The sequence below is a fragment of the Staurois parvus genome, unplaced genomic scaffold, assembly GCF_062004578.1.
Source record: "Staurois parvus isolate SC_StPar_1 unplaced genomic scaffold, SC_StPar_1.0 ptg000746l, whole genome shotgun sequence".
Lineage (NCBI taxonomy): Eukaryota > Metazoa > Chordata > Amphibia > Anura > Ranidae > Staurois > Staurois parvus.
Window position 1 is genome coordinate 5,234,164 of NW_028318542.1, and position 72,089 is coordinate 5,306,252.

The following is a 72,089-nucleotide window of genomic DNA, read 5'->3' on the forward strand; positions in this document are numbered from 1 at the left end:
CGGTAATTCAGATTGTGTAGGGTCCCGTTTACACCAGCTTGTGTGCATTGTGCATATGTCCTGCAGAGTGCCATTACAACACATTGCAATGCATGATTTTTTTCTTTTTTTGTTACTTTTTTTAACCACTTCAATATTGGGCACTTATACCCCCTTCCTGCCCAATTTTCAGCTTTCAGCGCACTTAGAATGACAATTGTGCGGTCATGCACCACTGTACCCAAATTAGATTTTTGACATTTTTTGGAGACCGATAGAACTTTCTTTTGGTGGTATTTAATCACCTCTGAGTTTTTTATTTTTTGCTAAACAAAAAAAAAACTGAAACCGAACATTTTGAAACAAAAAATTCTTTTTGCTTAGCTCTTTTTGTAAATATGTAATTTTTCTTCTTCAATGATGGGCACTGGTAGGCTTCACTGTTGGGCACCGATGAGGCAGCAATGATAGATGACACTTATGAGTGGCACTGATAGACTGTACTGATGAGGAAGCACTGTCAGGTGGCACTGAAAGGCAGCACTGGCGAGTACTGATAGGCAACTCTTGGGCACTGATGGGGCTACATTGATAATCAGGGCACTGATTATCAGTGATGTCCCCTGTGTGGATTGCCTCTTACCCACTCTCCTCTCCTCACGCGCTGTCAGTTTGAAGAGAGGACTGCCAATAACCAGTAAATCCTGTTTACAATGTGTTTTCAGCTATGTCCGAAAAACACAGTGATAACAGAATGCACCATTGCATGCCACGGTGGAGGGGTTCCGGGAGGACGTCAATAGATGCCCTTCTAAAACTGGATGACCGCACTGTAGCAGTAATTCGGCTATAGCGCGGCCAGCAAGAGGTTAAAAAATACATTCATCCAACTGTATGCATTGTCCCACATTATAATGAGCTGTGTTAAGATATAATGTTTGCCTGGATCATTTAAACGCAACACTTAGTACACATGGCACTGTATATCAGGCCTTACCACAATGCATATGTGAGGCCAACCTCCAGATTTTTTTGCGTGATTTACAATGTTGCCTAACTTTGATTTTCTCAGTTTTGCAAAAAGGTGAAACTCACATTATACAAATATTTGTTGTCTACTAGATACAGTTTTAGTGGGTATAGTGAGCTTTGTTGTGTTTGTATTAGCTAATAATTACTTTTGTGGGTCTTCTCGGAAAGCTGCAAGTGAAATATGAAAAGAAAACCAGTCAGGCCACCTGAAATTAAAAGTGGTATGCAGGGCCTGCCAAAGAAAGGATTAAAAATATAAAAATGAAAAACAGGGTAACAAAAAATGTTCAAAATAAACAATAATATATAAACACAAATATACACTCAACTCTTCACACCTTGCTTAAACGACCTAACAAAGTTAAAGTTCATTTACTCACGCAATAAAAGTTTTCTTAACTTAAATCAGGAACTTGTTCTTATGGATGCATGTATTCAACCAAACATGGTGGCCTTTGCTTTGAGAGGATGTTAGTGTGGAGTGGTCTTAGCACCAAGGTCCAAGGAATCTAAGCTGGTGTGTTAGAGCCTAGAGGAAAAGGAAAATTGCTGCCTGTTGGAGCATCTCAAGTTTACTCTGCAAACAAACTGCCCAGGAGAGCTTCAAGGAATCTGCTATCAGATGAACATTGCATTGAGACCTATCACTCAGATCCTTGAAGATACCTGTGATGTCTCTTCTAGAGAACAGGTACAAATTTCTATTGAGATGCTTCTGCTGCAAAATCTAGAGACGTCAATACAGGTAATCAAATGATCTATTGTAATTGGCAGATAGCTACTGTTGAATCTAGGGCCACCAAATAGTCCCTTTAACCCTTTTGCTGCAAGAGCCATTTTTTTTTGTTTTTTGCACACATATTAGAAAAATAATTTTAGGCCTGAAGATTACCGGTAGTTAAAGCACCCAAACAGTATAAAGTATATTTTCTGAAAGAAAAAACCTTGATAGTTGCAACTTTTTCTGTTACACAATGTTAGCATAATGATTTAGCAATTTCAAATTGTCAGTAAAAAGATAGTTTAGAGTTACTTTTAGTGCACACAAATGTAGGCTTTTATTAAATTGTTTGGTGAAATATGAAAGATGAAGTTGTGCTAAGTAAATAGATACCCAACACAAAGTCTTAAAATTGGGCCTGCCCAATGACAAACTTTGGTACCAAAAATTTCCTATAGATGACACTTTAATGCCATTGCAGGTTATCATTTTAGAGTTAACCGTAAATAATGGTCATAGAATTATTGCTCTCACTCTGGTGTGTGGCAATATGTAACAGGTTTACTGCCATCAACATTTTTGTATGTTGATGCCCCCACCATGTGCGTTTATATATGAATGTGCATGTATATGAGGGTGGGCTCAAACATTTTCACAATGAGTTCACAAATGTTAAAAATACATAAATGTGGGATGATTACACCTTCAGATAAAATAATGAAACACTGAAAGATGTTATTTCTCATGAATCAGAATTTTATCCAATGAATCTTCGTTTTATCTCTGACTATAAGATGAATTGAGCTGACTCTTTGTTCTTCCCATGAAGGATAGGATGGATACATAGATTCAAACACTTAAGTGTGCATAGACCCTTTTGCAAGTTTCCAAAACATGCAATTATAAGAAAGTGAGAGGTTTCACACAAGCCAGTGATATTCCAACAACCTTATTCATAGAAAACACTCCATGTTCTGCCTGGCCTTTTATGTTAACACAAGTGCACTTTCTACCATAAATCTCTCAGAGATCATGATGGTTATCTAAAAATAATTTACTCATACAAAGTACCATAATTACAAACCAGCCTACACACATACATACATATACATACATACATACATACACATACATATACACACATACACATGTACACACACTCACACAATTAGGGCCAAGGGTAGGACCTCTTATGGCACCATCCCTTTTTTCCAAGTACTATAATAGTCTTTCTCCACAACCCCACTGACTGGAAATGATGAGAGTAAATTGAGACATTAAACGTGCCTTAAAAAGGAAGACATACTGTACACGACATAATCAATAAAATATGAACAACTTTATTATGTAGTTAAAATCTTGTTAAAATGACAAGAAACTATGTCAATTGCCATATCAAGTTTGATACAACAGACACATATTTGCAATTCCAAGATGGCATAGTGGAAGGACACATTTTGTGATATTCTTGCTTCTTCAGGATCCACACCCTTGTGTAAACAAATGATATGGCTCAAAAACTACTCGATAGTGCATTAAACATCAAAAAGGGTATCAGGCTGACATAGTTTTAAATCTCCAGGGGTAAAAAATACATATCCAACAATCAAAATGGGCTTAATATTTCGCTTAATGCCGCTATGAGTAAGAAGAAATCCTAGCTATTAGTACTCTGCCTCTCATTGGGTAAAGCCTCTCTTGCCCACAATAAACCACATGATCCATAGAAATGGAATCCCAGCCATAGTTCTATATATACTTATTACTCATCAACATTCAACTTGTTTTAATCATGTAACCTTAGAGAACCTCAGAGAAGACAAAATATCCATAAACTGTTTATTACAACAGTATCTATACACCTTCCACAGTGCGGTTTAAATACCACCTGCATTCCAACAAAAGAAACAAATCTGGATCATTAATATTTGTAGCAGGGGGAGCTTTAGCTTTACCTGGTAGATAGAGGCTGAGTAGCAGCCTGGGTGTTATAGCCAGGTAAGTCAAATTGCGGTCAGAGCCGAGAGGCTCTTTAGACCAGCTCTCTAGGATTTCCCCCTGCTCTAGAACTTTGGAAAAAGATGTAGAAGCAGTGAGCAGAGGTGAGAAGTGCCTGGTCTGTACTCTTAGAGGATCCTGGCCAATCCCTAACAGGAGGCCAGGACAGCTTTTAAGAGTAACTAAGCCTGCTCAGCGGCAGAAGAGTTGGAGGAGAGTTTGGGTGGAAGATGAGGAAGTGAGGCTGGAGAGCAGGAACCAGGGAGGGGGCCCAGATGGGAGAGGCGCTCACCTCCAGGCAGGAGGATCTTGGAAGGAGGAAAACTTGGGACTTCAGCGGGCCCTTGAGAGAGGACCACTTGTGTGACCGGGAAGGAGCATCCCAGCTAGAAGGCCTGGTAGCAGCCACCGACCCACCAGCAAAACAGGAAAAGGACTATGTGAGTAAACCTGCACCCCCTGGGCCAGATAGGGGAAGGAGCACTCTGGTGGGAAATCAGATTAGCAACTAACTGGGACTGTCTGACTTTAAAATGACAGGCACTAGATACCCTGCTCAGGGACTCACCCAGATCGGCTGGTTTAGGAGAATCTAGGGTCTTGGAGTGGTACAACCAGAGATGCTGGCTAGCTCTCCAAGAAGAGGATTTTCTGCTGTAAGAAAACTTGTACATAGTTCCAGGGAGTTGTCCTCGGTTTTGCAGTTCCATTGGGCATCCCATACACCCCTAACTCTATTCCAGTTCAAATCCCCTAATAAAACTTAAAATCAAAGCTCAAGGAGTGGTTACTGTCTCCTGGATGCAAGTTATTGTGAAAGTACATGTTGCCTGGCTGTACAGGCAACCCCTAAGGGAGTAGTGCAACATATTATTCTTGCATGCGTCTCACAAAATTACTGAGAATAGGTTGCTCTAGTTCCAAACTGATCCTTCAGAGACTGGATAATTTGGGCTATGAAATATCTGTTACATGAAGACATTATAAAATAAAATCACAAACCAAAATTATGAAAGTTTTAAAGTACAGTGGAAGATACAGAGTCCCATCAATTCTGTGAATAAAAAACACTATTGTCTATGTAAGAGGTTGTACATATTACCATGCAAGTATCGATATTGTTAAAGTTATATTTAAAAAAAAAAAAACATTTGATCATACTGATCTTTTTAGCAAGGACCTAAAGTAGACCTCCAGAAAACACTATTTTTTGAAAGACCTAAGCTGTACAATTTTCATGGTAAAATAGTTTAATCAAGCAGGGGCGGACTGACAACTCATGGGGCCTCCGGGCAATAGGGGATCATGGGGCCCGTGTCCTTGCCTGAAGTGTGTCTGACGCAGGAAAATTTTGTGATAGGTTAACCAACTGTGAGCTGTAGCTGGCACAATCTGGCAGTTCCCAAGACTGAGCAGCATGGAGGATGCACCAGTAAGCTATAACTTACCTCTGCAAAAAATGCAAATGTAGATGAAATTATACATTTGTTGCATTTAAACTTATATCCGAGCACCTCTAGCCACACCACCCCCCAATATACTAACCTGTTCTAATACAACCAATATATGGCAACATATTTACAGAAAAGAAATTAAAAAACAGATATAAGCAACAGTAACAAACTGTGAAAACTACTTCGGCACACTTCCTCTGGGTATTTGGTCCCATGTAGAATCCAGTTTGCTTGCAGAGTAAATCTGATGTGTTCACTAGCTTTCAGAAACATAACTTTCATTATCCTTAATTTTAATGTCAAAAGAAAGCACAGAGCTGCAAATGCATCATTTCTGGTCCCTGATAAGGGCATTCACAGAGTAAACACTATCAATCCAAATTTCTTAGGGGTGTGCTGAAGGGTTGTTTAAATATTTTAGCATGCTCCAGGAGGCACAACTGTAATGTAATTTTTTCCAAATGCATCTTTATTTCCATCAAGGTTTTACAACCCAACAACCAACATAGTATTGAACATAATGAAATAATGATTTGTTAGAGAACAAATATGATGAATATATTGTACATCTCACTTTAGAAGGGTTGATGTGTTTTTTGCTGGACCTTGTAGTATAGACTTTTTTGGTGTCTAACTGGTTGTCATCTTCCCATACATCAGTGCAACTACTTTTTTATGATGGTAACAAGTTAAACGAGGTAAATCGTTTAAAAGGTACTGCGTTAATGAATATAGATAGCATTTTGACTCTAGTAATCAAAAAATCTAAACACAGGATGTTTATTACTTAGTTTTTCCGCCAGACTATTTATGACCTGGCTATTTACGACAGGGCTGCATTATGAGTCTTTTGAGGAGCTGGCTAATGAAGATTTATGACATTGTTTCTAGCTTGAGCTGTTTTATAAAAAGCAGAGGACATCATATAATCCTAGTAAAACATCTCTTAACCTGGTTGAACATGAAGCACATTTTGGATGGTTTCTGAAGTACGGGCCAGAATTAAATTGGTGCTTGACCCTATCGGGCACTGTCTCCCACCCAACATTCCTTCACTGAATTCCAGGCACTGCTTTGGTATTTTGACAGCTGGCCCCATGTGGATGGAGGAATATGTTATGTGTTTGGTGCTGCATCCCAAAAAATATACTAAACTTCAGCTGTAAGATGGCTGTACATTGTCAAATGTGTTACCTTACATGATTGTCTAGCATAGACATGGGATTTAAATTTGACTGTTTTTGTCACGCCATTTTGGAGAAAAGAGAGAGGTGCTGTGTTCACTGTGATTCCCCATTCAATCCACACAATTTGGAGTTCATCAGACTTCATTATCATCACAGCTATACTTACACTTTAGCTTGTCAGGTGGTAGCTTCCTATGAAATCCTAAAATTTAATTTTCTTAGTTTATTATTTCTGGGGTGACTTTCTTATCACACAAATGCCTTTACTGTCTCAGAGTCTGCGTGAGACAAAGCTTATCTTGAAAGGTCTTGGGAAATTGGAAAAACCAACCATCTGTGGTGAGATGTCCAACTCTTTGAAGTCCACTGGTGAAGAAATATCAAAGTTCTGCAGAAGTGTGGTGAGAGTGAGGAAAATTTCCTGACGAGCCAGTCCATCTCCTAAGCACATTCGCTTCCCTTGGGGGGAGAAAAAGATATTAAAGCATTTACATTTTAGAAGACACCCATGGATGGAAGAAACTCTACTCCAAAACCAGTCCAGTTTTATATGGAATTTTATATTCAAAGCTAAATAACTAGATTTTATGGGATGGGTGGTTGAACAACAGAAATTAATGCGTTAAAGGATAAATTCACCTTTGGAAATCAAATAAATATATATAAATGCAGCGCTGAAAAGTATTAAAACATATTAAAGGTAGTTGAACACTATTGTAGGTATGGCATCAAGAAATTAGTCCATAAGGTGCAACGTGACAATGGTGATAAATTCAATGTGAAGATAGTAGCTTCCATGACTGTCATGGCTGTAAAGAATAAGTGTATAATGCACTAACCAGATAGCACAAATGATTGTGCGTTGGAGTATATAAGACCTACTCCACGGTGCTCAGGGAATGGGAACTCAGCATATGGATGAAGTCGTCAGGTAGGAATTAGCCACCAGGTGTCATCCTGGTGGCTAATTCCTACCTGGCGACTTCATCCATATGCTGAGTTCCCATTCCCTGAGCACCGTCCAACACAGAATCATTTGTGCTATCTGGTTAGTGCATTATACACTTATTCTTCACAGCCACGACAGTCACGGAAGCTACTATCTTCACACTGAATTTATCACCATTGTCACGTTGCACCTTATGGACTAATTTCTTGATGCCATATCTACAATAGTGTTCAACTACCTTTAATATGTTTTAATACTTTTCAGCGCTGCATTTATATATATTTATTTGGTTTCACATTGGAGGACTCTGAGGTTTGCCTCTTGATGCTGGCCGCTTTTTACTCTCATCACCCAGCGCTCATATATCAATATTATTATCTCACCTTTGGAAATGTTTCACGTTCCACCTGTATTTAGAGTGCAACATGTGAAATGTTCCAGTTCCTGCTTCGTGTCCCCCCCCCATGACAGAGGACAGGGGATCTTCTCTCTGCACCCGCTGTCACAATTTAAAAACAGCACAACTGTGTAGGGCTCTCCCCACACAGCCGCTTAATTCATTCACAGAGTTCTGTGAATGAATGAACTACATCAACAGTTGGCCTCCGAGACCGACAGCTTGCAGTTCTCCATGAACTGCGAGGAAGCTGGTGAGCACTCTCATAGTCCATTGATTCTTCCTGCCATTAAGTAACTGCCTGCCCATATGAAGTACATACAGACAGCTTGCTGAGAGTCTGCAGGATCCAGGCATTGCACCCATGTTCTGCTGATCGCGTATGCAATGCCTTACAAGCTTTTGTTCTAAAAAATAATAAATGCACATTTTTTTTACCTGCAAAAAGGTGTGCATTTATTATAATTTTTTTTATAAAAAGGTAAAACTTATCCTTAATCTTTTTATGATTTTTGTAACTTTTGAGTTGTAGAATGGGCACTGAGGTATAAATAAGTCCACCACTTACTGGCAAGTGAGATATGTACAGTCATGGCCGAAATTGTTGGCACCCTTGATATTTCTCCAGGAAATCATGTATTTCTCACGAAACGTATTGCATTAACACATGTTTTGCTATACACATGTTTATTCCCTTTGTGTGTATTGGGACAAAACAAAAAAAGGGAGGAAAGAAAGCAAATTCGACATAATGTCACACAAACCTCCAAAAATGGGCTGGACAAAAGTATTGGCACCCTTTCACAACTGCGGATAAATAAGAATGTTACAAGCATGTGATGCTCCTGTAAACTCACCTGGGGCAAGTAACAGGTGTGGGCAATATAGAAATCACACCTGAAAGCAGATAAAAAGGAGAGACGTTCACTTAACCTTTGCATTGTGTGTCTGTCTGTGCCACACTAAGCATGGACAACAGAAAGAGGAGACGAGAACTGTCTGAGGACCTGAGAACCAAAATTGTGGCAAAATATCAACAATCTCAAGGTTACAAGTCCATCTCCAGAGAACTAGATTTGCCTTTGTCCACAGTGCGCAACATTATCAAGAAGTTTGCAACCCATGGCACTGTAGCTAATCTCCCTGGTCGTGGACGGATGAGGAAAATTGATGAAAGATTGCAACGCAGAATAGTCCGGATGGTGGATAAGCAGCCCCAAACATGTTCCAAAGACATTCAAGCTGTCCTGCAGGCTCAGGGAGCATCAGTGTCAGCGCGAACTATCCGTCGACATTTAAATGAAATGAAACGCTATGGCAGGAGACCCAGGAGGACCCCACTGCTGACACAGAGACATAAAAAAGCAAGACTACAGTTTGCCAAAATGTACTTGAGTAAGCCAAAAGCCTTCTGGGAAAACGTCTTGTGGACAGATGAGACCAAGATAGAGCTTTTCGGTAAAGCACATCATTCTACTGTTTACCGAAAACGGAATGAGGCCTACAAAGAACAAAACACAGTACCTACGGTAAAATATGGTGGAGGTTCAATGATGTTTTGGGGTTGTTTTGCTGCCTCTGGCACTGGGTGCCTTGACTGTGTGCAAGGCATCATGAAATCTGAGGATTACCAAAGGATTTTGGGTCGCACTGTAGGGCCCAGTGTCAGAAAGCTGGGTTTGCGTCCAAGATCCTGGGTCTTCCAGCAGGACAATGACCCCAAACATACGTCAAAAAGCACTCAGAAATGGATGGCAAAGAAGCGCTGGAGAGTTCTGAAGTGGCCAGCAATGAGCCCAGATCTAAATCCCATTGAACACCTGTGGAGAGATCTTAAAATTGCTGTTGGGAAAAGGTGTCCTTCCAATAAGAGAGACCTGGAGCTGTTTGCAAAGGAAGAGTGGTCCAAAATTCCGGGTGAGAGGTGTCAGAAGCTTATTGATGGTTATAGGAAGCGACTGATTTCAGTTATGTTTTCCAAAGGGTGTGCAACCAAATATTAAGTTAAGGGTGCCAATACTTTTGTCCAGCCCATTTTTGGGGTTTTGTGTGACATTATGTCATATTTGCTTTTCTGCCTCTGTTTTATATTTGTTCCAATACATACAAAGGGAATAAACATGTGTATAGCAAAACATGTGTTAATGCAATACCTTTTTTGTGTGAAATACTTGATTTTCAGGAAAAATATCAAGGGTGCCAACAATTTCGGCCATGACTGTATATAAAATGTAATGTTGATGTTTGATTTATGTGAAGTTTGCTGAAATGAAAGATTATCTTGTACCTGCAGAAAATACTAAGAAGGCCTCATTCTTTTTAAGCCTCCCATTTTCATCTAGGAACCGCTCTGGAGTAAATGTGAATGGTTCAGGAAAATACTTTGGATCACGCAGAACGAAGGACAAGGGGGCAAGTACATCTGTACCCTGCACAAAAAAGCAAATAGAAATGGTCAGGTTACTGCAAGTATAAAAAAGGTATAGGATCAATTAAGTGAGATTAAAAGCACAGAATCTAACAGATAACATAAGCACCCAGTGCACAAGGAAGAACCTAAAAAGTTGCTAATGCAAACATTGATAATGGCTAAACTTAGACCCACTGACCTTCAAGTAGTTCTTCAGTCTGGAAAAAATAAAGCAGCTACTAATACTGTAGCTACTAACATTTAATAAAAGGACTACCTGTCCAAGGATCCAGTGCTGTCCTCACACGTGCAAGTCTTCGGGTCCCCAGTGCCGACATCTTAAATGGGGGAAGCTGGTTGTGACTCCTTCCAACGTCATAGCCAGCTTTCTGTTGCACATGCGTGAGCTGCACAGCGCTTTGTGAATGTTCTGCATCCTTCTGCAATCTGTGATGCATCCAAAAAAAGCTGCAGGCAGGGAGGGCAGAGAGCAAACTTCCACTTTGATCTACTAGGTACAACACTCTCCCCAAAAAACCATAAATCTGTCCAAATATGGTAGAGGAGATGGGGAGGAGGCAGAAAAGCAGAACTTGCCCTTTTGGGTGATGTTCCGTTTTAAAGCACAACTAGTCAACAAAGCCAGCTATTCCAGCTAAGGACCAATAATGAGACCTGTAAGATGGGAGGCTCTGGAGCTTCTGAGGGCCTACAAAGTATGTCAGAGTACAAGCAACAAAATGTGGCACCTGCTTATCATATCTTCCAGTAGTTTCATACAGTATGTTGTACATAAGCACACATTTTATTGTTGCAAAAAGCAAAATTTCCAAGTTTTATATCTTAAGGTACTTCCCCCTGTTTCAGATTGTCCCTAGGTGCCCCAAATACCTATAAAAATGTGAATTTTTGAAAACTGAAAAAAATAAAGGCCTGGACTCCCTTCTAGAGCTACCCAGCCAAGCACACCAAGCATGCATACTGGAAACCCCATAGTAAGGGATATGTAACTGCATGCATCTCCATATTATGTTGACACCAGCCTGCACATTCTTCAGCATTGGGGGGGGGGTGCTTTGAAAGGGGCTCTGCCAAAAAACAGTGGTTCCCCACCCAAAACATCAGTGACCAATACTGATGGGTACTGGGATTTTTGGCAACCCTGGTGCCCAGAAGGGATACTGTAAAAAGGAAGACTTGTAAACCACTTACCTCACTCTCATGGCAGGAAAATAAGTGGTTGGCCCTACCTGGTGACCTGGTTTTAGGATCCCTCAGATCTCATACTAGTGCACCATGCATGTGAAAGCATATAAATCTAAACAACCCACATTAATTAAAAAGTTTTTTTTTTCATCTATTTTAATAATGTTTACCCTTCAGGTTCTGAGGTAATCTTGCAGCTTCTGATTCTGCACTGCAAGGTCAGTGGAAAGGGAAGCAGGACCCTCCTTCCTCAATGCTCAAACCCCACTAAAAGGTTTTATGTGCCGAGAAAATCTGGGACCATCATTACCCATATTTGGAGCGGTACTTACATGTATTTATGTTAGCGAACAAAAAAAAAAACTGACAGCCCTTCACGTGTTGTGGTATAAATGCAGTTTCAGCACTCTGTAGAGCAATTTCTGGCAGCATGACCTTCTACAGGATTATGTTAATCTTTACTGTTTTTTTAGGATTTCTAGTAGTTTGCAGGCAGGGGCGGACTGACCATTTGGAAAAGTGGGCATAAGTAAAGTGGGCATACATTTTTTATTAACTTACATACCAGGGGTGGACTGACCATTTGGAAACTCGGGCATTACCCGAGGGCCCGGGGTCAGTAGGGGGCCCCATGAGATGCCCCTGGTACCTTTTTCATAGGCTTTTTTGAGTTTGGGAAGGACACAGGGGCCCCATGATCGCCTATTGCCCGGGGGCCCCATGAGTTGTCAGTCCGCCCCTGTTTTCAGGTAGCTGCATTTGACTGGTGCACATTTATTCTATTGTAAACAGGACGCATGTGAGTTTGAAATGTAGAGTGAGTTCTATTAAATCTCATTTGAGCAAGCTTCCAAAAAGTGAAGGATAATGTCCTCAATGGGATACAGACAGCAAAGAAAAATAAAGCTTGATAGAGTTCTGACTCTTAACTATTATATCCAAAATTCAAATAAATTCTTCCTAGAGATACAATTAAGCAAACAAGTTACAGTATTTCTGCAAATGATTTACCTTGGGAATAGTAAACCCACGAAACTGAGTATTCCTGGAGACCTCATGTGGCAAGTTCATGGGCAGTACATCAGCGTATCTGTGGATTTCATGAATGACGGCATCGGTATAAGGCATAGACTCCCTGTCTTGTGATCCTGGGGCTCGCAATCTCCCAATCACTTGGTCAATTTCCTCTTGTACCTTAACTAACAAACAGATACTTGGTCAAAGTCAGTAAGAAAGAAAAAAAAATCAATCAACTTTTAGTAACTAATAACCCCCCCCCCCCCCCAAAAAAAAAGCAAAAAACAGCATGTGCCCTAAAGGGAATTTCAACTTCTGGGCCGATGTATACTTAGAATCACAAATGGGAAGTTAATAATTATACCTACAGTGTTCACTTCTACTGAAGTGTTTCTCTGCTACAGTGTGTCACATTTCCTGTTACTTGAATGGCAGCTTTAAAAAAGTGACAAACAATGAAGATTTATTTTTTCAGGATGAAGGTTTGGTTTTTTTATTAACTATAATAGATCCAGATAATGGTAACAAAGAAAAATTTGACTTAAGTTGGGATTGACAGCCCATTCACGGTGCGTGTTACCGTGCATTCTGTTAAGGCAGCCTATTATTTTTAAACGAGCTGCCAATGCACAGGAACAGACCAAACAATAGGCATGCAGAATTTTTTCCCCAAGTCAGTGCACTACAACGCATATCAGTGCGTTACCGTGTGTTGTGGTGAACTGCAATGCAATGTGTATTGGAGCTGTATTACCCTAATGCCATTCAAAATGCTTTGTAACCCTTAGGGCCCATTCACACCCAAGCATTGTGGTGTGTTAGTCTAATGTAAATCGCTGCGATGAAAAATTCTGTTTTAATTTTGATTGTTTGCCAACCTAATTTCCTTTCTTCAGATTTAGATTTTTAAATAACTTTGTTTTATTAAGGACCTAGAAAGCGTCTCCACTCAGGCTGCTGTCATGGTATCCGGTAGGGTGCAGACTGAAGAAGAGCCTGTCCTGGCTCTATGTGGAAATACAAGCAAGGGACATGTCCTAGCCACCACACATCATGCAGCACCATTCATACTAAGTTGCTAGCAGCCTTCGCCAACTCAGTCTGAGACCCCCCCCCCGATGCGTTTCGCTCTGACAACGGGACTTAGTCAGGAGTTAGAGAACCCTGGTGGCAGAAGAAATATATCACATGATAGGCCACTGCTGTCATCAAGTAAACAAGCAACACTTGGTAAGAATTAAGAGTAAAAAGATGCACACCATATGAGCTGTAGTCTATGCCAGTTTTTGAAGTGACCAACAGCAAATAAAGCACTTTGAGCTCCCAGGGGGAAAAGTACCATAGAAATATGGATTATTGAAACAATCGACAAAAAAAAAGTAAAAATAGATACTGCTCCAACCAAAGTCCCATTATGAAGCGCTCTGTCTTGGCCTCTTACGTTTAACGTTGGGGTGTTTGAGAAGAAGCAGGAGTCCATGTCTCACTGTGGTGCTCACTGTCTCTGTTCCAGCCACAAACAAAGATATAGCAGTTGTATAGAAATTCTTCATGGAGAAATGTGTGGATGGATTATGCTTCTCCTGCAAGTAAGGAACATGGAGATTCACTCATTGTATAGTCTTTGGAAGATTACAATGTGACCCTGTCTCAAAAGAAAAATGAAACAAAAAGCACTCTATAAGAGAAGAGGACTAACACGACTTAAGTTGGCTATAGACTTATAGATTTATGTTCAAGAATTTTCATTTCAAGAATATTCGTTTGATTTTCTAATTGTTAGTGCGGTCAAATCAATGTTAATTTTCAACAGCAGTGAAAGGAGATTTCGAAGCGGCTGGAAGGAAAACTTCTCACTGCACATGTGCAAGGCGCGTGCTGTATGAATGGATCCGTAGCCTTCTGGGGCCTATGACGTATCCCAGAAGGTTGTGTGCCTCCAATCACCTAGGTGGTCAGAGCAGACATGGGAGGGGGCACCTGCTAAAACTTAGTACCAGCCCCCTCCAAAAAAAACAAAAAAACAATCCAAACGTGAGGAGGGGGGAAAGAGATGTTAAAGAAGAGTTTCCCATTTAAAGAGAAGTTTCGCTTTAAACTCTTGCTTTCGGTTACTCATTCTAGCTGTTCTTGTGATGGGAACATGTACTTCACCCGTCTCCAGGGGCGGACTGACCATTTGGAAACTCTGGCACTGCCTGAGGGCTGGGGTCAGTAGGGGGCCCCATGAGATGCCCCTGGTACCTTTTTCATAGTCTTTTTTGAGTTTGGGCAAGGACACAGGGGCCCCATGATCACCTATTGCCTGGGGACCCCATGAGTTGTCAGTCCGCCCCTGCTCGTCTCTATTTACACTCTCCGTGTGTGAATGTTTATATATCCTTTAACCCATTTCTGCCCTTTCGCCATAGCTTTTTAACTGGGGGGGGGGTGGACTTGCTGATCACATGACCACTGACTGGATGTCACGGTAGTCACATAATTAAAAGCCTGTCCTGGTAACTCCTGATCATAAATAAAGACCAGGAGCTGTCATTGGCGCTGTACTGGAAGCAAGCAGACCATAGGAAATTAAAAGCTGAGTGGTGCATTTCTTGCACTTATTTCCAACAGATATTGGTCTGTACTTGCAGGGTCTTTAAAGGAGTAAGACAATGTTCAACAGGGTTCACATGCCATGGCAGCGATACCCTGTGCTGCAGGTGCGCCAAGTCTAGCTGGGCATGGTGAAGTGACAGACACCACCTGTCAAATTCGGCAATTCATATCAATGGGGCTGTGCCACAACTATGGGAAAAACGTTTGCAGCGCATTAGTCCCATTGTAAACTACCGCTTGCCGGGAGATGGCAGGAACGCCTCCTTAACTGCCTTCTGAAATTTTATCCACCATGGACCACTTTACAGGGCATGGGCTAGTGCAAACATAGCCTAAAACATGCATTACCATAGGAACCGAAAAACAGAAGATTAAAATGTAAAACTCACAAAACATTGATGCTTAGCATTATGATACTTTCATAAAACTATTGTATAGGTATAAACAGGGCTTTTTTCAGTTGGAACGCGGGGGAACGCAGTTCCGGCACCTCCTGCACAGGATGTATGTAATGGCAAGGGGTGTGGCAATTGCTGGAAGGTCTATTGGTGCTGGCTGCTGGGGAATCTATTGTCATTGGTGGGAATCTGTGTGAAAGTCTATTGCTGGTGGTTGATCTATTGTTGCTGGGGGTCTTACAGTATGTTGCTGGTAGGGATCTACTGTTGAGAGAGAGGTTGCTGGCTGATTTGGGGGGGGGGGGTCTATTGATGCTGGAAGATCTGTTGTTGCTGCTGGGGTTGGTATTTTGCTGTGGGTGGTCCATTGCTGGAGAGGGTCTATTGTTGATGATTGCAGGGGATCTATTTTACTGCTTTCCTTGTTGTCATTAGCTAATACATAATTATTTAGCACCACAAAATGATTCTGCCAGTTGCAAACGCTATAACGTTCACGTAAACCAATTAATTTACACGCATTGGGATTTTATTTTAGCAAAGACATGTCACAGAATACATTTTGGCCTAAATTTATGAATTTTGATTTTAACATTTTTTTTACTGGACATGTTTAACAGCAAAAAGTCAAAAATATTGTTTTTCTTCTCAAAATTTTTGTTTTTTTTTATAGTGAAAAAAAAAAATGTACAGGCGATCACATACCCCCAAAAGAAAGCTCTATTTGTGGGGGAAAAAAATGTAAATTTCATTTGGGTGCAGTGTTGCATGACTGCGCAATTGTCAGTTAAAATAATGCAGCGCTGTAACGCAAAAAAAGGCTTGGTCAGGAAGGGGGCAAATCCTCTGGAGGGCACGTGGTTAAAAAATAACCCAAATAATGACATAGCGTACCTTTTCCATCTGGATGAGGAAACTGTCTATCAGGTGACGTGGGTTGCTTGTGTTCAGGGTGGCTTTGCTGATTTCGGTTTTCTCTTTCACAAACTGCTCCAGCTGCAGAATACACTTGTGTGCCCTGTGATGGGGTCCCGGCACATATCTCATCACTACATCATATATGTCATAGAGCTGTATGACAGAAGAGAGGAAATTACCATCATGGGTACGGAAAAGTAATTTCATCTGAAGCCAGATGTGAACCTTAGAGGGGTAACACACACACATGAAAAACATCATTGTAGTACTTGGTATAGTGCACCTCGCTCTTCTGTCACCCCCAGCAGCTTCCTAACTGCATGTACCAGTCATTCTCCTGTGTCATCTTTACAATAAGCCATCTCTGACCTTTTCTGTATCGCAGGGACAACTCTTGTGTTTGTTGTAAATTGACATTCGCACAACAGTGTCTGCGGTCAGTGAGAGTTACAATGTAGCAACATTATTGATTCATTGTAACTTTAAAAAGGATGACCTTAAGGACCAGTTCACACGACATGCATTTCAGTTGATTTTTTTCTGCATCCAAAACGCACAGAAAGTAGGTTATATGGTTGTCAATTTCATAGTTCACATCAGTGCTTGCAGTTCCAGTGCATTCTGGTTGCAGAAAAAAAAAGGGTAGAACGGACTGCATTTTTTCTGCACAGAACTGTACTGGAACACAGTAAAATACATCAAAAACATACTAGAATGTACCAAAAATGTACATGTCCCTATTGGCAGCACAGTGGCTAAGTGGTTAGCACTTCTGCCTGGCAGTACTAGGGTCGCCGCTTCAAATCCCAACCACGGCACCACCTGCCTGGAGTTTGTATGTTCACCTTGTGCCTGCGTGGGTTTCCTCCCACACTCCAAAGACATGCTGGTAGGTTAATTGGCTCCTGTCTAAATTGTCCCTAGTATGTGTATGTATGAATGTGAGTTAGGGCCCTTAGATTGTACACCCCTTGAGGGTTAGGGACTGATGTGAATGTACAATATATATGTAAAAGTGCTGTGTAAATTGATGGCGCTATATAAGTACCTGAAATAAATAAATATGAAGAAAAAGGAAAAAATTAACCAGAACGCATAAAAAATGCACTGAAGCGCACCAAAAATGCACAGGCGGAAACACATCCGGAATTCATTTCAATGGTGTGAACTGGTCCTAAAGGGTTAGTGCACCTTTGCCAAAAAACTGGCTCTGCAGATAAGGGATGTCTGTAGATAATAACAAACTGTAGCTCTGACTCAGCCGGGGTTCACACGGATTCGGTGCGGAATTCCGCACCGCATCATGGTCGCACCCCCTTCATGCGAACCGCTGCGAGTGTGTATGTTAAAGCTAACTACACAGCTAAATTGGTTCACAAAATGTGGCGCGATGTGCAGAATCAGATAGCATGGATGTGAATACTCATGCGATCTGATACTGGTGCTGACAAAAAAAAAAGGGTCCTGCTCTATTTTGTTGTGGATGTGGTGCAATCTGAGCCATACAAAATATATGGCTCAAATTGCACTGCATGCGATTGGCACAGGAATGCAGTACGGTCCCTGTGCGGCACTGCATCAATGTGAACACAGGCTCAAGTTGAATAATGTTCTTGCTATAGGTGAAAAATGTAAAAAAATATAATAAACATTTTTCGTATTTGTGGTGGAGGGACAAAGTAAGATTTTGCTGTTTAAGGGAGTTTAGTTTCGGTTTAAAGTTCAACTAAATAAAATTTTCTTTTTAGTTTTGGATAGATTAGAGAGGAATTAGAACCCCTGGGTTTTTATTTCTGTATCCCCATTATGGATATTCACCCCCTCTATTTGTATTTTATCCAGTTATCGCTGAACATGAAAGTGGGAATAGGAAAGAGAAAAAATCTTCCAATGGGGAAACTAGTTCTCGGAGACATTAGTGGGATTCTTCTCACTTCCTCTTTTGGTTATAGGATAGGACGCAAAGGGAAATCTCCCCAAAGGCACACAAATGGGAAAAGAAACAAAACAAACAAAAAACACAAAACAAAAAAAACCCCAACAGACAGGGCTATAACCCCCCATTACTGTATTAAAAGTGGAAAAAATATGTTTTTCCTCTAGTGGGAGGTTAATATAAAAACACTAGTTTATATTATAGCTGCCCCTTAGTTGTCCTTCTGTTCTCCTAATGGTCCATTCACATTGTTGCTGTGTGTTAAAATATAGCTAAAGGCAAAACTTTACTTTAGGATATAGTGGAGGTGGATTGCAGACACGCGCAGAATGAAAAAGTTTGTTTTGTTTCGTTTCAATTCATTATTTAAATAATTTTGTTTAGTTAAATTCATTTAATTTGTTTTCAGAATTTGTTTTATTTATTTGAATTCAATTAGACCGAATTTGGAAAATTTCTAATTGAATTTAATTCAACAGAAAAATTCAAATTGAAGTCAATTTGACTGAATTTGGGAATTTCAAATTCAAAATTTACTGTAGTCAAAATTTGAATTTCAGAAGATGGTTACAGTGAAGGAAATAAGCATTTGATCCCCTGCTGATTTTGAATGTTTGCCCACTCACAAAGAAATGATCGATCTAAAAATCGAATGTTCGGTGTGAGAGACAGAATAGCAACAAAAAATTCAAAAGAAACGCATGTCTAACAAATGATGTCTGATTTTCATGTTCATGAGGGAAATAAGTATTTGATCCCCTTCACAAAACATAACTTAGTACTTGGTTTTGGTCTCATCTGACCACAACACTTTCAACCAGTCCTCCTCTCCATCATTCAGATGTTCAATGGCAAACTTCAGACGGTCCTGGACATGTGCTTTCTTCAGCAGAGGGACCTTGCGGGCACTGCAGGATTTCAATCCTTGTCAGCGTATTGTGTTACCAATTGTTTTCTTGGTGACTGTGGTCCCAGCTGCCTGGAGATCATTGACAAGATCCTGACGTGTAGTTCTGGGATGATTCCTCACTGTTCTCATGATCATTGACACTCCACGAGGTGAGATCTTGCATGGTGCACTAGACCTAGGGAGACTGACAGTTGTTTTGTGTTTCTTCCATTTGCGAATGATTGCACCAACTGTTGTCACCTTCTCACCAAGCTGCTTGCCAATAGTTTGGTAGCCCAGTCCAGCCTTGTGTAGGTCTACAATCTTGTCCCTGACATTCTTGGACAGCTCTTTGGTCTTTGCCATGGTGGAGAGTTTGGAATCTGATGGTTTGATTGCTCCTGTGGACAGTTGTCTTTTATACAGGTAACAAAATAAGATTAGCAGCACTCCCTTTAAGAGACTGCTTCTAATCTCAGCTTGTTACCTGTATGAAAGACACCAGGTAGCCAGAAATCCTGCTGAATGATAGGGGATCAAATACTTATTTCCCTCATGAACATGCAAATCAGTCATCATTTGTTAGACATGCATTTCTTTTGAATTTTTTGTTGCTCTTCTGTCTCTCAGTGTTACAATACACCAAACATTCGATTTTTAGACTGATCATTTCCTTGTGAGTGGGCAAACATTCAAAATCAGCAGGAGATCAAACACTTATTTCCTTCACTATATATTGTATTCTATTTAATTCTGTTTGACTCTTTTCTATTCTTTAAATTTGCATTTCGGCTGCTATATGCCATTCTGTCTTCTATCCTCTCTTTTCCATTCCCTCTTCTTTTCCATTCCCTCCTCCATTATCTTCCTTTATTTTCTACTCCTTTATTATTATCTATTCTATTTTTTTCGGTTTTATTCTATTCTATTTTTTGAAATTCGAATTTTGGAAGGTGGCTACATTCTATTTTTGATTCCATTATTTTCTATTTTAGTTTTTTTTTTATTCTGCTCCGTTTCACTCTATTCTTTTCTATTCCCTTATTTTCTATTCTATTTTATGCTATTTTCTTTTCTATTCAATTCTATTACTTTATTTTCTATTCCATTGTATTCTTTTTTTAATCTATTGTCTTAGTTCATTAAAATTTTGTTTTATTTTGTATTTTGTTCTGTTTTACTCTGCTATTCTTTATAATATATTCTATTCTTTTCAATTTTGTTCTATTATTTTCTATTCTATTACTTTGTTTTCTATTGTATTTTATTATATTGTTGTTTTTTAACTCAATTTAGTTTTCAAATTCATTTTCTAACTCGATTCAAATTTAATTCAAATTCGAATTTTGGATGAAATTCCGTTTCATTATTTCTGATTAGTTTAAAATTATTAATATTTTAATTAGGAAATTTGGATACATCTTAATTTCCAAATAAATTTTGAATCGTAATTAAACAAATCGCACATCTAGTGGATTAGAACACCTGTTAGGTTTTAATTTTTGTCTGTGCTCCTGTTAGGGAGACTTACCCTCTCTATGTGTCCTGCTTACCATCATTATCGAAAGTGAAAGTAAAAGAAAATCCCAAATTTTGGGTTGACATCAGAACAGTAATACAGGGTGAATCACCAATAGGGACACTAGTTCCGGTGACCTGGGGGTCCTCAACGTATTCCCTTACTTTGCAGAGATTTTCTCACTTTCTGTTTTGACTATGGGACAGGACATGAAAGTAAATCTCCCCAATGGGACACAGATAGCAAAAAAATATACTGACAGGGGTTATAGCCCTCTCTTACTCTATCCAAAATGAAAAAAAAAACCGTCTATAGTTGTACTTTAATACCCCCTAATTAGCAAGCTTTTTTTTTTTTTTTTAACTCATGCGGCATTAAGGCACCCTATTCATTTATTTTAAATAGGCTGTCAATGCAAAAAAAACACCTGCACAATTTTTTGTCAATGCAGCACCCCACAATACACAGTAATTATATTAGAGCAGACCCTGTGCTCCAAAGTAAGGTCCACAATCATATATTCATTCCCACATTGTATTCCAGTTATTTCTGGCCTTCTCCTATTAATCTGAATGATCTTTAACTTTATAAATATACTTTGTGAAGATCTTCACATACTTAAATTTCTTGAATTCGGGGACACATTTACTGTCCTGTGGGTGGCCAGTGCTGTGTCACACATTTCACAGAGTCTGCCTTCTGAACTACAGACAAGCTGAGAGGAGGGGTTTCAGAAGGCGGAGTCAGTACAGGAACCACTGCATGCAGATAGCAGGGTACCATGGGATATGTAGTCCTTTGAAATGGAAAGCAGGAAGTTTATGAATGAGTTGACCAGCAGACAGGGAGCATTTTTCAAGTAAGATCTTTGCATTGTCAACTGTAACCATTGTTTGTATTGTTATTCAAATGCTAATGTTATAAATTTATATATATATATATATATATATATATATATATATATATATATACAGTTGCAAGAAAAAGTATGTGAACCCCTTGGGATTACGTGGAGTTTTGCATGAATTGGGCATAAAATGTGCTCTGAACGTCATCTAAGTCACAACAATAGAAGAACACAGTCTGCTGAACATAATACTACAAAAACATTAGATGTTGCCATGGTTTAATTGCACATAACATGTAAACATTCACAGTGCAGGGAGGAAAAAGTATGTGAGGCCCTAGCTTAATGACTTCTCCCAGAGCTAATTGGAGCCAGGAGTGAGCCAACCTTGACTCCAATCAGTGTGATGATATTGGATGTGTTGCTGACAGCTGTCCTGCCCTTAAAAAACACACACCTGTTTTAGGTTTACTGGTTTCAAGAAGCACTGTCTGATGTGAACCATGCCTCGCAGAAAAGAGCTCTCAGAAGACCTACCATCAAGAATTGTTGACTTGCATGAAGCTGGAAAGGGTTACAAAAGTATCTCCAAAAGCCTTGATGTTCATGTGTCCACGGTAAGACAGACTGTCTACAAATGGAGAAAGTTTAGCACTGTTGCTACTCTCCCTAGGCGTGGTCGTCCTGTAAAAATGACTGCAAGAGCACAGCGCAGAATGCTGCATGAGGTAAAGAAGAATCCCAGAGTGTCAGCTAAAGACCTACAGAAATCTCTGGCACATGCTAACATTTTTGTTGACACATCTACAATAGGGAAAACATTAAACAAGAATGGAGTACATGGGAGGACATCACGGAGGAAGCCATTGCTGTCCAAAAAGAATATTGCAGCACGTTTGAAGTTTGCAAAAGAGCACCTGGATGTTCCACAGCACTACTGGCAAAATATCCTGTGGACAGATGAAACCAAGATTGAGTTGTTTGGGAAGAACACACAACACTATGTGTGGAGAAAAAAAGGCACAGCACACCAACATCAAAACCTCATCCCCACTGTAAAACATGGCGGAGGGAGCATCATGGTTTGGGGCTGCTTTGCTGCCTCAGGGCCTGGACGGATTGTTGTCATTGATGGGAAAATGAATTCCAGAGTTTATCAAGACATTTTGCAGGAAAACGTACAACTGTCTGTCCGCCAACTGAAGCTCCGCAGAGGATGGGTGATGCAACAGGACAATGACCCAAAGCATACAAGTAATTCAACAAAACAATGGCTGCAACAGCACAGAATACGCCTTCTGGAGTGGCCCAGTCAGAGTCCTGACCTCAACCCCATTGAAATGCTGTGGCATGACCTTAAGAGCGATTCACACCAGACATCCCAAGAATATTGCTACACTGAAACAGTTTTGTGAAGAGGAGTGGTCCAAAATTACTCCAGATCATTGTGCGGGTCTGATCTGCAACTTCAGGAAACGTTTGGTTGAGGTTATTGCTGCCAAAGGAGGGTCAACCAGGTATTAAGTCCAAAGGTTCACATACTTTTTCTTCCCTGCACTGTGAATGTTTACATGTTATGTGCAATTAAACCATGGCAACATCTAATGTTTGTGTAGTATTATGTTCAGCAGACTGTGTTCTTCTATTGTTGTGACTTAGATGACGTTCAGAGCACATTTTATGCCCAATTCATGCAAAACTCCACGTAATCCCAAGGGGTTCACATACTTTTTCTTGCAACTGTATATATATACACACACACACATACATACATATATATATATATATATATACACATACACACATACACACACACAGTGAACATAGATCTCCTTTAGGCATATTCAATTGCTGCAGAAAAGTTAAAAAAAAGGCTGTGAGCAAAGGAAAAAAGACAAAAGTTACTTGACCTCCAGTTTCCATAATGCAGGGGGTGACATTGCCATCCTTCTTGTTAGATCCTGGAAGGAGCAGTTACTTCTGCAATGCGATTCATGGTACATTTTGTTTTCCGGGATCTAGCTGGAACATGGCGATGTCACCTTCATTTTAGCACTGTAGGTGGAAGCCCCTTATAGGTCATATATTTGGAACTTCCAGGATGCTACTTAGATTTCGTTGTTCATCCATTTTTAGTATAAATACACTTCAGTGTGTAGTTTGAATTTTGATAATACATAAAATGAGTTGCCTACCTGACCCCAGAAAGAGGACATTGATTCGAATATGTCATACACAATGTGAAGCAGCCTTTGGAAATCAGGATCTTCATAGCTGTATCTGTCACCAAAGATTATGGAGCACATGATATTAGCAGACACTTGGCTGCAGTACATTGTGGGGTTAAAGGGTACACCTGGAAAAAGAAAACAGCTACCAGTTAACACATGTTTAGCATTACCCCCTCAGAGGCTGCTGGGTAATTTTCGGGTTCCCCGTCTTTCTTCTTGGGGTTCACAGACTCTCTGGACAGGGATATCCTGGACAAGCCCCCACATGTAGCGGGCTGTGTTTTTGGAAGAAGTGCAGGGACTTCTTCCCTGCGTGTCACGGGGCACGGTACTCCATTCAAATGAATGGGCTCTTGTGCCCATGCAAAACGCGGCCCACACGGCCGTATATATGTGAAACGGGGCTTATAAAGCACAACCTTCAGACCTGAAATACAGGTGAAAACATTTTCTTTGATTGCTGAGTGCTGTCCTGATATACACTGAAAATATATTTGATACATATTATTCATTTACTAATTATTCATATCTTTTACTAAATCAGTGTTTCTCAACTCCAGTCCTCATGGACCCCCAACAGGTCATGTTTTCAGGATTTCCCTCAGATGAAACAGCTGTGGTAATTACTAAGGCAGTGAAACTGATCAAATCACCTGTGCAAAATAATGGAAATCCTGAAAACATGACCTGTTGGGGGTCCATGAGGACTGGAGTTGAGAAACACTGTACTAAATGTTCATTCATAATATCCTACAGTCCCCTTAGTGGCTATGTACAAGGGCTGTACCAAAACTAAAAGCAGTAATAAGTAAAGTGGGCATACATTTTTTATTAACTTACATACCAGGGGTGGACTGACCATTTGGAAACTCGGGCATTACCCGAGGGCCTGGGGTCAGTAGGGGGCCCCATGAGATGCCCCTGGTACCTTTTTCATAGGCTTTTTTGAGTTTGGGCAAGGACACAGGGGCCCCATGATCTCCTATTGCCCGGGGGCCCCATGAGTTGTCAGTCCGCCCCTGTTACATACTGTAGGTCATACATATTTCACATGTGGGTAAAGTAACTCTTCCTCTATAGTGCTTCTTTTTCATTGCAGGCAAATAATGGATTTCAAGCAGATGCAATGTGCTGCCATTCAGTTCTTGACGAAGGAAGGGGTGCAGGCTGTCAAACATCCATGGAAGTCTACAGAATGTTTATGGAGATTTCGCAATTGACAAGTGTCACCGATGACAAGACATTGCTCCTCAATGGTGTCATGTTCGTAAACATTCTGTAGCCTTCTATAGATGTTGGACAGTCAGCACCTCTCCTTCATCAAGAACTCAATAATAGCACATTGCTTCTGCTTGAAAGCCATTATTTAGCTGCAATGAAAAAATTATATTAAACTAATAAAATTGGTAACATTTTTTATCCTATCCGCAGCTTGTAATTGTGGTCAAGCTGTGTAGAATTTATCCAGTGGTTTCTATGTTAAGATTAACATACCATGGGTTCCTTTAAGGGCCTCCACCAGACTTTTAGCTTCCTCTTGAATTCGTTCCTCAATGCTTCTTTTACCCACACCAAAGGTTCTCAGAGTCTGAACTGAGAAACGACGGAGCTGCTTCCAACGCTCACCATTACTCAATACTATACCTGAAAGAAATATTAAAAATGATGTTCCAAAAGTCTAATAGGCACTACAATCAACCCCAATGAACAGGTCATGCCTATGGATACTTTAAAAGAGTGATGACAGTAACAATTGTTTTTCCAATAGAGAAGATTGGGTTCAAGAATTGTACTGGAGCTCAAGGTAGTTAAGAACCTCAATGAAGCTGGGAACAGGTGATAGACCTCAGACAGTATATCAAGCATACCTCCCAACTTAATAAACAGGGACATCTTTTAGCACACAGTATGTAGACAAAGGAAATGTCCCTGCCATGGCCCTGGTTAAACAGACCACAAAGATCTAATATGCAGGAAATTACTGGTTAAACCACACAAACAGATTCATTGAAATTTGTTACTACTGTGATTTAGAAATTCAGACACTTGTTCTGTGAATGAGTGCCTACAAGTCCCATCAGCCTTAGCAGCTGTGGGCTTGCAGTTTTTGTTAAGCACTGTGGTAGTTCATTGAAGCTTCCTGTCAGTATATCTGTTTTACCGTACATCCCATACATCCCGTACATCCCATACATCCTGTGCGACAAGTATATATTCTGACAAGTTTGCAGGAGACCTGCATGGCATCAGCGATCTACTGATCGCTGGAGCAATGCTTTCCAGGCTGCTTTGGACAAAAATAATAAAAGCACATTTTTTTACCTGCAAAAAAAAAAAAAAATGTGTATTTATTATTTTTGTCCAAAGGGTGAACTTATCCTTCAAAGAGTCGTGAAATTGGTGATGACAGTAGAATAACAAGCCCAGCTGGGTGTTATTGTCTGAGCTGGCTGTGCCGTATTTATTGTAGCAGCTTCTAGTGAGCTAGCAATTCACTTCAAGGGTGTGGAGTGGATATGCACTAGAAGATTTAATCATCACAGTGGTGGCGACATGTATTTCTTCTATAGTTTATTGAATGCATGCCTTTTTCATGTAATATGTTACAAAAGGTGTAATATTTCTTTAACCACTTGCCCCCTAGAGGATTTACCCCCCTTCCTGACCAGGCCATTTTTTGTGTTACGGAGCTGCATTACTTTAACTGACAATTGCGCGGTCATGCAATGCTGCACCCAAATTAAATTTATGTTCTTTTTTCCCCAAAAATAGAGATTTCTTTCAGTTGTATTTGATCGCCTGTGTGTTTTAAATTTTTTGCGCTATAAAAAAAAAAAGACTGACAATTTTGAGAAAAAATAATATTTTGGACTTTTTGCTATTAAACATGTCTAGTAACAAAATTTAAAAAAAAATCTACTTTTGTCATAAATTTAGTCCAAAATATATTCTGCTACAAAAATCCCAATACGTGTAAATTAATTGGTTTACGTGAAATCATAGCATTCGCGAATGGCAGTATATATAGGGGCTTTTTTTTTTTTTTTTTTAATGTTTACTAGTAATGGCGGTGATCAGTGACTTATAGTGGAACTGCGGCGGCGGGCATTCTGACACTGGGGGGGCTGACTTGGTGTCGTTGACACTGAGGGGTTTATTTACTAAAGCTGGAGAGTCCAAAATCAGACTGCCTTCTGCATAGAAACCAATCAGCTTCTAACCTCAGCTTGTTCAATGAAGCTTTGGCAATGAAACCTGGAAGCTGATTGGTTTATATGCAGAAGTGAGTCTGATTTTGCACTCTCCAGCTTTAGTAAATAAACCCCTGACTGTCCACAGTGACACCAATACAGTGATCAGTGCTAATAAAAAAGTGGACACTGTACTAATGGCACTGGGCAGGAAGGGGTTAACATGTGGGGTGATAAAAGGGTGAACAGTGTGGTGTGTGTGCTTCACTGTAAGCACACTGCTTTGTATGGCTGTGCTGAGCACAACCATGCAAAGCAGTTTGCAGGAGCTGACAGGGGAGAGAACTGTTTTGTTTACTAACAGTTCTTACCCCCCATTGGAGATCCTCAGGACCCGGTGACTGAGAGCCGTGGCCGAGAATGGCGAGACACATGCGTGCCCCCTACCCGGGAATGCAAAATCATATATACATGTTCAGGGGCGGACTGACCATTTGGAAACTCAGGCACTGCCCGAGGACCCGGGGTCAGTAGGGGGCCCCATGAGATGCCCCTGGTACCTTTTTCATAGGCTTTTTTGAGTTTGGGCAAGGACACAGGGGCCCCATGATCCCCTATTGCCTGGGGGCCCCATGAGTTGTCAGTCCGCCCCTGTACACGTGATTTTGCGCACAGTTGCCACCCTGTAGCAGTATATCTGCTATGGGGCGACGGTAAAGAGTTTAAAGAGGCAGCAGGAGGATTTTCCCTTTCCCTGGATGTTACATATTAATCCCTTCCTGCCGACGGTATATATGGCCTCACTAAACTTGGCTTTTTTTAGTGGGGCCCTATACATGCAGGGGCGGACTGACAACTCATAGGGCCCCTGGGCAATAGGGGATCATGGGGCCCCTGTGTCCTTGCCCAAACTCAAAAAAGCCTATGAAAAAAGGTACCAGGGGCATCTCATGGGGCCCCCTGCTGGCCCCGGGCCCTCGGGCAGTGCCTGAGTTTTCAAATGGTCAGTTCACCCCTGTATACATGCCTACCTGTCTGTGCTAGGACTGTACTGCACAGCATTCTCCCAGAACAGAAAGAGGGCACTCACCCGGAGCCCCAAGTCCGGGACTCCTGGTTCTGGGTCACCTGATTGCTGTGATAGCCTGGCTATTACAGTGATCAGTCACTGTGAGCCTGCACCTGTGTTTACTTCCTCTTCTGAATGGAGAGATATGTATTGTATCTTCCTCTCCTTGCAGGAGACGAAGATGTAAATAAACAAAAAAGAGTGTAAAACAAAAAATTAAATAAAAATGATAAAAAATAAAGAAAAAATTGCTAGATTAAGGTTAGATCTAGATCAGTGGCAGGGTTAGTGTTAGGATCAAGGCGAGGTTCAAAGGTCAGGGTCAGTATATTTTTAGTAAGATTTAAAAAAAAAAAAATAAATTAGTATCAGTGTCAGTTTGTGTAAGTATTTTTTTTTAAATAAATATTTTATTCGTTTTCAATATTTCAACTTTACATCAATAAATTATCACCATATTCAAAAAAACATTTTCCTTTATACATTTCCCCCCATTCCCTACCTCTCCCCCCCAACCCACCCTTGTCCCTAACCCTTCCTAATTCTTTTTCCTTTAGCTCCCCGTTCCTCCTCCCTCCTTATTACTCTCAGGACTCGCTTTTCGTTCTCCCTTTCTACCTATCTCACTTTTCCCTACTTAATTATACATATTGTTTCTTCTCCTCATTCTCTATTTCACCCATTTCACCAAATGTATTTGATCTTTTTAAACTCATCCCATTTTTCCCTAAATCTCTCCATTTTATCTTCTTCCATCTGGTTCCTCCATCCTAGAACTATAATCTAACTTATTTATCCACTCTTATTTTTGGTGCCTCTTGTTCCTGCCAATATTTGGTTATCAATCCCTTTGCTGCAGTTATTAGATGGAATATCATCAGATTCTTATATTTTTCTACTGTGATCTCGGTTTTGTGAAATAAACATATGCCTTTCGAGATATTAAACCCAGTTATCTCCTGAATTTGCTTAAGTATTTCTTACCAATTCTCCTGTATTTTAGGACATTCCCACCATTTATGTGCCATTGTACCCTTAGTCCCGCATCCCCTCCAACAATTAGGTGATTTTTCTGCTTGTTGCTTATGTGCCACACTCTGTGTAATATACCACCTAGCTAAACATTTGTAATTCATTTCCACTACCTTCATATCTATAGCCCCATGTACTAATCTAAATATTTTCTTTTTCTCTTGCTCATCAAATGATATTCCGAGTTCCCTTTCCCATTTCTCCATATACAGAGGGGGAGTAGCTCCTGCTATTACAGGGAGGATTTTATAAAATTTGGGAAGTACCATGTTTCCGTAGCTTACTTGTACTAATCAGTTGATCAAATGGATTCAGATCCACCATTGTCCTTAGTGGCTTAGGGAGCACTGCAACAAAGTGTCTTAATTGAAAATATTGCCACTTGCCTAACATAAAAAAACACCTTATTTTTTTAACTCCTGAAAGGAGCATATTTCTCCTCCATTCATTATATTTTTTAACTGTGCATTGATATTTCATTATTCTCATTAGATTGGGTAATTTCAACCTAGGGTTGACCACATAAAATAGCATATCATTAGCATATGCTGCCACTTTATGTTCTGTCTCTCCTATTTGTATCCCTTTTATATCTAAACTATTTCTTATTGTTGCCAAAAGAGATTCTATAGATAAGACAAACAAGGAAGGTGAGAGCAGACACCCCCGTCTTGTCCCAGTATACATTTTGAAAAACTCTGATAACGAACCGTTGACCTTTACTGCTGCTGAGGGTTGACTATAGAGCTTTCCTATCCACTCTCTCATGTTGGAACCAATTCCCAAAACCTCTAACAAAGCTTCAGTCTACCCTATCAAAAGCCTTCTCTGCATCAAGTGATAAGATCAGTACGGGGCATTTTTCCCTCTTTTTTTGTATGAGGAATAATGATCTTAGCCCATTGTCTCTTCCTTCCCTCCCGGGGACGAATCCCACTTTGTCTAAATGAATCCATTCTGGCATTAAGTCTTATAAGTTGGTATCCATATATAACAGTGAGATAGGCCTGTAGCTAGCACATTGGGTCCCATCTTGCTGTATAATTGTAATATGCGCTTGCAATGACTCCTCCCTCATTTCCATTCCATTTCCTAGTGCATTCATATATAGACTCAATTTGGGAACTACTTGAGTAAATACATTTTTTCTATCTCACAGTATACCCATCTGATCCAGGGCTGCTCCCCACAACTGTACCCTTCAGTGCCTTTTGGATTTCCTCCTGTGTTATTGGTTTTTCTAGACATAATAAACGTTCTCCTCCAAATCTCAGTTTTCTCGCCTCTTTTAGAAACATCTGTCCCTTTTAAATATTTAGAGTTTACTTCATATAGTCGCTATCAGAATTCCCCTGATATATGCAGTATGTGCTTCCCACACCATGGTCATTAGAACTCCTCCAGTCTCATTTCTTTCAAAATATTGTGCTTTCTTTTTTAATTCTCAGTTCCGTCTCATGATCTTGGAGGAGTGTCTCATTTAGTTTTCATGTGTTTATCTTATTTTTCTCTCTTCCTCATAATAGCTTCATTATAATAGGTGCATGGTCCGATATTGTTATCACTTCTATGTTTAATTTAACCAACGACTCCAAAAGTCTGTGTGCCATCAATATATAATCTAGAGTATGTTGCATATACAGGAGAATAGAATGTATAGTCTCTGTCTCTAGGATGTTTAATTCTCCACACATCTATGAGTTGACACTGATATAACATTCTTCACATAGATTTCAGACATCTACCTCCGTCTCTCTGCACATGCGACATCGTGTCAGTCCGAGGGTCCATGCAAAAATTAAAATCACCTGCTACAAATAATTTGCCTGTTATAAAACCTTCTCAATATATTCTTCAGATAGGCCATTGGATTTCTATTGGGGCAGTAGATATTTGCCAATGTACATTCTATTTCCTGTAAACTCCCCCGCAGGAACAAATAGCGTCCCTCCGGATCCTTAAATTTAAATCTTAAATTTTTGGCTATACCAATTGCCACTCCTTTAGCATGCTTAGTTTGTCAATCTACATAGTACCAGGTTGGGTAATATCTAGAATATAACTTCACATTTGTTTCCTGTAATAAGTGGGCCTCCTGTAGAAACACTTCTACAGTAGATCGTTGTTGTAGTTCTCTATGAATCTTATGCCTCTTCCCCGGGGTATTCAGTCCCTTAACATTAGAAGTCATGAAATTACCTTCTTCATTTTCCATTTATTTTTTTTTCCTCCAACTAAATACTTCCCAACGAGAGTGCCATTATCCATTCAAAGGAAAACAAAGTTATCCCCTGCATAATTCTCCTTCCCCTTCCCTTCCCCTCAACCACCCACCCCATATCCCACCCCCACTCCCTATAGGCTTTTAGCTTGTCTTCGAATCATTGGTGGTCCTAGTACCACCATTGATTCTGAACTAGGGTGGATCTCTGACCACATACGCCCACCCTGACCTCGTTCCCAATCCCTAGGCTGCATGTGTATGCTACTTCCTGTTTCCCTAATCTCTTCTTAAAATGTTTACCCTATTTAGGAGGAGGAGAAGGAGAGGAGGAAAGGGAGGGGGAAGAGACACACGCAAAAAAAAAGTCCTCTACGGACTTCCAAGAATCACCCTCCTGATCCTCCTTTATCGCTGGTGCATTTTCCTTTTAGGAGTTGACTGCCAGTTCTCATTTTCTATTCCCCTATTCTCCTTTACCCCCTCTTCCCATCCTGGAATATCTATTTTCTGTAGTTCAAGTCTCTCACAGAAGTCTCTTAAGTCTTCTGGGAATCTCAGATTTGCAGAGCGACTGTTTCTCCATCCAACTGGCATGCTGGAAATCCCCCTTTGTATCATACGTTTTGTTTGCTCATCTGTTCCAGTAATGGTTTCAGAATTCTCCTTCTGGCCAGTGTTTCCAATGATATATCAGCAAAAAGCTTTAGATTTGCTTCTCCATATTTTATTACTGGTCTTCCTTTTGTCTTCTTCCATAGCTCTACTTTATCTTTGTAATGGTGGAATTGCACGGTCACATCTCTAGGGTTTTCACTCACACTTCCTTGGGGTCTTCCTATTCTATGCACTCTGTCAAATTTCAGGTGCTTTGTTGCTGATCTGTCTGTTAATATTAAACATTTTCCTTATTGTCTCCATCAAATCTTCTCCTTGTGAAATCTCAGGTAAACCCCGTATCCTAAGATTACTTCTATCTCTGTTTTCCTTCCAGTTTATATAGCAGACTGCTTTGCCTCTTTTGCATGTCTTCCGTCTGTTTTTCTAACTTTGTTATTATTTGGGCGTTTATCCAGTTTTACCTCAGTCTCCTCCACTCATCTCCTGTTTTATAGATCGTTCCAGTTTCATAAACATCTCTGCCATATCAGATTTAGTAGGCATCTGTAAGGTCCTCTCTCACTCTTCAGGATTTTCTATGACCAACTCATTTTCTATATCTTCATCTTCTACACTTTGACTAATATTGTATACTCCCATAGACAACAATCTGGAGCGATCGCCATTGTTGTTTTCCATCTCTCATCTCCTGCTCACTCCTTGTTGTTTCACTGGGGTTTGACCCTCAAAGTTTTTCTCTTGTGAGGGCATATATTTTATAATTGAACTTGTTTGAGATGTATTTGACCCTCCCCCTTTTGCAGCTTTGCTTTTCATGGTGTTAATATATTTTATTTTTTGCCTTGTATATTTGCAGGGCAAGAGGGTTACTTCTACAGAATAAACCCCTGCCAAAACCTTACTACTGGGGGACAGTGGGAAGAATGCCCCTTAGATTGGCAGTCAATGAGAAGGCCCTTTTTACAGTGGTGGTCACAATGCCCATTACTGAAAGTTAAGAATGTAGCACTACCCCCTTAGGAGTTGCTGAAGATTTGGGTCCCCTTATAGTCCTGCACAGCCAGGCAACACACATTTCTCACAGACTTGCATTCCAAAGACAGTAAACAGTCCTTGATTATTTTTTTTTTAAGTTTTATTAGGGGTATTGAACTTGGATGGGGTAGAGGATGCCCAAGGAAACTTCAACTGAGGACAACTTCCTGGAAACTATATAGGTCTCTTTACAGCAAAGTCTGTTCTTGGAGAACTCTCCAACCTCTCCTGGTGTACCACCCCAGATAAATCTTTCATCAGCTGTCTGGAGGAATCCGTGGGCAAAAGGATCCAAAGCTGCCACTTTAAATGTAACAGTCCCAAGTGTTGAGCTAGTTAGGTTTCCAACCAGAATGCCCTCTCCCCTTGTTTTGCCCTGGGGGTGTAGGAATACTCACCTAGTCCTTTCATGTGAGCGATTTTGTGGCTGCCTTCAGGCCTTCTGCTGGGCTGGCTCCTTCCCTGGCTCCACAGATGGTCCTCCCTGTGGGGACTGGTGGAACTGAGTGATCCTCCTTTCCAGGTTCCAGCCCGTAGGTAAGCCCCTTCCCACTGGGCCCCATTCCAGGCTCCTGCATCTCAGCTTTCCTCACTTCTTCCACCCAAGCTCTCCTTCATACTTGAGGGCTGCCCTGACCCCACCCCAATTCTCCTGCCTGGAGATTTGTCAGGATCCCTTAAGCATGCAGATCAGTCCCTCCTCATCCCCGCCCACGCCTTCTAGAATCCAGTTTCTAGAGCAGGGGAGGTATCAAGGAACTGATCTGCAGATCTAAAATTGACCCTCTGACTCAGCCCAGGCTGCTACTCAGCCTTTCTAGCTAAAAAAAAAACAAAAAACAAAAAAACTAGCTAGCTCCCCCTAGTTAACTAGAGCTGTGGTACAAAAAGATTGGTGATGTGCTGCTGGCTCTGCTAAGTGGCATTGGACAAGGAACTATCCAGGCATCTTAAGATGGGAAGTTTATCAGCCACAGCTCATGAAACCCCTAGCAACCTCTGGGGGAAGCTAGATAGCTGATCTAAGAAGTTTGTAAAGCCATTTTTTTGGTTTCCATTACAGACTGAGCTTATCAATTTAAGGTTCTGAAATATAAGCTCTATTTTGCTTAGAGAAATGATTGTACTTATTAAATATTACATCATACAGAATGTATGGGCCCCCCCTCCCCGAGAAGGAAAGGGGGCCAGGAGACCTTGCGGCAGACCCGAGAAGAGGAGGATCCGGGGCTGCTCTGTGCAAAACCATTACACAGAGCAGATAAGTATGACTTGTTATTTTTAGAAAAATGAAGCCTTTAGTGGTAAAACTATGTGGAATAAACTGCTGTGTCTTATTGAAGAGTTGAGGTTCCTGCAGAAGTGACAAAACTGGCCAGGTGAACCAAGGTCTAAAGGAAGTATGTCAATCCATATATAAGCTGTTTTACCAACTAAAGAGTATATATTTCTGCAAAGGCAGTCCTAAGATTTTCAGCCTTACTGGCAAGGCTTTTCTCTACTGCAGTTATGGAACACAGCATGGCCTCTTCTCAACCCTCAGCCTGCAATTGGACAATGAAGGAACAGCAGCACAAAGATAATCACTGTGCACCCACCTTCTACCAGCATGCGGTTTGTCAGCACATGTACATGTACTTCCTCTCCCTTTTCCAGCTTGAGGGCTTAGAATTCAGTTTTAAAGTGTTTGCAAACCTTTTTTTTTTTTAGTTAAAATTAATGAACGGCTAAAGTGCCTACCACCTAGAAGTTTTTTTTTTCTTGTGCAGCCAGTGCCCACTGGGGAGGCTTTCTTTCTCTTCCTGTCCTGGAGCTACAATGGCAATCACTCAAAAGTGAACAGAATTCCCATCTTAGAGTTGTCCTAGTAGTAGGTTTTCCAGTTCGAGGATTTTCCTCATGTCCTGCTCTGGTAACAATTCTAAAATGTTTCATTTCCTTGCACTTTCTATCTAGGTGAAAATGGTCATCAGGACAAATAGGTCAATCTACCTAGTGGGCACACAAACAATGAAAAACTGACAAAGTCTACTCTACAGAAAGCCTTTTCTACTATCTGAAAAAACAAACAAAACACAACAAACAAAAAAACACGACAAACAAAAAAGAAAAGACACAAAGCCCCCCCCCAAAAAAAAAAAAAAATACACATACAAAAAAACAACAAACAGAATCAAAAATTATTCCCCCAGTGACCCAATAATTGGTAAGCCCATTCTTTTATTCCGGACTAAGATCCCAGCATTTTTCTGAATGTTTCCTTAACGTTCCGTAAAGCTCATCTAAACCCAAAAACAAAAAGTTATATATTTCAGGTAGCCTGTCCTTAAATGTGGTGTCTACATTAGTTTTCTTTGATAGAACAATTTTCTTTTATTTTCACCTGGTAATCAAAACACATTTCCAGTAACAAGTGCAAGGATGGCAATTCCCCCACTCTCTTGAGTATATGGACAACAAAAACAATATGACTATGAAACCCCACCCCTCTTCTACTGTCCATTTTATAGAAGGGCTTGGTTCTGTAGTTCTAAAAAAAAAAAAAATGATTGACTTGATAACAGTCAGTACAGGCAGAGAGCACAGGAATGTATCTGCTACCAACGTCTCCAGAAATATCAATGGGTATTTTTTGGACTTGTCAAACAATGCTATAAAAAAAAAAGTTTTAAATTATATATTCAACAGACGAAAAGAAAAAGAAGTTTCTTTTAGGGCTTACATACACTGTCATGAACAAAATGCTCACTTTAAATACCTGACCTAAATTGGGGATCTGTATCTGAACATCAGGAACATCTGGTTACCCCAAAAAATATTTGTTTGTGGAGTTTTTTTTAATCGCAGTGAGACATTTTGTTCATAAATATAGTTGATGACATGGTATAACCTAAAAGAAGTAATGCCAGCTAGTGCTGAAAGTAGCTGTGACATGACTTACCATGACCTTTGAAATATTGCTCTACAGAAGGCATTAGACCTCTCGTTCCAAACACATCACCTTGGTCAACCAGAGCTTCTTTTACAGCATCGTAGCCACACAGGACAACGACTCTCCGCGGACCAAGATATATAGTATATACGTCCCCATAATTCTCCTTGATCTAAAATGCAAAAGACATTTTACATGTGACACACTACCAATGGAATATTTTATTTTGAAATCGGGAGGACTGGGAACCTTTGTCCTGTAAGGCAAATACAACTGAATTTCCTTTTCGTTGTAGGGGCAATTTCATGTGGGCCAATGAGAGAGCACTACATAAAGTCTGCTGTGGTGCTGCAGTGATTGGAGTCATGGATGTATTGTATATTGGAACATGAATATATATATATATATATATATATATATATATATATACACACACACATACATATATATATATATACATACATACATACACACACATACATACACACACACACATGCTTCTTCATTTATATAAAATACTTCATAAAATACCATGCTCCACAAATAAACCTTATCACTCCAAAGTAATATTAAAGTCTTATATGTTTTTTAAATTAAAAAAAACAAACATTGCAATACTTACATGCTCTGTGCAAGGGTTTTGCAGTGAGCAGCCCTGATCCTCCTCTTCCCGTGTCCCCTGCCAGCGGTTCGATCTCCTCCCCTGCCGAGTGCCCCCATAGCAAGCTGCTTCCTATGGTGGCACTCATGCATTCTCGCTCAAGAGCCCCACTCTGTCCATAAGACACACAGTATGGGACTTGGCCCCACCCCTGCTCCCTCTTCACTGGCTGTGACTGACAGCAGTGGGAGTCATTGGCCCCCACTGCTGTCTCTGAGCCACTGAGGAGGCAGAGAGCCAGGAAACAGCCACTCATGCACATCGCTGGATTGAGATCAGGCTTAGGTAAATATTAGGAGGGGTGAGGGGACTGTGGGGTCAGGGCTGCATACTGAAGGGTTTTACAGTCATGCATAGAATGCATAATGGTAAAAAATCTTCAGGTTTTACAACTAATAACTATTGAGCACAGCATATGTCACACTTTTGCATTCTTCCAGTATTGCCTTTCTTTGCATTTCTCTGCAATTGATCACATAAAATTGCACAGTTTGGACAAGACTAGCTTTGATGTCCTCTAATACAATGGGAAATAGATACTATTATGGTATATGTGTGCAATATAAACTAATGGCAGAGTAAATACACATTTTTAGCTGTTCCCATTGTTTTAGAGGAACACTTGTCAAACACAGAACCCAAGCTTAACTGTAATTCTGTCAATAAGAATCAGAGGCCTGAGCTTTTGATATACAGTAGTTGACCTATGATATTTGGGATAATATTACCATCTAGAGATTGTAGACAGAAATGCATCCCTCATAGAAATTGATGCTGGAACCCAATTTGAAAGGTTTATGCCCATGTGGGAATGGTTACCAAATACTCCGAGGTAATAAGTAAGCCGCACAAGCTGAAAAGACTCTGGCAAGGGAGAACACTAAACACCTGCCAAGATCAAGAACCTGTTTTTCCTGCAATTGCTTGAAATGTCTGTAGTCCTGTGTGGGTCTTGTGACTCTTGGTCACCCTATAGCAGCTAGAATCACAAGTATTCAGGCTCGGCATGCGCAGGTGTAATGCGTATGAAATGTTTTGGCCTTGGACCCTTTGTTTCTTGGGGAATTTTTACAATAAAGGATCGTTGCCCATATGCCAGAAGCATGAGAAATGATATTGACGTAATTTCTCTAGGCCAAGGGAAAATTACAGAGTCACAAGACATTAGAACGACTTAAGATAGATAAGCGTTGTTTGCGCAGTTTAAGAACTTGTTTGTGCACTTAAAAATGTTTACTTGTTTGAGAAGTTAGAAATCTTTAAGTTAAGAGTAGATAAGAAGTTGTTTGTGTAGAAAGAGATGTTTCATTAGGATTGGGGGTATAAGTTAAGGAGTTTTTTGTCCAGTAAAGTGGCTGGGTGTGACTCTTGTTACCTCATGGGACCTTTCAATGTTTTCTAAGTGACACTTCATGAAGTGGGAGTGCCGGTTTGGGAATGTTGCCAAGAAGAGGCTTTTACATGGTGGGACTAGAAGCCCTCCCATGCGAAAGGGGATGCTCTGACGCTGGGAGATTTGCCAACGCTGTATGGACTCATCGGTCTCGATCGTGTCCTAGGCTTCTCCACAATCTCCTGTGCGCTATGGTTCTGATGGGGTTTTTTCTTTCCTTTCTTCCTGTAGCTTTGCTAATGCATTAATTCTATGCTGTAACGCTGTCAAAAATGTGTTTATTTCATGCTGTGATACTCACATTACTATTAATGTGTGTTATTATGTAGATTGGAACAACCATCAGATATATCCTCCTGTGTGTTGCGTGATAATAAAAGTGAAAGTTTTGACAGTACAAGAATATTGCAGTTGGATTCTGTTATTTCTTGGGGTGCTGAGTGAATGCTGCATGCCAGGGCAGGTGTACACTTGGTAGAGTGTCTCTTACATGCTTAGAATAATGGTGTAAGTGCTGGCTAAAACGTACCTGTGTATTGCGTGTGTGATTTGCTCTTGGTTCTTGTGTCCAGCCTTGCATTACAGCAGGTGAAATAATTCTATAGGTTTCTGTTACAATAGCACTGATAAGTACTTTCATGTGTGCATGTTCATAGGGAGTGTGCAGCAAAGTAATCAGACCCCGCCCGCAGCCCAGTACAGACATTGGCCACAACTCAGCATCAGGTCCCGCTCACAGCCAGACACCAGGCTTGCCCACGTCATGGTGTCAGGCATCTTCAATAATGTACCTGTACATTGGAAGCGGATTCCTAGTTGGGGGCACAGTACTTCCCTGAGATTGGACACAGATTCTGGCCAATGATTCATGAACGGGACCTGCTAATTGGCTGCGTTAAATTACAGCCCAGAGCTGACAAACACAGGGCTCTGAACAAAGAAAAAAAAATAAAATCACTGTTTCTTTCACCTGCAAAGGGAAAAGAAACAAATTGATTTGTAGTGAAAAGCAGCACATACTACACACATTAACACTTGTTAGGCACACAGTTAACCCCTTGATTAACCCAAGATGTTAACCCCCTCCCAGCCAGTGTGATTAGTACAGTGACAGTGTATATTATTAGCACTAATCACTATATTTGTGTCAGTTAGTTCCCACAAAGTGTCAGATTTCACGCCACGCTACCAAAGTCCCACTAATTATATATAAATATATATACATATATACACACACACACACACACACATACATATACACACACACACAAACATACACACACACACACACATACATACAGGGGTTAAAATTTTGAGTCCAGACCTACTAGCCAGGCACAAACCTTACCCATGTCCCCCAAGGTGGTGGAAAGCGGGCCTCATGTCCCCCAAGGCGGTGGAAAGGGTGTCTCCTCTCAGCGCAGGAGAGCGGACCTCTCCTGCACGTGTCCCCTCAGCGACGCTGCCACTGTAATGGCGATGCTGTGAAATCCTGAAGTTGTATACCAGAACTCGGCTTCACAATGAGGCGCTTGGAGCACATGTGCAGTCGCTCCATGCTTCTTCATCTGTACTCGCCACAGAGGAATTTCTCCTCGCATTTGGCGAGCGGCTTTTTCAAGTCCTGTATATATATATATATATATATATATATATATATATATATACACACATATACATATACACACATATACATATATTCATATATACACACACACACACACACACACACATATATACACACATACCACACACACACACACACACGTGAAACTCGAAGAATTAGAATTTTAGAATTTGCAGAATTATGAAAAATCACGGCTTGAACTATCTTGCTTTGCATGTAATGAGTTTATCTCATATAATAGTTTCACCTTTTAAGTTGCATTACTGAAATAAATGAACTTTTGCATGATATTCTAATTTTTCGAGTTTCACCTGTGTGTGTATATATTTATATATTTTTTTTTCTAACTTTCACACAAACCAATACACACACATATTGGTATTTTTTTCACCAAAGACATGTAGCAGAATACATTTTGGCCTAAATTTATGAAGAAATGTGATTTTTTTTTTATTACATATGCTTTCTAGCAAAAAAAAAATGTTTTCAATTTGTTTTTATTTATATAATAAAAAATAAAACCTAGTGGTGATCGAATACCACCAAAAGAAAGATCTACTGTATGTATGAAAAAAATAAATAAAATTTAATTGCAGTACGGTGTTACATGAACGCACGATCTCCAGTTAAGATAGCTCAGTGCCCAATAGCAAAAAATGGCCTGCTCCTGAAGGGGGTAAAATCTTCCGGGGCTCAAGTGGTTAATAAAATCTGTGGCCATAACATTTCAATGAAAAAAAAAAAATGCGTGTCCTAGTGATTTATTATGTTTAATGTGCTTAATTCTGTTCAGTATCACTCCACCCTCTCAGCCCTACCCAAATCAGGACATGTTTTTCTGCAATTGCAAACATTGCAACAACATGCCAACATTGCAATGGTGGGTTTTTTCCCCCCACTTACCAACATTACAACTATGAGATTTTCTGTATTAGTCAACTTTGCAACAATGTGCTTTCCTGCACTTGCCAAAATTGTGGCAATGGACTCTTCTGCACTTGTCAATATTGCAACAGTGGGCTTTTCCTTAGTCACCAACATTGTAAATACATTTCAGCCCTTGCCATTTTGCAATCACGGGCTTTTCACCAGTCACCAACATTGCAACTACAGTATATGCTTTTCTTCACTTGCCAGTATTGCAACAACATGCACTTTTGCCTCCAACACCACAATGATGTGCACTTCTGTATAATGTAAAGCTGGCCATAGATGGATGGACATTTGCCTGATTCAGCAGGGACTGGCTGCATTTTGATCTATGGCCATTCCCTTTACTCCTATAGACTGAGAGGACATGCTAGGTAATTTGTGTAAATGCACTAAATTGCTAATCATCGGGAAACTGCACTTGCGCTCCTCACCAGATGGTACTATACTCTGGTTAAGCTTCATGCTATCTTTCCTAATGCGTCAGATCTATGTTTTAGGGGCATCCCATCTAGGCAATCTCCAATTCATATTTTCTGGTTGTGCAACAAAATGCAACCAGTGTAGCATAAAATTTCTGATATCAACGCGAACATTTCAGATGGATCCCTGGAATCAATTCTTTGTTTCACCCATGTTGAACCCCTGTTTTTAACGCATACTGTTAGGTTAATTTGGTTTGTTTCCAAGCTGGCTGGCAAGTTAGAGCTTGGAATTTTTATTTTTTTGTTGTTTGACATGATTCGCCCTTCCATGTGCTCCTTTCTGTGAAGGCCAGTTATAGACTGGGGCAGCGGCCATTTTTTGTACTATTGATTTGTTGGTCGAGGGGGCGCACTGGACACCTTAGCTGGGTGTCCAGTGTGCTCCTGTACCTTTAAGGAGGGGTGGGCTCCCTTAGGTTAATCTGCCCTTTAAAATCTGCCCTTCTATCCATTAAATACATGTGCCTCTACTATGGGGGCCCTTACATTTGTAGAGTTAGGAACTACAGAACATCGGGGTGCCATGACAAGGCTCTGTAGCTTACGTATGTATTTGCAAACCCCTGTTTTTAACGCACACTGTTAGACGGGTTAATTTGGTTTGTTTGCAAGCTGGCTAGAAAGTTACAGCTGGAAATTTGTCTTTTTTGCTGTTTGATATGCGTTGCCCTTCCATGCCCTCCTTACTGTGAAGGCCAGTTATAGACTGAGGCAGTGGCCATTTTTTAAGCTCATCCACACCCTTTGCACTGCTACTCTTTGGGCCATAGCCCTACACTGAAAATCTTCAGTTATCCTTTTTCTGTAAATTATTATACACTATCATGTTAATTGAAAGAATTTTCTATACTTTACATTCCAAAATGCCTCATTTCTCTACTTACTGGGATACATGGGTTTCCCAACAACACTTTTGTGTTGTGAACATTTTTCAATGGTGGTTATAGTAGCTGGTCATAGAGATTAGTAGAGGAAAGATGCCTTCTGATCATCTCTATGACCTAGGAGGCTGACATCATGACACCACTTCCGGTTCAGGGCCTATCTATACAAGCCCGTGTATTGTTACTGTCTTGTCTCATGTTATGTCCCCCTGCTACTGTACAGCGCTGAGCATACCCTTTGGCGCTATATAAATACTGTATAATAATAATAATAATTTACATTTACTATGTTTATACTGCTTTGTTACTTTTATGCAATTCTGATCCTTTTTTTTTCAGAACCTTATACAATGCTTATGACTTGCAGATGGTGTGTACTCCACTTTATTTAAACTTTGCTATTGAATCTTATTGTGCCTCATCATTGTTACAATAATGTAAACGTATGCTTCAAGTTTCTGTATTTTTGTTTTACTGCTACAGGGCATATTCCCTGCGCAAAATCACTTATCTATACACACGTGATCCACGTTCCCGCCGTGGTAGGGGGTGCACTTGGACGCTGATGCTGTAATTCGGTGCTGCACCGGTCAGCAGATTCAGGTAAGTGATGTTTGGCTTGGATCTACTGAGTGATCCCTACTCTCACAGATCATCCTGTGCATGTGTTTACATTACACAGGCAAAGGAAATAATGCAATTTTCTCTCCCTGGAGCACATTCCGTTCCAGAGAGAGAAGAAAGCTGATCCACGTGGGTTAAAATCTCTAAACCTTACAGTAAAAGCACTGCTAGGTCACATTTAACCCTCTGGTTGCCCCCCCCAGTTAATCCCTTCACTTCCCAGTGTCATTAGTACAGTGTACAGATTTTTTTTTACTGATCACTGTATTAGTGTCACAAGCAGGGGCGGACTGACCATTTGGAAACTCTGGCACTGCCCGAGGGCCCGGGGTCAGTAGGGGGCCCCATGAGATGCCCCTGGTACCTTTTTCATAGCCTTTTTTGAGTTTAGGCAAGGACACAGGGCCCCATGATCCCCTATTGCCCGGGGACCCCATGAGTTATTAGTCCGCTCCTGGTCACAAGTGACTTCAGCTAGCATTAGAATCCCTCCCAGATAGCGTCAGACTGCCCGCCACTACATCAGTCATCACATTTAACCCTATGATTGCCAGGAACACGCTCACATACACAGTAAACCTCCATTGCTAGTATAGTGTCTGAACTAATCAATATCTTTGATCAGATCAGCACTATACTAGCATTCACAATAGTATAGTGTCCCCAAAAACGCAGCGTTAGCAGAATCAGCCCTGACACCTGCGTTTAGCCCCTATGCTTAGGGCCCCCCCCCCTTTTCACCCAGCAAGTGCAGTGTCAATACATCACGGTCACTTGATACATTGCACACAAAACTGCAGGGTTAGCAAAATCAGGCCTGATCTCTGCTTTCACTAGCAGGTAATTTTTTTTTTTTTTTGTAGCGGTTTAAGCAGTCATGACAAACAGGTGCTCTTTTTCTCGTGAGTCGCACTAGGTACCTATAAATAAAGTGGCCAAAATGTCCAAAGAAAGGTACTCTAGTGAAGAGGTTTACAGGATTCTGAGTATGTCAGATGAGCATGAAGGGGAAGCCTCACTGATTGGGGGGGAGTTGGTGCTATCCTGGCATTTCAGGGCCTCCAAAACTGATAGGTAGTGAGGCTTTCAAATTGGTCATTAGATTTCAGGCTCCTGTATGTGACTAGGCTCCCAAAAAGTCTCACACATGTGGTATCCCCATACTTGGTAGAAGAAGCGGAATGTATTTTGGGGTGTAATTCCAAATATACTCATGGCTTGTGTGAGCAATATACCATTTAAATGACAACTTTATGTACAAAAAAAAATTAAATAAAAAATAAAAAGTCACAAAAAACTTGTGGAAAAAAAAAACATTTCCATGGACTCACTATGCCACTCAGCAGATAACTTAGGGTGTCTACTTTCCAAAAATGGGTAATTTGGGGGCGTGTGTTCTGCCCTGGCATTTTCGCACCTGAAATGTGACAGGCAGTCAAAGTAAAAGCTACGTAAATTCCAGTATCTATACTATAGTTTGTAGATGCTATAACTTTCACACAAACTGTTACTGAGAATTTTTTTTTTTACCAAAGACATGTAGCAAAATACATTTTGGCCTAAATTTATGATGAACTGTGAGTCTATTTGATATTTTTTATGACAAATTAGAAAACTAATTGGGATTTTTTTCCCAATATTCTTGGTCTTTTTTGGTTTATAGCGCAAAAGATAAAAAAAACCCAGAGGTAATCAAATACCACCAAAAGAAAGTTCTATTTGTGTGAAAAAATGACAAATTTCATTTACGTACAGCATTGCATGACAGCGCAATTGTCAGTTAAACTAGTGCAGCGCTGTATAGCAAAAAATGGCGTAAATTCCAGTATCTATACCATAGTTTGTAGACGCTATCACTTTTACACCAATTAATCTACACTTATTGGGATTTTTTTTCTTACCAAAAACATAGCAAAATACATTTTGGGCTAAATGTATGATGAAATTTGAGTTTATTGGATATTTTTTTCTAACAAATGAGAAAATATTTTTTTTAAAAAACATTTTGGTCTTTTGTTTATAGCAAAAAAAAGCAAAACAAAAAAAACCCCAGAGTGACCAAATACCACCAAAAGAAAGCTCTATTTCTGTTAAAAAATTGACAAATTCGTTTGGTTACAGCTATGCATGAGCGCGTAATTACCAGTTGAAATAATGCAGCACTGAAAAGCAAAAAATGGCCTGGTCATGAATGGGGTAAATCCTCTGGAGACAGGGGCGGACTGACAACTCATGGGGCCCCTGGGCAATAGGGGATCATGGGACCCCTGTGTCCTTGCCCACACTCAAAAAACACCCCAAAAAAGCCTATAAAAAAAAAAAGTACCAGGGGAATTTCATGGGGCCCCCTTACTGACCCCGGGCCCTTGGGCAGTGCTCGAATGGTCAGTACGCCCCTGTCTGGAGGGCAAGTGGTTATGCGAGCTGTATGACCTTGCTGCTTCTTTATTGTATTGTGCCTAACATTTACAAGTAAATGGGTTTGTAAACATATGGCTGTTCCCACTCAAAAAAAACAATCCAATGATCGACTTTTGTTGAACAGGATGTAGGAAATCTTTAAATCGATCAATGGCTGTAGCCAATTGGCTGCAGCGCTGATCACTGTATTCTGACAGTGGAGAGTCCCCAGTCCCTGCTGTCAGAATACAATAGCACATTGGGGAAGAGTCCACCATCCACCTTGCTTGTGTGCATGGGGGAATTTTTTTTTTTTTTTAAATGAATCAGCAGATTGGCTGAACGAAAAAAAAAAGAAAAAAGGGAAACCAAAACTATACATCTACACATTTCTGCACTAGCTGGCATCTATGCGACCGCTTGCAATTGCAGATACCGTGCCAGTGCGTACTTTTGCACTCACTGACACAACAATATGCACTTTCACTCACCAGTACCACAGCAATGTGCATTTCTGTACTTGATAACACTGACACAGTCACATCCATATTCATATCATTCAATAAATGGTCACACTAGTCCATAGCCATACATACCTTTTATTGTGCAATAGTAAATATATACTACCTTGTACAAAAAGAGGTTTGTGATGGTAACATGCAGTTTGCAGCTTTCACTTACCTTCTTCAAGGAATCCATCAGATGCCCTGGTTTAACTTGAAGAAGATTCCCCAAAAAAGGCAGTGGGGTAGGTCCGGGAGGTAAGTTGCTTTTCCTGTACATGTACTTCCATGTGTAGAGACACAGGATGCCAGAAACCAAGAATATCAGGAGCAGAGTGAGAAGCTCCATCCTGAGTCAGTGAGAATGCTGATCTGTGCAGTGAACGTCTTCTGGGATGGTGATGAAGTAGGTCCTGCATGTAAATACAGGTCGGTAATTAAAACTTCCCTAAAGCTATTTAGACAAAAGAATTAGTTTACCTTCTTAAAAGGAAAGTATAGTGGATTGTCACCAAGCACCTTTTGAGTTGCTATTGTTGTGCTAACCTTACACCCAGGTCACACTGGATGCGAATTGACATGCAATTTGCATATCGCATGGCAAGTCGCACCCTATTGTCTGCAATTAGAACGGTCGTGTTGGTGTGGTTTCCGACTTGGCACCGATTTATAAAGTAGTACATGCACTACTTTTGGTGCAATTTGCATAGACATCTGTGTCAGATGTCCTGCAAATCACATCTGAGATCGGCATGTCACCCGACTTTGAAATCGTGTCAGTTTCAAAGTCGGGTTTGATAGGACCGGGGTGTTATAGCTGAATTCCAGGCCAGTACTAAATACTGTTACGTGGGGGAGGTCTAGCTCAGTAGAAAATGCGTTTTCAATAGTGAGTCCACGGCAGACAGGAACTATATTTAAGGGTCGGGTAGCCCAGGTTTATTAAAGGCAAAAAAAACCAAAACAAAAGTCCAACATAAGCTTTCCCACACAGAAGGTTAATTAAAAATACTGAGCCATCTGGCTCTCTGGTCAGCAGTCCCTCTTTTTTTTTTTTAGTTTCCTAGACCGGGGGTCTCCAAACATTCCAAACAAAGGGCCAGTTTACTGTCCTTCACACTTTAGGGGAGTAGAAAAAGTCTCAGGGCCAACATCAGTGAGAGTAAACAAGGTCTCAGGTGTGGTGTTCAGTTGCATAGTCCAGTAGGAGGAGGAGTAGTGCCCCATCATTGCTATCACTGGAAGGAATATTGGCCCATCATTGATGGTAGCGGATGGAATAGGGCCCCATCATTGTAATTAGTGGGAAGAATAGTGTCCCATCGTAGGTGTCAGTTGGGGGAATTATGCCCCGCTTTTGGTTTCAGTGCTAGGAACAGTGCTCCAAGGGCCAGATTTAGGCTAGCAAAGGGCCGCATCCAGCCCTCGGGCTGCAGTTTGGAGACCACTGTCCTAGATCACTGGCTATTCCATGCACACAGCCTTGGGCTTCTTGGACGCACACAGCCTTGGGCTTCTTGGACGCACACAGCCTTGGGCTTCTTGGACGCACACAGCCTTGGGCTTCTTGGACGCACACAGTCCCAAGATTCTTTGATGCACACAACCTTGAGTTTTTTTGACACACACACACAGCTATGAGCTTCTTAATGCACACAGAATCTATCTTCACAGAGTCTCCCTCTCAATAGCTCCAACTCACTCCATCTTCCACTCTAAACAGACCATCATTATCGGGGCTATGTGCACCTGGGCACACACCCTTTTGGTTGTCCACAACACCTGGACACTGAGTTGGAGATTCCATCCCACCCAAGACTCTTTGGATTCTCCAAACTATGTAGCCCCATCCGGAAATACCAAAATACAGAGTTTTCTCCACTTATAATAAATGCTCTCTAGTCCTGTCCCCAGCAAATGTGTAAACCCTGTGTCCTTTTCCTGATCATTTCCACAATGACAGAGCGTCACACTGTCATAATATATAAGGAAGCTGCCAAAGGATTTACTGTATATTTATGTCCATTCGGTTCTGAGATTCACACAGCTCTGCCACACAAAGCAGCCCGGTCTAGCAGAGCAGAAGACCTTTTTTTGGGCAATTGAGTAACACCTGCAGGTCTTGGTCCATCCCTAGTCTATGACAGTCAGCAGACTGATTGGCTCTTCTGTCTGTTATTCCGATCTCTCCTCCTACCAGATGCTTCTTGTTACCATATAAACACTGCAGCACAAGTGATTTTCAAGCTTGTAATAATCTATGCCATATAAAAAATTACAACCACTTGCTGACCGCCTAACTGGGAAAATACGTCATGTTTTTGTAGTGGAATACTGGGGTTATGGTTGCAGCTAGATGCCACAACCCCGGTATTAAAGTTTTCAGCTGCTAAAAGTGATCCAAGTGGCTGATTAGCCTCCTGCCTGGTTCTTGGGCATACCTGGCTCATTGGGAAACCTGCAAACTGATCTGGCATTTGCAGCAGCTAGCTATAGAGATTAACAGAGGAAAGATGGCCTCTGCTCAGCTCTATGACCTAGGAGGCTGGGAGCGGCATCATGACATCACATCCAGTTCACAGCTGATGTAAACAATGTCATTTTTATTTGGAAAGCATTAGACCAATGTTTTTATTTTTGTTTTACCTTCTCTGTAACTCTAAACTGGTAACCTGTAAAAAATGTTAAAGCGTGGCCTATGGAGATTTTCAAGTATTGTAGTTTGGCTCCGTTCCACAAGTATGCACAAAGCATGACATGTTAGGTATCTATTTACTCAGTTTAACATCATCTTTCATATATTACAAAAACATGGGTTATGTATTGTGTTTTCTTAAATCATTAAAGTGTATTACAAAAAAAATTGCGTTTCAAAAAGTGTTGCGTAAATACCGTGTGACATAATAAATTGCAACCACCGCCATTTTATTCTCTAAAAAATATATATAATGTTTGGGGAATCTAAGTGATTTTCTAGCAAAAAATAAAAATATATTTTTACTTATTTTTAAAGTGTCAGAACAGGCATGGTCCTTAAAGGATAAGTTCGACTTTTAACAAAAAATAATAAATGTACATTTTGTTTGCAGGTAAAAAAATGTGCATTTATTTTTTGCTTCTAGAGCCTCTAAAGCACAGGTGTCAAACCCTCCAGCTGCCAAACTACAAGTCCCATGAGGCATTGCAAGATTGACAGTTGCAAGCATGACTCCCAAAGGCAGAAGCATGATGGGACTTGTAGTTTCACAACAGCTGGAGGGCCGCCAGTTTGACACCCCTGCTCTAAAACATTGCACCAGATCGGCAGATCACTGGTGCCATGCAGGTTGTCCTATGACCTGTTACTGCATCTGCTTGCTCGTATATCCAGTAAGGGCAAGCAGATACTTACTGACAGGAAGCTGAATGAACTACAATGGCACTAGACAGCACTGTGGTAGTACATTCAGAACTACAGGTCCTTGGTAGTACATTCAGAACTACAGGTCCTTGGTAGTTCATTCAGAACTTGTAGTGTTCTTATTCACAGAACTCTGTGAATGAGTGATGCGACCAGGCGGCCGAAGCTCCGTACGGCCACTTTTTTCTAATTTATGACAGCTAACGGGGAGAAGGTCCCCCGCTAACTGTCACAACGGGGATCGGGGAGGGGTCCGTTCGTAACATGTTACATGGTACACCATGAATATGGGTGTACGTAACATATTACAAAAGGTGAACTTATCCTTTAAGCTGAATTCTAGGCAGATACAGGTGAAACTCAAAAAATTAGAATATAGTGCAAAAGTTCATTTATTTCAGTAATGCAACTTAAAAGGTGAAACTAATATATGAGATAGACTCATTACATCTAAAGCAAGATAGTTCAAGCCATGATTTGTCATAATTGTGATGATTATGGCTTATAGCTCATGAAAACCCCAAATCCACAATCTCAAAAAATTAGAATATTGTGAAAAGGTGCAATATTCTCGGCTCAAAGTGTCCCACTCTAATCAGCCAATTAAGCCATAACACCTGCAAAGGGTTTCTGAGCCTTTAAATGGTCTCTCAGTCTGGTTCAGTAGGAATCACAATCATGAGAAAGACTGCTGACCTGACTGTTGTGCAGAAAACCATCATTGACACCCTCCATAAGGAGGGAAAGCCTCAAAAGGTAATTGCAAAAGAAGTTGGATGTTCCCAAAGTGCTGTGTCAAAGCACATTAATAGAAAGTTATGTGGAAGGGAAAAGTGTGGAAGAAAAAGGTGCACAAGCAGCAGGGATGACCGCAGCCTGGAGAGGATTGTCAGGAAAAGGCCATTCAAAAGTGTTGGGGACTTTCATAAGGAGTGGACTGAGGCTGGAGTCAGTGCATCAAGAGCCACCACACACCCTGGACATGGGCTTCAAATGTTGTATTCCTCTTGTCAAGCCGCTCCTGAACAAAAAACGCCAGAAGCGTCTTACCTGGGCTAAAGAAAAACAGACCTGGTCTGTTGCTCAGTGGTCCAAAGTCCTCTTTTCTGATGAGAGCAACTTTTGCATTTCATTTGGAAACCAAGGACCCAGAGTATGGAGGAAGAATGGAGAGGCACACACTGCAAGATGCTTGAAGTCCAGTGTGAAGTTTCCACAGTCTGTGTTGATTTGGGGAGCCATGTCATCTGCTGGTGTTGGTCCACTGTGCTTCATTAAGTCCAGGATCAACCCAGCCGTCTACCAGGAGATTTTGGAGCACTTCATGCTTCCTTCCGTAGATGAGCTTTATGGGGATGCTGACTTCATTTTCCAGCAGGACTTGGCACCTGCCCACACTGCCAAAAGCACCAAAACCTGGTTCAATGACCGTGGGATTACTGGGCTTGATTGGCCAGCAAACTCGCCTGACCTGATCCCAATGAGGATCTATTGGGCATTGCCAAGAGAAAGATGAGAGACATGAGACCGAACAATGCAGAAGAGCTGAAGGCCGCTATTGAAGCATCCTGGTCTTCCATAACACCTCAGCAGTGCCACAGGCTGATAGCTTCCATGCCACGCCGCATTGAGGTAGTAATTGCTGCAAAAGGGGCCCAAACCAAGTACTGAGTACATATGCATGCTTATACTTTTCAGAGGTCTGATATTGTTCTATGTACAATCCTTGTTCTACTGATTGCATGTAATATTCTAATTTTCTGAGATTGTGGATTTGGGGTTTTCATGAGCTGTAAGCCATAATCATCACAATTATGACAAATCCCGGCTTGAACTATCTTGCTTTGCATGTAATGAGTCTATCTCATATATTAGTTTCACCTTTTAAGTTGCATTACTGAAATAAATGAACTTTTGCACGATATTCTAATTTTTCGAGTTTCACCTGTATATAAGCAGGTCTCTTTTTTTCAGCAGGAACGCTGGCTCGCATGCGCCCCCTACCCGGAACTGCAAAATTACTTGTATATACTGTATTCATGTGTTAGAATGGTCCAGTCAAAGTCCAGACAAATCCAATTGAGAATCTGTGGCAAGACATGCAAATTGCTGTTCACAGACGCTCTCCATCCAATCTGACAGAGCTTGAGCTATTATGCAAAGAAAAATGGCCAAAAATTCCACTCTCTAGATGTGCAAAGCTGGTAGAGACATCCCCAAAAAGACTTGTAGCTGAAATTGCAGCAAATGGTGGTTCTACAATGTATTGACTCAGGAAGGCTGAATACAAATGCACTCCACACTTTTAATCTATTTTTAAAAAATTTGAAAACCATTTATCTTTTTCCTTCCACTTCACAATTATGTGCCACTTTGTGTTGGTCTATCACATTAAATCCCAATAAAATATATTTAAATTTTTGGTTGTAACATGACAAAATGTGGAAAATTTGAAGGGGTAGGAATACTTTTTCAAGGCACTGTATACATACTATATTGCCAAAATACTGGGACGCCTGCCTTTACACGCACATGAACTTTAATGGTATCCCAGTCTTAGTCCGTAGGATTCAATATTGAGTTGGCCCCGCCCTTTGCAGCTATAACAGCTTCAACTCTTCTGGGAAGGCCGTCCACAAGGTTTAGGAAGGTGTCTATGGGAAGGTTGGACCATTCTTCCAGAAGTGCATTTGTGAGGTCGGGCACTGCTGGCGGATGAGAAGGCCTGGCTCACAGTCTCCGCTCTAATTCATCCCAAAGGTGTTCTATTGGGTTGAGGTCAGGACTCTGTGCAGGCCAGTCAAGTTCCTCCACCGCAAACTCTCTCATCCATGTCTATATGGACCTTGCTTTGTGCACTGGTGTGCAGTCATGTTGGAACAGGAAGGGGCCATCCCCAAACTCTTCACACAAAGTTGGGAGCATAAAATGGTCCAAAATGTCTTGGTTTGCTGACCCTTAAGAGTGCCCTTCACTGGAGCTAGGGGGGGTAAGCCCAACCCCTGAAAAACAACCCCACACCATAATCCCCCCTCCACCAAATTTTACACTTAGCACAATGCAGTCAGGCAAGTACCGTTCTCCTGGCAACCGCCAAACCCAGACAGTCCATCAGATTGCCAGACAGAGAAGTGTGATTCGTCACTCTACACATCTCCACTGCTCTAGAGTCCAGTGGTGGTGTGCTTTACACCACTGCATCCGATGCTTTGCATTGCACTTGGTGATGTAAGGCTTGGATGCAGCTGCCCGGCCATGGAAACCCATTCCATGAAGCTCTCTACGCACTGTTATTGTGCTGAATTGAAGGCCACATGAAGCTTGGAGGTCTATAGCTATTGACTTTGCTGACAATTGGTGACTTCTGCACACTGTGAGCACACGCTGACAACTCTCTGTCATTTTACGTGGCCTACCACTTCGTGGCTGAATTGGTGTTGTTCTCAGTTGCTTCCACTTTGTTATAATACCACTAGCAGTTGGAATATTTAGTAGCCAGGAAATGTCATGGATGGACTTATTGCACAGGTGGCAACCTATCACGGTACCACGCTTGGAGTCACTGAGCTCCTGAGAGCGACCCATTCTTTCACAAATGTTAGTAGAAGCAGTCTGCATGTCTAGGTGATGATTTTATACATCTGTGGCCATGGAGAGGATTGGAATATCTGAATGCAATGATTTGGAGGTGTCCCTATACTTTTGGCAATATAGTGTATGAACCTTGTGTGTTTATAAGCACAGACCTTAATAAAGATTAGAAAGTTGTAACAATGGCCAGGTTAGCATTACTTTAGAATTAGAAGTCAAATATTTTTAACTATAAGTAAAACCTATATCAAAATACAACAGAAATAAAGAAAAACATAATTTATAATAATAATGAAAACATACTTTATATCTGAATTTAAAGATAACAATAATGACTAAACATAAAAAAAAGGAAAAAAAAATCATCATTCGTTATACATAAACATATGAATGAATTGCAAAAATAGTTACAAAAGAAACCAGCAGATGGCACCATACTAGGGAAGATTTCTACAGATTGTTAATATACTGAGTTGATTGTAGCCGTATTAGTGCACTTGCGACAGAAACAATTGAGTACTGTCCGTGATACTTTTTTTATTTGCACTAACATACAATTTTGAGGACAAGTTTTCGGGGAATGTCCCCTTCTTCAGGTCTAAGCAGTACTGTTACAAAGATTTAGCAGAATGTAAGAAGAGATGTAGGGGATGGGAAAAAGGAAAAAAAAACAGAGATAAGACACAGCAAAAGCATTGTCCCACCACAAAATATATTAAAGGATAAGGTCACCTTTTAGGAAAAAATACCGTAATAAATGCACATTTCTTTGCAGGTAAAAAAAAGTGCATTTATTATTTCTGTCTGCAGGAGTCTGGAAAGCATTGCGCCAGTGATCACTAGATCATTGATGCAGACCTGTCAGAATATTTGCTTGCGCAGGGGCGGACTGACCATTTGGAAACTCGGGCACTGCCCAAGGGCCCGGGGTCAGTAAGGGGCCCCATGCGATGCCCCTGGTACCTTTTTCATAGGCTTTTTTGAGTTTAGGCAAGGACACAGGGGTCCCATGATCCCCTATTGCCCGGGGGCCCCATATATATAGGATATATTCCTGTATTCTGTGACATGTAATCACTATACCCTGTGAGTAGGCACTGCTGGGCCACGCATTTCACAGAGCCTGCCTTCTGAACTATGGTGATGCTGAGAGGAGGAGTTTCAGGAGGCAGAGTCAGTAGAAGAATCACTGCTTGCAGACAGCAAGGTATCATGGAATATGTAGTCCCTATAAAAATTGAATGTAAAGAGCACAGGAGATGCTGCAAAGCATGCAGGGAATCCAGGAAGGCGTGGAAAGAGATGGCCAGCAGACTGGCAGCACTCACAACATAAAAGAGATTGTATTGGATTGTCAGATATAATTATTGTTTTTATTGTTATTACAATCAATGCTGATGTGGTAACTTAAGGTGTTTATTGTGAACATCCTGTTAATCTCATTTAAGCATGCCTAAATGCTACAGAAAAGTAAAAGAAAAAACCGTGGGCAAAAAAGTTATTTTAGCCCCCATTTCCATAATGCAGGGGGGTGATATCATCATCCTTCCAATTAGATCTTGTGAATGCTAAATAGCCAAAATCTCAGAAGTTACCCAAACCCAAAATGAGAAGTTACTCCTGCAGTGTGATTCGGGTTACTTATCATTCCCCGGGATCTTGCTGGAAGAATGATGATGTCACAGTTTAGCTTTGAAACGGACTCGCCTTAGCCGATCCTAGTATAAATGTATACATGTGACCCATGACCCTGATAATTAAGCCCTGGTGGGTGGGGCGAAACATGTTGGAGCATAGCCCAAGGAACGGCATTGAATGTAGCTTTCATGTACATAAATCCATGCTAGAATTGGCTAAGGCAGTTTCAAGTTAAAATGTTCATTGCTCAATAGATGAGTTTTTATTATGTTGGAATCCCTACTATCCTGAGTGCCAATGCAGCTCTACACCTCAGCCTGGAGGCTGAGGTGTAGAGCTGCATTGGCATTTAGGATAGTAGGGATTCCAACCAGCATGTACTTATGGTCTTATTAATGGTGATGTCACCTTCACTTAGGCACTGTGGGTGGAGGTCCCACAGTTTTTTTAAGTCTTCCAGTATGCTACTCAGATTTGTCTTTTTGTCCAATTTTTGTATAAATACACTTTAGTAAATAGATTTGATTCTGATAATGCACAAAATGAGTTGCCTAAATACCTGACCCCAGAAGGAGGACAGGGACTCAAACATGTCATACACAATGTGAAGCAGTCTTTGAAAATCGGGGTCTTCATACCTGTATCTTTTGTCATAGATTATAGAGCACATGATGTTAGCAGACACCTGACTGCAGTATATTGTGGGGTTGACGGGCACACCTGGAATGGAAAAAGAAAACAGCTACCACTTAACACAGACAGAATTGTACGAAAGGGGGATGCACTGCTTGGATTCATTTATACATGCTTTTTAGCACAAGATGTCAGGAACAACTTTAACCTCCTTAGCGGTGTTCCCGAGTGTAGCTCGGGGTAAAATTTCAATACCAAGAGCGGTAACCCCGAGCTACACTCGGGCTTACCATGTGGCGTTGCTCAGGGGGTCCCTGCAGCACTTACCTTGTCCTTCGCTCCCACGATGTGTCCCCTGCAGTGTCCCCGGCCATCTCCTCTGGCCGATGCCGGCATCCGCCTTCCGTGTTCCAGTCCCTGTGACGTCGGCGGGAAATTTGAAATTTTTAAAAAAATGTCATTTTTGCTGTCATTGCTGTTTCAATGCATTTCACATACATTTTGTCCCTACTGCTTTGTCCTGTGCCCTGCCTGCATTTTGACTGTTCTTTCTGCCTGGAAACTTAGAAAAGTCCATGGCGTCCAAAAAGCGTCCCTTTACATCAAAAGCGGTTTTAGAACAGCGATAGTAAATCAGAACCACTTGCAGAATTGAGTGATAATGATTCGTGGGGAAATTCGTCATCAGGCACTGAAAACGATTTTGCAACTTTGCTCAGCGATGTGCGAATTTGCCTCTGTATTTCAAATTTCAGTGTTTTTGGTTTGATTATATTATTGAATTAAATTTATTATTATTATATTATTATTTTTTATGATTATTTATTAAATTATAATTTATGATTTTGTGTTTCAAGTTTTATCATATCTGGGATGTTTACTAGACTCTTGTTCGGACAGATTTCAGTGAGTTATTCCTAAAAATTACAGCCTACAATAAAAAACCACATATTTCCATGCAAAAAAATGGTACCGCTTTCAGCACCAAAAATCGGAAAGAATCATACCGCCGAGGAGGTTAAAACATGCTTGCTATATTGAGAATAAAAAAAGATATTTGTATTCAATTTTTCCTTGACTAGAAAAAAGCAAATGCTTAAAACCCTTTTAATCCCTTATACACAATCCCTTGTTACTCCCTCTCCTTAAACTATGCCACCAGAGCTTACACATTGCAAAGGACTTTCCCCTTCCCAAAGTGCAAGCTCCCATGCCTAGCAATTTGGCACTCAAGCATTGTGCACTGTAATGTGGAAAGTAGGAGAGAGAGTCTGGTGTTCCCCCTACCCAGAAGTGCTGTTTTTTTTCGTGGGCAGCATGGAATCTTATTTACAGACACTCCACTAAGCCTGATATTCAACAAGCTTTTTTTTTGTCCTGAACAAACCAAATACAGGTCCTTTTTAAGTATTTTCTTATATGATTAATTCTGTAAATAAATTAGGCATATCGGGTGTGAGTGCGATCAAGTGGTTTGTCAGATATATTTGAAATCTAACTGATCAACCAGCCTACAGTCCCCTTACTGGCCATGTACGAGGGCTTTACTAAAAGTACCGCAAAAGTGGGCATAACCTTTTTTATTACCTTACATATGTCGTTCAAATTTCACATTAGTAGAGTAACTCTTCCTGTATAGTAACATTTCTTCTACTTCTTTTTCATTTTAGATATATTTTGGATTTCAAGGAGAAGTTATGTACTGTCATTGAGTTCTTGACCAAGGAAGGGTGCAGGCTGGAAGTCTACAGAATGTTTATGGAGATAACACTAATGGCAAGAGTCACCAATGACAAGACGTTGCTCTTGTCAATGGTGTCATCTCCATAAACATTCTGTAGCCTTCTGTGGATGTTGGACAGCCTGCACCTGCAGACCGCAATGACCGCATGTTGCTTCTGTTTGGAATCCATTATTTACCTACAATGAAAAAGAAGAGTTTCAGCTAAGGAAGAGTTACTCCACCAACATGTGAATGACCTATGTAAGTTAATAAAGAGTTTATGCTCACTTTTGCTACTTTTGGTACAGTTCTTGTATCATAGGAATACTCTAGTTATTAGGAATACATTATATTTAATTAATAAAGTTGGTAAAAACATTTTTTATTTACAGCCTGTAAATGTGACCAAGCTGTGTAGATTTTATCCCGTGGTTTCTATCTTAAGATCCACATGTCAAGGATTCCCCTATAGGGCCTCCACCAGAAATTGAGCTTCTTCTTCAATTATTTCTTCTTTTCCCCACGCCAAAAATTCTGAGGGTCTGAACTGAGAAACAACTGAGCTGCTTCCAACACTCACCATTACAGTGTTCTAAGCCTGAAATAAATATTTAAATGATGCTAAAGTTTCATAGACATAACCAACAAACCCAGTGAAGAGACCATGCCCAAGGAGAGCTAAAGGGAATAGGCAAAGTGTCAGATTTTTTTGATAGACAAAGTTGGGTCAGGAATGGCATTAGATCCTAATGTTGTTTAGACTCTCAATGAACTTATGAACAGATGATAAAAGTAGCTGTGACATGACTTACCATGACCTTTGAAATATTGCTCTACAGATGGCATTAGAACTCTCATTCCAAACACATCACCTTGGTCAACTAGAGATTCTTTCACAGCATCATAGCCACTTAGGACAACGATCCTCTGTGGATCAAGATGTATAGCATATACATCCCCATAATTCTCCTTCATCTAAAATGCAAGAGACATTTTGCATGTAACATATTATACTAGTGGAATATTTTATAGTGAAGTTAGTGGAGGACTGGGAACCTTTGCTCTGTAAGGCAAATGTAGTCAAATGGCCTTTTCATGCTAGGGGCAATTACATGTGGGCTAATGGGAGTGCACTACATAAAGGGGTTGATTTACTAAAGGCAAGTACGGTTGCACTCATGTTCTCCAGAGCTTAGTGAGTGTGGGGAAGCTTTGCTGATTTCCATCATCCAATCACAAGCACTAACTGATAACACAGCCATGCACCCATTTGCACTTGCAGGTATCGCACCAGTGCATACTTTACTGACGCCGCAACAATTTTGCGCTCGGCAATATCCCAGCAATATGAAATCTAGTCCAAAGCAATATACTGTATACACGTTATTGTGGAAATATAAATCTATATTGCCTGTTCCAAAAAAAGGGTTTGTGATGGTCAGGGCCAGGACAAGGGATGGGCAGGAGGGCCTACTGCCCCGGGCACTGTGGTATCATGTGAGGTGGAGGGGCACCATGAGGAGTTTGAGGGGAGGAGACTTGTACTGGGAGGGAGAATTTGAGGGTGGGGCAAGAATTGTTCTAGGAAGGAAAATTTGGGGAGGTGTGCTAGGAGTGGTGATTTGGGGAACTTTGTGTTGGGAGGGGGGACGGGAGAAGAGTATTTGTATGAGGATGGGAGATTTGGGGTGTTTGTGCTTGTAAAGGTTATAAAAAATGGTAGAGGAGAGGAGGGGACATTTTTTTAGGGATGGGGATTGTGCTAGTAGGGATGATTGGAGGGGGTATTTGTGCTAGGAGGGGAAATCTTGGGGGGAGGATTTTATGCTAGGATGGGGGATTGGAGTAGGGGAATTTGTGCTGGGAGGGGAGGATTAGAAGTGGGGGGAAAAGATTTGAGCTTGGAGAGGAGATTTGGAGGGGGGATTTGTGCTCTGAGGGGAAATTTGAAGGTTAGAGGATTTTTGCTTTTTTTTTTTTTGGGGGGGGGCGGGTATTTGTTCTTGGGGCATATGGGAAGAGAGAGGATTTGAGCTGGGAGGAGATGGGAGGGCAGAGATTTTTGCTGATTAGAGGGGGGATTTTAGCAGGAGGCAGATTTGTACTGGGAGGAAGAGGGGATTTATGCTTAGGGGGTAAGCATGCAAATTAATGCTTGATTTTTTTTGGGGGAGGGGAGTTTTGCACACTTTTTTTGTTGGCGTTTTTGGGAGCCATATGCCAGCAGAAAATAATGCTGTTAATGTGCCAAGTATAATGAAAATAATAACTGGTGCACAGATGTTCTCAAGCTCACAGGTGTATACTAGTATAGGATAATATTGAGAATGAACAAAAATTCATTAACCTCCCTGGCGGTATGATTATTTCAGATTTTTGGTGCTGAAAGTGGTACCATTATTTTGCATAGAAATATGTATTTTTTTTATTGTAGGCTGTAATTTTTAGGAATAACTCACTGAAATCTGTCCAAACAAGACTCTAGTAAACATCCTGGGTAGGATAAAATAAATAATATAATTCAATAATATAATCAAACCAAAAACACTGAAATTTGAAATATAGCGCCAAGTTCGCACATCACTGAGCAAAATCGCAAAATCGTTTTCAGTGTCTGATGACGAATTTCCCCCACGAATCATTATCACTCAATTCTGCAAGTGGTTCTGATTTACTATCGCTGTTCTCTAGCTGGTCTAAAACCGCTTTTGACCTAAAGGGACGCTTTTTGGACACCATGGACGTTTCTCAGTTTCCAGGCAGAAAGAACAGTCAAAATGCAGGCAGGGCACAGGACAAAGCACTCGGGACAAAATGTACCGTATTTTTCGCTCCATAAGACGCACCTGACCATAAGACGCACCCTAGGTTTTAGAGGCAGAAAACAGGAAAAAAAAAATTCTGAACTAATGGACTGCAGACATAGTAGAGGAGATGACCAGAGACTGCGGACAGTACAGGAGATGACCAGAGACTGCGGACAGTACAGGGATGACCAGTGACTGCGGACAGTACAGGGATGACCAGAGACCGCGGACAGTACAGGGATGACCAGTGATTGCGGACAGTACAGGGATGACCAGTGACTGCAGACAGTACAGGGATGACCAGAGACTGTGGACAGTACAGGAGATGACTGCTGACCTTTGGGGAGGGAGGGGGAGCGGGTACCTGAAATTGAGAGTTTTTCTTTGATCTTACCTGTTCCTCTATCCAGCCGCGCGCTGTCTACCCGACTTCTGTAGTGTGGGCGCTCGGCGGACAGCCCGATGCCCAGTGCGCATGCGCGAGAAGCGCTGCGCTTTGTGATTGGTCCGGCGGCTTCTGGGATCTGTCATGTGTCCCAGGTACCGCCTTACCATTCACAAAGAGCACCGCTTCTTGTGCATGCCCACTTGGGACCCGGCTGTCACGCACACTACAGAAGCCGGGAAGACAGCGCGCCGCTGGATAGAGGAACAGGTAAGGTCCCACTGCAGAGCTGAGCGGCCGGCCCGGTATTCTGACACGGCGGCGGTGAAAATACCGGACCGGCCGCTCTATATTCGCTCCATAAGACGCACTGACATTTTCCCTCCTTTTTTTGGGGGAAAAAAGTGCGTCTTATGGAGCAAAAAATATGGTATGTGAAATGATACAGGAATGTTTTCATGCTAGGATGGGGCATTGGAGTAGGGGAATTTGTGTTGGGAGGGAAGGATTAGGAGTGGGGGGAAAATATTTGAGCTTGGAGAGGAAATTTGGAGGGGGGGATTTGTGCTCTGACGGGAAATTTGAAGGTTAAAGGATTTTTGCTTTTTTTTTTTGGTGGGGGGGAGGTATTTGTTCTTGGGGCATATGGGAGGAGAGAGGATTTGAGCTGGGAGGAGATGGGGGGGGGCAGAGTTTTTTGCTGATTAGAGGGGGGATTTTAGCAGGAGGCAGATTTGTACTGGGAGGAAGAGGGGATTTATGCTTAGGGGGTAAGCATGCAAACTAGTGCTTGATTTTTTGGGGGAGGGGATTTTTGCTGACACGCAATGCTCAAACTTCTCCGCAATCTGCCATGTTTGCCCTTGTCAATAGATGACCTTGTAGTAGCACTGGTGATGGTAACATATACTTTTCTGCTTTCACTTACCTCCTTCAAGGAATCCATCAGATGCCCTGGATTAAGTTGAAGAAGGTTCCCAACAAAAGGCAGTGGGGTAGGTCTGGGAGGTAAGTTGATTTTCCTGTACATGTACTTCCATGTGTAGAGACACAGGATGCCAGGAACCTAAGTGAGAAGCTCCATCCTGAGTGAGGGAGAATGCTGATCTGAGCAGTGAATGCCTTTTGGGATGTGATGAAGTAGATCTTACATGTTATTACATGGATGGAATTAAACTTCCCTAAAGCGATTTAGACAAAAGGATTATATAACATACTTAAAGGGAACGTATAGTGTATTGTCACCAAGCACATGTTCTAAATTGTTACTGTTGTGCTAACATTAAATCTGAGCTCCAGGTCAACAACTAAATACACGTAAGGATGCTGCCAAATGGTTTTTTATTTCTGTCCATTCAGTTCTGAGATTTACACAGCTCTGTCACACAACACAATCCAGTCTGGCAGGGCTGAAGACCTGATCGTTTCCTGCTGCAGTCAAAGTGTTACTAAACCCACAACAGTAAAATCAGTCTGTATATGCAGTAATGACAATTAAATACAGGGTACCCTTCCCTTATTCACAAACTTCCCCAAAACGCATATAAACATTTTAAACCCCAAAAAGTGTACTAATCTTATGAAGTATGCTTAGTATCCCAAGTATAAGTACAAATAAACCCCCTAGTGCAAAATAATGACAATCAAATACGGTGTACCCTTCCCTTATTCACAAACTTCCCCAAAACGCATATAAACACTTCGTTTGGAGACTGATGTGGAGAGGAGTATAATACTGTGGCTGTGAAGATCCCTCTGGAGGAACTTATTATATATCAGTACCAGGGGCGGACTGACAACTCATGGGGCCCCCCGGGCAATAGGGGATCATGGGGCCCCTGTGTCCTTGCCCAAACTCAAAAAAGACTATGAAAAAGGTACCAGGGGCATCTCATGGGGCCCCTTACTGACCCCGGGCCCTCGGGCAGTGGACGAGTTTCCAAATGGTCAGTCCGCCCCTGATCAGTACCCGGCCTGGAGGATTACTAAGCTTGTGTTTATATATTTTATTGGTCAGGGTATCTATTTTGCACTCTAGAAGTGGATACGTTTTTCACGGTTTTTTATCACTAGATTGTTTCACGGGCACGTGTTTACACATCTATTCACCTTACCATATAGTGATCTGATCACGAGTGTTTTGTGTGAATCACATGCGTTATGGAATGAATAATTCAAGTTGTTAAGGATAATACACTATGTGCATTTTCCTTTCTTTTTTTTTAGGTTTTTTTGGTTTCAGAAATGACTTTGGAGGCTGTCTTCACCTGGAGGTTGATTTTGAGATTTTGAATGACTTTGATATTTTGAAGGACTAATTTATTATTTTGGGACTTGTGTGTTTTTTGTTTTGAGCACTTATTATATCTGTATTTATACTTGGGATACTAAGCATATTTCATAAGATTATCACACTTTTTGGGGTTTAAAGTGTTTATATGCGTTTTGGGGAAGTTTGTGAATAAGGGAAGGGTACACTGTATATGCATAACGCATGCTGGTTATACTCACTGTGGAAGCTAAGGGGTTAATCCTCTGCATTGTGTAAAAACACTGTTTGATTTTGACTTCTCTGATCCTCCCCTTCTTTCAGTGTCCCCCTCTTATCTCCTGATAAGACATATCATGGGGAGTCACTCTGCACATGCTCAGTTTGGTGTGTATTGCTAGAGAGGATTTTTTTTTTCTTCGGAGAGTGCATGTGACCAACACAAGGCCAATCAGCACTGTCCAGACAGAGGGTCAGGGGTTCTGCGTCTTCTAGAGCAAAATAAAAACTCCTCCTACAAGCTTTAACTAGTGCTCTGCTGGACACTGATAGAAGTCACATGCTGATGAGAAAAGGTATTTAGTTTATATTTACTAAAATAGTTTCATTTCCATGTTGTGTGTACTGTGGGAGACCAGATATAGTGAATGCAGGTCCCGGGGTTTAGTAACACTTTAAGTATGCAATTGATAAGGAGAACAACAACCTCTATTCAGTGTGAATAGTTTTGCAAGTTTATTTAGAAAAGAAGAGTTTCAAAGTAAAAGTAAACTTTATAAAGTAGACAGATTACCGTGGGCATGTTGAGATCGAACATAATGACGCTCCATGCACACTAGCATTTTTTTAAGCTCCTAGGAGCTACTAATGAGTATTTTATTTTCCTCCTAGAAGCTAATAGTGTTATTCTATGCACACTAATTTAGGCTAGAAGCTTTTTCAAGCTTCAGCTTTTAGGAGCAGAAAAAAACCCGCTTTTTTTGTTGGTGTTTTTGGGAGCCATATGCCAGCAGAAAAAAATGCTGTTAATGTGCCAAGTATAATGAAAATGATAACTGGTGCACAGATGTTCTCAAGCCCACAGGTGTATACTAGTATAGGATAATATTGAGACTGAACAAAAATTCATTAACCTCCCTAACGGTTGATTATTTCAGATTTATGGTGCTGAAAGCGGTACATTTTTTTACATGGAAATATGTATTTTTTTTATTGTAGGCTGTAATTTTTAGGAAGAACTCACTGAAATCTGTCCAAACAAGACTCTAGTAAACATCCCGGGTAGGATAAGATTTGAAACACAAAATCATAAATTATAATTTAATAAATAATCATAAAAATAATAATATAATAATAATACATTTAATTCAATAATATAATCAAACCAAAAACACTGAAATTTGAAATATAGCTCCAAGTTCGCACATCGCTGAGCAAAGTCGCAGAATTGTTTTCAGTGTATTCACTGAATTCTGCAAGTGGTTCTGATTTACTATCGCTGTTCTCTAGCCGGTCTAAAACCGCTTTTGACCTAAAGGGACACTTTTTGGACGCCATGGACGTTTCTCAGTTTCCAGGCAGAAAGAACAGTAAAAATGCAGGCAGTACGCCGGACAAAGCACTCGGGACAAAATGTATGTGAAATGGTTTGATACAGGAATGTTATACTATGTGATTTTAGTGAATGTCACTTTTTGTCATTTTTTAATTTCCCGCCGGTTCCGTCCCCTGTACGTTCTGAAGCTCGCAGGGAGAACCCAGAAGACAAATGCCGGCATCTGCCGGATTACATTGCTGGGGACACTGCAGGAGGGACATCGCAGGAGCGCAGGACAAGGTAAGTGATCGAGGGATTGTGGAGCAGCGCCGCATGGTAAGCCCGAGTGTAGCTCGGGGTTACCGCTTGTGGTACTGAAACTTTACCCCGAGCTACACTCGGGAATACCGCCAGGGAGGTTAATGTCTGTACAGTTGATGCGTGATGTATAGCTGTAAACTAGCCTTTCTCAACCAGGGTGCCCAGGCACCCTGGGGTGCTTTGAGGTTTCTTCTGTGGTGTCTTGGGCAAATTGTCTAAAAATTGTCCAAAACTGGAATACAAGCCAGCAGGTGGAACAAGCCTGCCTTTTAGTTACACAAAGTCACAGGTTGTCATTGTGCACTATTATGACCTTCTAGCCACGGACATCCTGACAACCAATGACATCATCAGTTGATAAGGAGGATGCCAGCTGCCTGCACAGCATCCTAGTTGACCCTCCCCTGCCCCTCTCCATCAGTGCTGGGGTCATATTAGCTTAGTGATGGAGAAAAACTGAGGGAGGAACATTGGAATACTAGTCAGTACCAGTGTGCAAACGTGTATTTGCTTTGGAAGAATAAATCACCTCTAACGTTGGGTGTCCTACATGTATGGATGTTGCTGCGTTATATAAAACTATTAGAATAGTTTTTCACGATTTAGGATTGGGGTGCCTCAAGACTCTCCATAATTTTAAAGTGTGCCTTGACTGAAAAAAGGTTGAGAAACACTGCTGTAAACACTGGCAGCTGCTATCCTCAGAGTTTGGCCAGCTCTGTATGAGATACAAGCAGGGGCGGACTGGCCATTTGGAAACTTTGGCACTGCCCGGTCAGTAGGGGGCCCCATGAGATGCCCCTGGTACCTTTTTCATAGGCTTTTTTGAGTTTGGCCAAGGACACAGGGGCCCCATGATCCCCTATTGCCCGGGGGGTCAGTAGGGGGCCCCTTGAGATGCCTCTGGTACCTTTTTCATAGGCTTTTTGAGTTTGGGCAAGGATACAGGGGCCTCATGATCCCCTATTGCCCGGGGGCCCCATGAGTTGTCAGTCCGCCCCTGGATACAAGAAAAAGAAGGGGGGGGGGAAGAGCCACCTAAGTGCAATATGTAAGATGTAGTTTAATCACAATCGGTTAAAAATACTCACAGGAGTAAAATATATAAAAGCTCACCTGTTATAATAGTTCACCACTCCTCTCTGTGCCGCAGGTACTATGGATTCTACAACTGCTCTACTGAGTACGTTCTATACTGCTTGAAATGTCCCTGCGGACGAATCAGGACCTTGCATAAGCGTTTTGGATAGCATAGGCACTTCATCGAAGACGGTTTCTCGAGCATCACCAACGGTTCACCGCAGGGCTCAGGGTATGGGTCATTGAGGCCATCTCCAGAGTACTACCTGCAGCCAGTGGTGTATTTAGGTTTTGTGCTGCCCTAGGCAACACAAAAATTGCCCCCCCCCCACGGAGAGAGTCTGACATTGACCAAGAACACCCCTGCCCTCCACCCGAGTCTTTCACTACCACTGCCCCCCATACACCAGCCACCATCCCCCGTGGCGAGAGAGAGAAGATACTCACCTTCACAGCTTCGTACATCCCCAGGAACATAAGTTGGACTGTGCATACACCGTCACGAAACCCGCAGCCCCTCTCGGAACCCACCAGGTCCCCATGTTGCATGTGTCCTTTCTTCCGTCCCTTCTTCCAAGGGGCAGTGCTGCCCTCCCTGAAAAATGCCACCCTAGGCAAATGCCTTATTTGCCTTGTGGTAAATACACCCCTGCCTGCGGAGGAACGCTTCAAGCGCCTATGCCAAAAAGAAACCTACTGGATATACTCCCTCAATACCCCTACCCCTGGAGGCCTAAATGACGAGATTGAAGTCCACACATTATTATGACATTCATATCTCTCATATTCTTTAATCTCCCTTGTATATTAATTTTATTCATAATTCTTTCCTTTTCCCCATTCTGATCCAATTTTCTTATTTTTTTTCTACAGTGGACCCTTTCACATGGGTGTTCCGTATGTCTGTTTTTCATCTGTCTGTTTACAGATGAAAAATGGATACCCATTTATTTCGATGGAATAGTGGATGTAAATGGATGATCATCCTTTAATGTCCGTATCCGTTAACATCCGTTTTTTTGAATGAAAGAAAATCCTATGGCCTCTTACACACGGGAATTCCGTATATGTCCGTTTTTCACCTGTTCGTTTACATATGAAAAACAGACCCCCATGTATGTCTATGGACTAGCGGATGTAAACGGATGATCATCCATTTACATCCGTTAATGTCCATATCCGTTAACATCCATTTTTTTTAACAGAAGAAAACCCTATTTGTCTTCCGTAAATAATCCCGGCACGGACGAAAAATGGATGCAAGCGGATTTAAATGTACAAAAAACAGATGTAAATGATTGAAAAAGGACAACAGATGTAAACAGATGAAAAAGGATGTAAACAGATGTAAAATGGATGTAAACGGATGAAAAATGGATGAAGAAAACTGATGTAAACTGATGAAAAAACAGATGTAAACGCATATGTTTTTTCTTTGAAAAATCATGACTAAATTGATGGGGAAAAGAAACTGAACGCCCGTGTGAAAGGACCCTATTTTTCTTCCGTAAAAAAAAAGGAATGGACAAAAAATGGATGTAAAAAGACACAAATGGATGTAAATTGACAAAAACTGATGTAAACGGATGAAAATGGATGTAAACAGACAAACAACGGATGTAAACGGATGAAAAAGGGATGTAAACAGGAAAAATGAATGTAAATGGATGAAAAGAGATGTAAACAGATGAAGAACAGACGGAAACCAGATGAAAACCGGAAGTAAACGGATGTAAACTGATCAGTTTTTTCTTGGAGCAAACATGACTGAACAGATGAAAAAAACATAACGCCTGTGTGAAAAGGGCTTTAAGGTCTCTTTGTTTTTAAAATGAAGCGTCTGTTGGACCTACTAATCTATGAGGTAATCCCAATCACACCATCCCTTATAGTAAGTACACATGATATAGAAAATACGTATGGGGTTTCCAATGTGTGTGTATATGTATGTGTATATATGTATATATATGTATGCATTATATGTGTGTATATATGTGTTGATATGTATATTTGTTTGTCTTGTATATGGTTATGGACTATATATAATAAAGAAAAAATTGCAATATATTGTCTTATGGTTTTATAGTTTTATGCTTCTTTTTCCCCCCCTTTTGGGTATACTGTGGGATGTTCATGGGAAATTATCGTTTGGAAAGTATTTTATTTTTATAACTTATTGTTGTAATGAATTTAATGAATTTATTATCATAATGCTCTTAGGTTAGGTAACTGTGCTTCACGTGTCTGTAATCTTTTTATCCTTACGGCTCCATGTACACGGGGCGTTTGGAAAACTCGTCTGAACGATGGAAACTGACTGCTGGAAAATGTAGGTTAAAAAACGTGCTGCGTTTGCATACTGCGTTTATGAGCGATTATTTGCGTTTGCGTTTAGAAGCGTTTATAAAAGATAACCTCAGGAGACCTTCCCAAATGCCCAGAAAGCACTGAAAAATAGTAAAAAATTAACTATTTCAGACATTTTGAGAGAAATAGAGAGGGCAGAAGCAGAGAGAGCAGTATGTGTTGAGGTTAGCTGTCTTTTCTGGTTGTATTCACTATGGATCCCATCATGAGCATAATGTGATGCGTTTTACCATTTTTTCCTTCACGCGAAACTTGGAACTGACTGCGCTGGTGTACCGGGTCCATTTGAATACATGGAAAACACTTTGCATGCATTTCTGATGATGAAAAAAGGCTCTGGACAGCATCTGGATATGGAACAGTTAAAAAATGCTTCTAAACGCGTAGCCTGATCGCCTGCTGCTTCTCTCAACCCTCCTCTACTTCCGGTGACGTCACATCTGCCTTGGTTCTACGCTGGTCGGCGTGGACTTCCAATTTGCTGCCTGGGTTCCTTAGCCACCTCTACACCATCTACAGCTGCATGGATTCACCTGACAGTACCTGCTGGACAGAGAGGAGTGGTGGACTATTATAACAGATGAGCTTTTATGTATTTTACTCCTGTGAGTGTTTTTAACCGAATGTGATTAAACTGCATCTTAGGTGGTGCTCCCCCCTTCTTTTTTCTTGTGCCAAGAACTAGCATTTTCACAGAATTGCAGGCTATTAAGATTGAATCTGGGGTAGCAGAAAAGAACAAAACAGGGCGCACTCTTCTCATGCATTACCGTGATAATATGAAATTTATTTAAAAATACAAAAGCATACTCACAAGCCAAAAAGGTCATAAAAACAGATACAAGTAGTCAAAGGATGCCAGTTGTGGACAGCCTGGGTCCTCGGGTAAAGTGCTAATGCGTTTCGGTAGTCGAACTCCCTTCCTCAGAGCAATAGATCGATCTATTGGAATCTGGGGTATTTGCCACATAAGTCCTTATAATTTATAAACACGTTAATACATTCAGTTAAAGCTGGCAACAGATGGATTTAATGATTCAGTAGGGATTGGATGGATTTTGAACCTTGTGTGGCCATTCCCATTTGACGCAAGTCAATCATTAGACTGACTTCTGCTGAATGGGAATGTTGGAAGATGTTTCTCGATCAGTGGCTACAACCAATCAACTGCAGCCACTGATCAGTGTATTCTGACAGTGGTGAGTCCCCATTGTCAGAGTACAATATCTCAGCCGGGAGGATTCCTCTATTCACTTTGCTTGTGGCCGAGCTAAAAAATGACCAGCCTCTTTGCACAAATAGCATATGTAGCAATTACAAGAGGCATTCATTTCTGTCATTTTGGAACACCTTATCAGCTTGCCCACAACCTACACTCTGGATGTGGAGTTTGGAGACTAACTAGAGGTGTGCATGACAAAAAATTAAATCAGCAGCTATAGTCAATAGGCTGCAGCTGCCGACCAGTGTATTCTGACTGTGGAGAGTCTCCACTGTCAGAATACAATGGGGTTGATTTACTAAAGGCAAAAAGACTGTGCACTTGCTCTGCTTATTTCCAGCATCCAATCATGTGCAAGCAAAAATGTTTTTTTTTTTTAATTTTCCTTCCACCTGATTGGGTATTCTTTTTAAAGTGAAGCTTTGCCTAAGTTACCAAGCTCTGGAGTAACTGCACTTGCAGAGTGAAACAGTCTATTTGCCTTTTTTAAATAATAATAAAAAAAATGTATGGCCAGCTTGCTTGTACAATTAACATATACAGCATAGCAAAGAAAAGAGACATTCATTTCTCTTATTTTAGAACAGCTTATAAACTTGACTACAACCTACACTCTGGATGCAGAATATGGTAGGCTCCAAGGATCAGGCCCTCCTATCCCTCTTGTATTGAACTGTATTGTTGCTGTATTGTCTCCCGTTATATTGTAAAGTGCTGAGCAAACTGTTGGTGCAATATAAATCCTGTATTATAATAATAATAATAATGTAAGCTCCAATGAGCAGGGCCCTCAAATCCCTCTTGTATTGAACTGTATTGTTGCTGTATTGTCACCCGTTATACTGTAAAGCGCTGAGCAAACTGTTGGCGCTATATAAATCCTGTATAATAATAATAATCATAATAATATGGAGACTATTTTTAAACGTTGCACAACAAGACAAGAACAACAACTTATTAACATATTTCTGCAAAGCCATTTTAACAGGCAAACCAGGTATTCATAAAGAACTTAATATTAGTATATAAGCACCTAATATTGACATTTCTTAATTAGTAAAATTGTAATAATGACTTTTCTTGATCATAATTAACATTTTAAAGCTGAGGTATCGCAGTTTACATTCTCAAATTTTCCTTGTCCCTCTCACGGTTCTACTCTTGGGGAAGAAAGATGACCTTGTAGGTTGGTGGGATTTTTTCTAAGCCAGTCTCTGTTGGAGCGATGTCAAGATTTTTGGGGTCCACGGCAGACTTAAGTGTGAATTTTTGTAGAAGGGTGGTGAAAAAAAGGAAAAGCTCCATGCGCACCAAACTTTCCCCGATGCATAATCTCTTTCCTGAAGCAAAGACAATATACAGATTAAAGTACATCAGAAAAAAAGAGCAGAATTTGCAAATGGAGATGTTGAAGAAAATGTAAGAGAACTAAGGGTATTTGGTATTCAATGTAAAGTCTGGATTATTGGAGATCTCAATGAAGAACTGCTTTATTCTGCATTGATTTATTCTGCATTCTGTAGACTAAAGACTCAAGACATGGCACAACATTTAGTTATTTTGGGAATTTAGTTGGAAGGGGTGCAAAGAGTGAGGAGGGGGATGTTTAGCTTTAACCCTCCTTCCTTGATAAGCTTTACACATGGCAAGGATGAGTTGCTGACAGGGGTGGACTGACAACTCATGGGGCCCCCGGGCAATAGGGGATCATGGGGCCCCTGTGTCCTTGCCCAAACTCAAAAAAGCCAATGAAAAAGGTACCAGGGGCATCTCATGGGGCCCCCTACTGCCCCGGGCCCTCGGGCAGTGCCTGAGTTTCCAAATGGTCAGTCCGCCCCTGGTTGCTGAACATTTTCAATTTATACAACAGCAAATCAAAAAGTATGTTTGTTCTGCCAAGCCAAGGATGGTTTTCTCCAAAGCAAGCCCTTGAAGAAATATTCCGCATATAGCTTAGGGGGTCCATTTAAAAAGCAGAAAAAGTGACTTTCACAAAAATCAGAACCATCCAGGTCCATGTTTTAAATGGGAGAGAATATTTCTGAAAGTAGCATTCTCTGCTTTTATTAATAGACACCCTTGGTGTAAATATATTAAACAAATCCTGCATACCTGCAGCAAATGGCATGAATCCATTATTTTTCTTAAACTTCCCATTTTCATCCAAAAAGTGATTGACATTAAATTTTCCTGGAGTTTCAAACTGTGATGGGTCATGCAAAACAGTGGTCAGCAGTGGTAGAATGTCTGTACCCTGCAGAAGAGATCTGAGTTATTGTATGCCAGGCTAGATAAAGTGAGTGAACCTTGTGAAGGATAGGCTTCATCAACAAAAACAAAAGCTCATGTATACAACCTGCGTAGTGCGCACACATGGACCAGCTTGCATAGGAAGCGAGAGCATGCATCATTCTCTCCTTCCCTTTTCATAGAGCAGACAGTTCCGGATTACCAAACAGTCAGAGTAGGCACCAGCTTCTGGGCCCCACACCATTTAAGGCCCCGTGACAATGGATCAAAATAATATTGATTTGATCTTGAAAGAAAACTACAATTAAGCGTTGTTTACAAAAGAAAGAAAAAAATAATTAACTCAAAGAAACAAAAACTTTCCATTAAAGACTCTTTGGAGAAAATACTGTATTAATGGACAGCACAGTGGTTAGCATATCTGCCTGGCAGAATTAGGGTCGTTGGTTCTAATCCCAACCACAGCACTACCTGCCTGGAGTTTGTATGTTCTCCCTGTGCCTTCGTGGTTCCTCTGCATGCACATGGGAGTCACTTCATCATGGCACAGAGGGGGGACCGTAAATGTGGTCAGCGCTGCACATGCACTGCTCAGATTACATTACCGCTGACAAGCCAGTAGAGACATTTATGACAGAAGAGACCACCTAGGATCTCCTCTGATATTAAAACCCTGTTTGTCAGTGGTTTTTCATTTTTTGACTTTACTACCACTTTAAGATGCCATAGCCCATAGCCAGTGCTGGATTACCAAATAGGCAGAGTAGGCATCTTCCTATGGGCCCCACGTTGTTTAAGGGCCCCATGGCAACAGATCAAAATAACATTGATTTGAACTAGAAAAAAATTACAATAAAGCTTTCTTAAATTGTTTACAAACGATAAAAAAAGGAATGAACTAAAAGAAACAAAAACATTCCATTAAAGACTCTATACAGAAAATACTGTATTAATGTAATGTACCCAATAACAACTTGAAATACATAAACTATAAACATCAGGTTCACATTCCAGTTTGTCACTTAGAAGCTCATCTACTTTCAGCTCTCAGTTTATAAAAATGTTAGCGCAACCTATGTATGTAATGTACAATAATGAGGGTCATCTCCATCTAGTGACCGTTCTGCACACTACTTAGTTTAATGTTATCTGCGTACACTAGAAACCCCCAGAAACCTGTGAGGAGGGGCCCCAAGGTTTTGACTACCTAAGGGCCCCCACAGAGTTTAATATGGCACTGCTTATAGCAGAGGTGTCCAAACTATGGCCCTCCAGGTGTTGAGGAACTGCAAGTCCCATAAGGCCTTGCAAGACTCTGACATCCACAGGCATGACACCCAAAGGCAGAGGCATGGTGAGACTTGTAGTACTTCAACAGCTGGAGGGCCATAGTTTGGACCCCCGTGGTCTATAGCAATCAAAATTAAACTCTCATAGGGCCAGCTTCAGTAACCTAAAATGTATTTGCTTCTTTTTACACATTATCACTAACCTTTGTCCTGCCTGTTTGAGCTTCACACAGGGCTTTGTTAAACAAAAGTACCATGGCCTTGACCATCTTTGGCTCAGTGA

At 41.0% G+C, this 72,089-nt stretch overlaps 2 protein-coding genes across 3 annotated transcripts in view; both read right to left on the reverse strand.

Moving 5' to 3' along the window:
- Positions 1–3,051: 3,051 nt before the first annotated feature.
- On the reverse strand, positions 3,052–60,577 carry LOC149445147 (cytochrome P450 2G1-like). 2 transcript variants are annotated; one of them, XM_089654204.1, is made up of 12 exons: positions 60,400–60,577; positions 54,884–54,973; positions 54,562–54,643; positions 45,473–45,707; positions 35,797–35,959; positions 25,181–25,330; positions 23,651–23,811; positions 16,241–16,417; positions 13,792–13,933; positions 12,345–12,532; positions 10,005–10,146; positions 3,052–6,830 (listed from the first exon to the last, which is right to left on the reverse strand). In XM_089654204.1, exons 4-12 carry the CDS (start codon positions 45,641–45,643, stop codon positions 6,643–6,645), a joined length of 1,482 nt encoding a protein of 493 aa, XP_089510330.1. In that variant the 5' UTR covers positions 45,644–45,707; positions 54,562–54,643; positions 54,884–54,973; positions 60,400–60,577; the 3' UTR covers positions 3,052–6,642. The 2 variants fall into 2 exon arrangements, with proteins under 2 accessions (XP_089510330.1, XP_089510329.1); XM_089654203.1 differs by lacking the exon at positions 54,884–54,973.
- Positions 60,578–67,811: 7,234 nt separating this feature from the next.
- LOC149445148 (cytochrome P450 2C23-like) overlaps positions 67,812–72,089 on the reverse strand; it is a 17,826-nt gene continuing 13,548 nt past the window's right edge. The window contains exons 8-9 of the mRNA XM_089654208.1: positions 70,380–70,521; positions 67,812–69,607 (exon numbers count right to left, since the gene is read on the reverse strand). Coding sequence (XP_089510334.1) covers positions 69,423–69,607; positions 70,380–70,521 — 327 coding nt within the window. The 3' untranslated portion in view covers positions 67,812–69,422. The remainder of the gene's footprint in view (positions 69,608–70,379; positions 70,522–72,089) is intronic.

Excerpts from the sequence above, each read along its gene's own strand:
- LOC149445147 (XM_089654203.1), bottom strand. The coding sequence starts at position 45,643 with ATGGAGCTTCTCACTCTGCTCCTGATATTCTTGGTTTCTGGCATCCTG. Across the intron at positions 10,147-12,344 it reads GTGGGTTTACTATTCCCAAG|GGTACAGATGTACTTGCCCC; the intron begins GTAAATCATTTG and ends TTTTTTGTGCAG. Across the intron at positions 6,831-10,004 it reads CTTCTTAGTATTTTCTGCAG|GGAAGCGAATGTGCTTAGGA; the intron begins GTACAAGATAAT and ends TCTCCCCCCAAG.